This window comes from Schistocerca piceifrons, chromosome 7, assembly GCF_021461385.2.
Source record: "Schistocerca piceifrons isolate TAMUIC-IGC-003096 chromosome 7, iqSchPice1.1, whole genome shotgun sequence".
Classification (NCBI taxonomy): domain Eukaryota; kingdom Metazoa; phylum Arthropoda; class Insecta; order Orthoptera; family Acrididae; genus Schistocerca; species Schistocerca piceifrons.
In genome coordinates this window covers 202,264,302-202,336,390 of record NC_060144.1, presented here as the reverse complement: position 1 = coordinate 202,336,390, position 72,089 = coordinate 202,264,302, and the positions used below count along the sequence as shown (strand labels likewise).

Below are 72,089 nucleotides of genomic sequence, written 5' to 3'. Positions count from 1 at the left end.
CCTAAAACAATGAACTACGTAACTTTTTTTTTAATTTCTAACCAAGGAATCAAACACCAACTTTCATAAGTATAGCTTTAAAATGCTTTAGTAGTGCTTCAATAATGATTTATTCTCAAACATATTTCACCCACTATTTCATCCCCATAGGAGTTAAATTTCCAAGAATGCTGAAACACGTATTTCTTTATGTCTGATCGAGAAACAAAACAGCAATTTTCGTGGTTCTAGCTTCAAAATTGCATTAATAGCGACATATTTTCAAAAAGCCTATGATCCCCTATTTCACCCCCTTAGGAGTTGAATTCCTAAAAATCTCTTCTTAAACGATGCCCATATTATACGATCAACAACATTCCTCAAATTCGAATTTCTGTTCTTAGCAGTTTGGGCTTAGAGATGATGCATCATTCAGTCAGGACATTTCCTTTAATATATTGTAGAGGAATATTTGGAAATTTGTTGTAAGGTCTTATGGGTCCAAGCTGCTGAGGTTATCGGTCCCTAACCTTACGCACTACTTAATCTAATTTAAACTAACTTACGCTAAGGACAACACATACACCCATGCCCAAGGGAGGACTCGAACCTCCGACGGGGGGAGCCGCGCGGACCGTGTCAAGGTGCCGTAGACCGCTCGGCTACTCCGCGCGGCCTATTATAGAGGTATACCGCAAATATTTACAGATGATTCAAACATTTTATTTACAGTTTACACAATTGTGATTCTGTTATATGAGGAATCTCACTCAAATGGTCTATGAAATATGGTAATGGTTAGCTCACGGAAACAGATTGTCGCTTAACTGCAATAAACAGCGCACGGCCGTTAATTTGAATGCTGCCTCGCCATCATTTGTGTTAGTGTTTGAATGTGGAAATTTACTATCCGCTGCGAAATCTAATTCAGAATGTGTGCTGGCAGTTCATTCGTTTGTGTGCAGATGCAGATGTAATTTCTGCATTAAGCACACATTTCTGGGTTATACGTTCGTACTGATAACTCGAAAAGGGCCATAGCGGATGGCACCAACTGACAGAGCAAAAGTTTGGACTTTTGTCTAAGCAAGTAAGGGAAAATAACTACACATAATAACAGTGTACATACTGTGGACACGACTTTGAAGGAATTATTTTTAAAAAAATATTCGTACAGCTTCTGACACACTACACTTGTGCAATCGATGTCTCGCTGTCACAAGATCGAATAATCAGCGAAACCGAGCAGCTTAACTTACAGACTGAAGGTAGGTGATAGTCACATTCTGGATCTTCAGCAGTAAACGAGTACCACCATCTTCATAATACTCCTAATATCCACACTGAAACTAGAATATTTGGTTACTTTCTCGCATCATACTCTTACATCCTAAGACACATTTTTCAGTTGATTAACTATTGTTTCTGAATAGCATACTGAGGGAATTTCCAGGGAGAGTATCGCTTGCAGCAAGACCTGGTTAGTACCTCAATACGTTTCAGTATCGGTACTTATTAACATATATCGACTTCAGGGGACACCGGAGAGGTCCTAGCATGACTTCTAGCACATCCAGTACGGTCGCGTCGATTAACGTCCTCGAAGTTTTTCCTTACAGCGTGTCAGGAGCGTGGAGTTCGTTATCCTAATTGCCACCAGAGCTGAACTGATGCTCTCAATTAATTACGCATTTCACGACGTGAAGCAGAAAACCGTCGCCCTCGACAAGGTTGCGATGATGTCGAGCATATAACGAGGCTGTCAGCATGTTGTTAGTACCTCTGTGGAAAATTTATTCCAACTCCCGTTAAGTAAATTTAATTTCAGTAGAGTCATTACTATTCATCATCAGAAAATTGTTGACAATGAAAGAGGAAGCAGCCTATTAGAATTTTGCACCGGGGACAATTCAATCATTGCTAGTACTTGGTTTAAAAATCCTGAAGGCAGAATGTATGCGAGGAGGAGACCTGAAGGTTTCAAATAGATTCCGTAACGATGAGACCAAGGTTTCGAAGCCAGATTTTGAAACGCAATTTTTTCCACGAGCAGATTAATAATGAATATATTGCAGGGTGGTTGGGCATTAGTGAGATGGAACGTGGATAAGTTGAAGGAGCCAGAGATTGAGAGTTTCAAAGGGAGCATTTGGCTACGTTTGACTGAAAGAGGGGTAAGGAACGCAATAGAAGAACCAATAGCCTTGAGAGATGGACTAGTAAAGACAGCAGAGGATTAAACAGGCAAAAAGACAAGACCTATTAGAGATACTTGGATAACACACGAGCTATTAAAGTAATTGACGAGAAGAGAAAATATAAAAATGCATCAAATTAAGCAGGCAAGATGGAATATAAACGACTGAAAAGTGAAACTGACAGGAAGTGTATATCAGCAAAGTAGGAACAGCTAGACGAGCAGTGCAAGCATCTATGAGTGTGCACAAGATAAATACAGCGTATTAGAAAATTAAAGAAACCTTTGAAGAAAAAGAGTAGCTGCTGTTAAGCTCATGCTAAGCAAAGCAGGGAAGGCCGAAAGTTAAAAGGAGTTTGTAGAGGACGTATAAAAGGGAAATAAATTTGAAAATGTGATTGAAGGAAAAGAAGATGCAGATGAAGATGAGATAATCTCTGAAAGACCTAAGCCGAAGTAAAATCCACCATCTCTGTTTAGAAGGTTGCTTGATAGTTTGATTTCAACAGCTTTCTTAATAACACTATCCCAATAGCTGGACGTACAAGCCAGAATCTCCGTGTTGTATTCCATAGGATGACCGGTGCCGCCAATAGCATCAAGCAACGGGCTGGTTTAGCTCTTGTTCGTGAAAGGATCCACTATACTCGCCGCCAATTAGATTTTGTTTCCAAGGAATTATTTCAGCTTCATTTAATCATGGCGTCTAATGTTTCTGAATTTTCTTGGGATTGGGTGGACGGTGCCTCTGACGGAATTTCAATCTGTAACTGCCCGTCATTCGACAAAGTTTGACCGTTTCCTTGGCTCAGTGTCTAATTCAAATTCTAATTCTCGACGTTCTGTGATCAATCTCACGGAGAAAACGTTTGACGACTCAGCTTTGTCTGTGCTGGGGAAAGGTTTGAATTTCGCACCGACTCCTAAGAGTTTTCCAGTCGTTGATTTTATTAGTTCTATTGAGCAGGCTGTTTACAAACTACCTTCCGAGGCTGCGGAAGAGGTTAGGAGGGAAGCTTGTGTGTTGACTGGGGTCCGTCCACCCAAGTATAATATTACAGCAGCTGAGGCGGCTGCTTTACGTTCACTCAGAATGGATCCTGATATTGTTATTTTACCTGTGAACAAGGAAAATGCCGCGGTTTTGTTGAACAAGCACGATTACATTCAAAAGATGGAGTGTCTACTTTCTGATTCGGCGTATCGCAAAATCGGTGCTGACCCTACTAAGAGAGTTGAGAGAAAGACTAATAACCTCCTGAAGAAAAGTTCTTTGTCGCAGGAGACAATCAAGAGTCCTAATTCTTATTGTGCTGTACCACCTAGATTATATGGCCTCCCTAAGGTTCATAAGAGGCTGTCCCGTTGAGGCACATTGTTTCTAATATTGGTGCTCCGACGTATCGTGTAGCTAAACACCTTGCTAGTTTCTTGAGCCCACATTAAGAACTCTGCAGACTTCGTACGTCGATTGTAGGGATTGCGTTTGAATGACTCTGATATTTTAGCCAGTTTTATGTGGTTTCGCTTTTCACTCGCCTTCCTCTCTGATTCGTTGCAGCTAATTGAGGTTAAGTTTGGTGTTGAGTTAACAAATTTGTTTCGACATGTGCTGACTTCCACTTACTTTTTATTCAATGGTCAGTACTACGAAGAGACTGATGGAGTTGCAATGGGAAGCCCGTCGTCACCTATTGCGGCCAATTTGTTTATGGAGGACTTTGAGGAACGTACATTTGAGTTAGCGACCTTGAAACCTGCGTGTTTTTTTCAAATATGTAGACGATATTTTTGTTGTTTGGCCTCATGGTAGCGAGAATTTAAACCGGTTTTTGGAACACCTGAATTCAATCCACTCGAATATTCAGTTCACTATGGAGGTGGAAAAGAATGGATGCCTTCCCTTCCTTGATGTGTTGGTCAGAAGGAAGACTGATGGTACGTTGGGACATTCTGTTTATAGGAAGCCTGCTCACACTGACTTGTATCTGCGAGCTGATAGTTGTCACCATCCAGCTCAGGGCAAAGGAATACTTCGTACCTTGGTTCACAGACCCCATGTTATCTCAGACCCTGAAAGTTTGGTGGCTGAGCTATCACATCTCGAAGTCACCTTTCGTCAGAATGGTTATAGTGAGAGGCAGATCAAACGTGCGTTGCGCTATCAACCTTCTGTGCAACGGGTGAGTGACGATAACAACGAAGTGGCACCTAAGTCTACGGCCTTTTTGCCTTCCCAGGAAGCATTTCCAACAGGATTGGCCTTATTTTGCGGAAATATGATGTGAAATGTGTTTTTCGACCACCTTCTAAGATTAAGGCCCTGTTGGCGTCCGTAAAAGATGATCTTGGTTTGCGTAAGGCTGGCGTCTATCGTATTCCTTGCAGTTGTGGCATGTCATATATTGGTCAGATAATCAGGACTGTGGAAGACAGTTATATTGAACATAAGCGTCACACACGCTTACAACAGCCGAGCAAATCCGCTATTGCAGAACATTGCCTTGACACCGGTCATCCTATGGAATACAACACGGAGATTCTGGCTTGCACGTCCAGCTATTGGGATAGTGTTGTTAAGGAAGCTGTTGAAACCAAACTATCAAGCAACCTTATAAACAGAGATGGTGGGTTTTGTTTAAATGCTGCTTGGAATCCGGCTCTGTCTCTCATCAAAAAACAGAGGGACAGAATTAGTGCTACTTCACCTGTTGATTAATAGTCATTATCGATAATTCTGATGTTGGTTATCTTTGTGTTGACACTTGTTCTGTATGTGGTATCTTCCTTGTTTCTCCTCTGTGAACCGAGGTATTAAATTTCCTTGCACATTGCTTCCTGCTTGCATTTGTGCCTTGAGAATGGCAGGCTGTGCTCCTGTCGAAATATCGGCGGTGGTCGACAACGTCACCCGGCAACAAACCCGTAAGTTATTTGAACGTTCCATTCGCCGGGAAAAGTTAAGGTCTCAAACTCAATCTTCCTTCCTTCATTTCCGTTTATCACCAAGAGACATCAGAAATGATTTACTTACGGAATCACTAAGACAAACATTTAACAAGTGGAAAAGAGATTGCGAATGTTAACTATATAGCCTTGGCACAGATGGCTGGGTACATAACAAAACGATATTAAACCATGCTACAAATACTGCCAGGTTAATGAATTTAAAAACTGTTTTTGAAATTCATGAATGAACACCAATACTCTCGCCTAAGTGCATCTACATCTACATCTACATGGATATTCTGCAAATCACATTTAAGTGCCTGGCAGAGGGTTCATCGGAACCACCTTCACAATTCTCTATTATTCCAATCTCGTAAGCGCGCGGAAAGAATGGACATCTATATCTTTCCGTATGAGCTCTGATTTCCCTTATTGTATCGTGGTGATAGTTCCTCCCTGTGTAGGACGGTGTCAACAAAATATTTTCGCATTCGGAGGAGAAAGCTGGTGATTGGAATTTCGTGAAAAGATTCCGTCGCAACGAAAAACGCCTTTCTTTTAATGATTTCCAGCCCAAATCCTGTATCATTTCTGTGACACTCTCTCCCATATTTAGAAAACGTGCTTCCTCTCTATGAACTTTTTCGATGTACTCCGTTAGTCCTATCCGGTAAGGATCCCACACCGCGCAGCAGGATTCTAAAAGATGACGGACGAGCGTACTGTAGGCAGTCTTCGTAGTAGGTCTGTTACAAATTTCTAAGTCTCCTGCAGTCTTTGGTTAGCCTTCCCGACAATATTTTCTGCATGTTTCTTCCAATTTAAGTTGTTCGTTATTGTAATACCTAGGTATTTAGCTGAATTTACGGCTTTTAGATTAGACTGATTTATCGTGAAACCGAAGTTTGAGTTCCTTTTAGCACCCATGTGGATGACCTCACACTTTTAGTTATTTAGGGTCAACTGCCACTTTTCGCGCCATTCACATATCTTTTCTAAATCGTTTTGCAGTTTGTTTTGGTCTTCTGATGACTTTATTAGTCGATAAACGACAGCGTCATCTGCAAACAACCGAAGACGGCTGCTCAGATTGTCTCCAAAATCGTTTATATAGACAATGAACAGCAAAGGGCCTATAACACTACTTTGGGGAACGCCATAAATCACTTCTGTTTTACTCGACGATTTTCCGTCAATTACTACGAACTGTGACCTCTCTGACAGGAAATCACAAATCCAGTCACATAACTGAGACGATATTCCATAAGCACGCAATTTCACTATGAGCCGCTTGTGTGGTACAGTGTCAATGTTGCATGATGGGTGCAACTAGCTGACTGTGAAAATTAGATCTGCAAAATGAAATCCTTACGCATATTAACTGACTCCACCCTCGTCTCATCTCGATGGCTGCAACGACGGCACATGCTTATCACTCTTAAGATATGCTAGGGCAGATGACGGCTGCACCGGTATATGATAATTCCATATCAGCCTTGGCATTCTGCTCTAAATCGGAAAATATCTCGCTCTGTAGCCCAAAGACGCAGCGTACTGCCTCAAGCTCTGGAACATGTCTCATCTGGGATGGCCTCGGGAAAAGTGTCTTCTTTGATTCCCCTGAATCAAGTGTCGTCTAACTTAGCTGGTTTTGTCACTGTTAGAATCTCGCCGGCCAACTGCAACAGACTTTGCAAGTTCCGACCAACGACAATTTAATAAACAAGCCTAACAATTTCCTACTCTTGCACATTTTGTCGTGGTTAACCAATCTATATAAATAAAAACAACTGCCGCATGTACGAAATATCATCAGTTAAGAACGGCTCGACAGGTCTGGTTGATGGGACCCTGGCCAAGTTGACATCGGTCTTTATCTTCAACATTCGTTCTGCCTTCACTAAACATTTTTTGCCAACGAAAAACTTGAGCTCTTGACATAACCTCCTCTCCAAAAGCCTTTTGAAGCTTACTGTAAGCTGTCGTCGCGTTTTCACCCAATTTAACGCTAAAAGAAACGGCATACCGTTGCGCAATATTATGTGGTTCCATTTCCATGACGAGAGACACAAACACATGTTAACTTATTATAGCACAAATCACGGCTGAGCAGTTGCATCGATGTGCTGCTTGGACTAGAAGCAGCTTATAGACCAAGGTCAAAGATATTGTGCCTATGCAAGCCTGCAGGGTTGCCACATCTCGCAAAGAAAATCAGTCTCATTACTTTATTGTCACACCTCGTAAGTTAGTGTTTCCCAATAATTCAATAACAGAATCCTCCTTCAGTTTCGCAGATAGATTTATTGATATCAGAGTCATCATTTGTGACATAGAGCCGGATCTTTAACAATCACAGATCTGTTGGGCAACACTTCAAGAACGCTCCTTGACCTTTGGTGTCTAACATTGCTCTCAAAATGCTAACCTGCACCATCATTTTATCCAGCCAAACATAAGTCATCATTATGCACGAGCCCATCTTTGTTTCCAAAGTGGCACATAACAATTCACTTTACATAGCCAGGTGGTGTCTGAATTCCACTTTTCTTTTCCAGCCATTCTACTTTTGAATACTCTCTCTGTGATAATCATATCCATTTTTATACATGAGATAATTTTTTGCTTCCGCCGTCCAAACCTCCTGCCATGATTTACATCACACCAAGCCCAGTGTAATAAATAGTCTCTCCAATATTTCATCACTGTTTTTAATTTCCCGTAGATGCTTGTATGCTGTTCCTGCCATTGGTTAATTTTCCATCAGCACAAACTTTTAGTAGAATTTGTTTATATGTGAAGATCAGTTACCGAACAACATGGCAAACGGTTGTTTCGTTCTTCTCAGGATAGTCTCCCATTTCATTTCTCAACCTTCGCGACCACTACTATTGAAAACTGCTTTTCCAGATCGAAGCATGGATTTTACTCCTAATGACACCAGTGAAAACTCGTCCAATAGAAAAGTTTATTGTCTGCCAGAACTTATTGCGTGTTACAGAATTTGAATATCTTGATATTCTCTTGAATTAACTTACTGTCACGAATACGGCGATATTATGAAGCCTTTTAATCTGGCATCCTGCTCTTTTTTTGCCTCATAATTAAGGACAAATAATCTATTAAAATCCTAGTTATTATAAACATTAAAATCCATTGTTAGCTTGATGTAAAAAGGATAATGTATTATTGATGTTTTTGGATTTTACCATGTGCATTCTTTTGTGAAGAGTTCTTGTGAGTTTATCAATATCTGTATGCCATGGGTAGAGTTTACCAAAGCAGAAGACACGATCAAGTGTCATAACTGTAAATAGAAGTGTAAGAGAACGTAAACAGTACTACACTTTTCAGTCACATTGACGACACCACCTGTTAAAAGCTTGAATAATCGTCTCTTGCAGTGCGTACCACGGCGAGACGTGCAGAAAGAGTGTCAATGAGGTTCTAAAAGGTACCGACAGGGATGTAGAGCCATGCCGACTCTTGTTCCATGGCCAGCTGCCCGAGGTTTCTTGGTTGAGGAGCTATGTTTCAAAGAGACTGATCGAGGTGAGCCCACAGAATCTTGACTTGGTTTAAATCCAAGGAGCTCAGTGGCTAGGTGAATATAGTAAACTCGTTCCGGTGCTCTTAGAACTACGCATGTATATGGTGGGCTGCATGCCATGTTGCATAGTCCTAATGGTAGATATCATTGTGCTCAAGAAAAACAAACTGCTTGTAGGAGTGAACTTGGTCCCCACGGACAGATGCATACCCTTGTTGATCCACTGTGCCTTTTAGAATGACGAGATCACTCAGGGAATGCCATGAAAACATTCCCCGGACTATAAAGCACGCTCCTCCGTCCTGGACACGTCTGACGATTGATGCTGGTTGTTTGCTTTCAGATATTTCACACCGTAAATGCCAATGGGCATCTGTCATCTGAAGAGACCACCTGTCACCACTCTGTGGACGTCAAGTTGCGGTATTGGAGTTCAAATTCCAGCCTTCGTCGCCAATCAACAGCCGTCAGTATGGGTGCACCAGGCGCCTGCTGTAGAGGCCCATACACAGCAACGTTCACTGAACGGTCGTTGAGAAGACACTGTTGGTACCCTCTTGGTACACAGATGGGCACCTAAAGTTAATACATAGGATTAGTAATAAATAGGGTAAGCAATATTATTTCTCTACTAATAACTGTGTGTGTGTGTGTGTGTGTGTGTGTGTGTTTCTGTGTGTGTGTGACTGGTGGTCAACAGCTCGAAGAAACCATTCTGAGGTATTCACCGTCAGTCACATTTGGTGATAGTACTAACAAATCTCTCCTCTAGAATGAGATTTTCACTCTGCAGTGGAGTGTGCGCTGATATGAATCTTCCTGGCAGATTAAAACTGTGTACCGGACCGAGACTCAAACTCGCGACCTTTGCCTCTCGCAGGCAAGTGCTCTACCAACTCTCTTTCAGGAGTGCTAGTTCTGCAAAGTTCGCAGGAGACTTTCTGTAAAGTTTGGAAGGTAGGAGACGAGATACTGGCAGATTGGCAGAGCACTTGCCCGCGAAAGACAAAGGTCCCGAGTTCGAGTCTCGGTCCGGCACACAGTTTTAATCTCCCAGGAAGTTTCAATCTCTCCTCTATCCTACCATCTTTTTATATTCTTCTTAAAAAACAACAGAATTTATTTATATTTCAATTATTACAATTACTGTTATTTTGAAAAGTATTATTCTTTATAAATGTTGTAAATAAAACAAAAGAAAAGAAAACTATAAAAAAATGAAAAACGAAAATTGTTAAATGTACAACCTGTTTTAAAATATCGGGTAACAGGTCTATAATTTGGCAATAAATAAGTAAATAAACACCCTCTTGGTTCATTTGAGCGGTCAGTTGCGCAACAGTTGCACGTCTATTCGTCTGTTCACATCTAAACAGCCGTCTTTTACACCTGTCATCTACACGATAGTGCAGTGCCTGTGTTATTCCGGATTGCGTTTGCAATGTTTCTTCGGTCATGGATGCAAGAAACAGGCACTCCAGCGACTACAGCTCCTGTGAAAGACATGAAATGTATTCGCAGCTGCGAATGTGGACAACCATCAGCTGTATAATGGAATTACGACAATGAAAATGTGTGCTGGACCAAGACACGAATCCGGATTTCCTGCTTATCGCGAGTCGTCGTCTTACCATTTGGCAGAGCAGAAGTATCCAAACAATCTGAATTTCTGTGTCATATTGAGAAGCGAAAAAAAGAATTATAAGGGGTATAGCATGCAGTCTTCCACATCTAATATACGTTATCAACACACACCAACAGAGTGTATACGCCATGAACTTACAGGGTAAGTAACGCTAGTGAATGTGGAAAGTTCGATCTCAGCCCCGTACACAGTGTAAGACGCAACAGACCGCCAAATTAATTAATTTCCACATCTCATTGATTCTACAAGACTCGTCAACTGCCACAATATTCATTCAATCTCTTAGAGGTCTACAAAAATGTTAGCAGTACTACAGTGAGAAGTTTACCGACACTGACATAATGATATTTGCCAACCACATACGTACTTTCAAAGTAGTTTCTAATACATTAAAACATGGTTGCACACTTTCAAATTAAGTTCCCCAATGCTATTTTCACGACGAAACACACACAGTTGAAGTGTTTGTTATTTGTAATGGCAACATGGTACTATGTGCGATTTTACTGACAATGAGTCGTCATGACTTGGATATAGCTGCACTGAAGATAGCTATGCAGAAACTGATATCGATCTATATTAAACAGATTAAAAATTTACAACTGATGCTGCCATTTCTCCAGTTTTGAATTGTTGGCTTTGGTAATTCTCATCGACAAATGCACTTTAAACTGAATGTTAGATATGCAGTTGTTCTCACGTGTGTATTTCAATGCTATAGAACCGAGTTTTATACATTTAGTGGTACTAAAAACTACTTATCACACCAGATACCAGCACAGAGACATAGTAATAGGAATTTCATATTTGGATACCATCTTAATTGGGCAACCTATCTCTATTTACAACAGAGAACTGTACACCCATCAAAATTCCCAATCCACCTCATACAAACAGTGTGTCATGCCTAAAATTTAAGTAAAATTTAAGTGTACACAACCTCTGTACTCAGTGTGGTAGTGTGTATCATAGAAGAAGATACAGCCAAGTGCAGTATCAGCAGATAGCGGTGTAAGAAAATCTAAATCTTAATAATACTGAATTATGTTAAGTGATCCACAGACTCAGCAGCAACCTTAGATTTGATGGTCCAAATCTTGTAAATGGGGAGGGGCGCTGTGATAACGTCCCTCTGAGGTGATTTCACAAGCCATGGTGACATGGGCAAGCTAACCACCTATGTAATCCTCCTGCCAGAGCTTGAATTCTGATGAAGTATCATGCTGTGTAGTGTCAGTCTGTCACACTAGGAGCTGAATTATCTCATGGTATGACCTGAAGCTGCACATGTCAGCCCCTCCTTTACCAAAGGTGAAGTTCTGTTGTAACAACTCTATTTACTCTCCACCATGACCTCACAGTATTCTTGTCTTTGACCAATACCGCAGCCGAGCCCTCCTCCATGCCAGCCGATGGTCTGATGTGGCCCAGTCACCTTTCAACTACATCTAGCAGCTTCATCTGGTAGCTACTGGTCTGTGAGCCACTGCTAGATCTGATGATTCTGGGGCTCCAGCTTGAGCCACAAAGAGAGGGCCACCTACAAGGGGTCTTAGGTTCATAGCCTGCACTCCAGCATGCTTGCACCTGACCCACTTCCAGAGCAGCCATCCTGACGAGGGGATTAGCTCTGTGCTGTTGCAAGAATTCCGGGTTCCAGACTTGCATCCATAAGGCCACAGACGCTATATTCTTCACCATGGCTACTTGCTTGGTTGGCGACCATGTGCCATCACAGCCAAACATTCTGCCTTGTTCTTTGCTGAGGTAAACGCTGCTGCTTGGGTCAACACTCCTTCGTGTCACCACCTACACTACTGTACAAACATCTTGCTAAATAAAGAATACACTTTTCATCTCCATGCTCAAATAATTCCACCAGTTTACGGGTTCACAGCGTAACTCATCAGATACATGAACAAGGAAACTGCCTTTGTTTAACGAACCACTTTTAAGACTGTTCTTTGCACCTCTGATGCTACGTCCAAGTTTCATTTGCTTAACAAATTACAAATACTGACAGTAGAAAATCTTCCTCATTTATTGACTGATGTCTTGAAATGAATTCAAAATGCCTTGTGCAAGTGTGTAGTCAATTGTTTCTTACAGTACTTTCTTATACAGACATTTGGCGAGATGTTACTTAACTAAAGCTGTGTCATGTGGAAACTTGAGATATACAATGATTTACTCTATGAACAGACATGTACACAGACAAATTGCAGGATCCAGACTAGCTCTTGTAGTTGTGCATACCGTGTCTTCTTAATTGTTGCTTCCTGCTTGCTTCATTTTCACAACACTTTACAGAGGTTCCATTAGAACATGGATACTTTTCCCGTTAGTATTCTTCCACAGAAAAGAGGAACTAGCTTAAAGAACATCTGGACAAAGAACAAGCCAAGACCTTGGATAAATAAGAACAGAAATTGATGTAACAATTTTAATTTTTCAAAAATTATTTTTTAACAGTAAAGAAGTCAGATCTATTGAACAAAGAGAAATAGATTTGTTTTGTCTTTATTTTGTACTTAGAAAGAAAACAAAACACAGTGGGTAATTTAAAATACGCTACCAGTGTGTGTTGCGTATGAATGTAATTCACACTAGACATCAAAAGAATTTAATAGTATGGCAGGTGCCATCCCCAAAATTGTGGTCTGTTCACAATAGATGCAACACCAACACAATGTCTCTTTGCTTAGCCCAGTACCAAACGACGAAAAAGAGGATCTGAGATGTATAAATTCGAATTATACTATCAGAATTCATGAAGTAACTAAGATAAAATTTATTAATGGCTAAAGCAAATTTCATAACAGTTGTCTTTGAAGAGGTTTGTGTGATAAACTGCTGAGAATTAAAGCAATAATAAAAGTGTCTTCCAATCATTTTAAAAAATAGAAAGTTATTTGTTAGAAAATCTATACACACACAAATATTATTTATAAGGCAATACGCAGAGCCTTATTACCTTATTCAACTTTTTTTTCCTATACATCCATTAACATCAAAAAAATTATTTTTCTTCTTCAGTAGCTCTCACTCTCTCTATGTTAAGAAAATTATGTACATTATTTCATCAATTTATGTCGTTTATGCACAATACAGACCTTTACTGCATCCAGTTGGTGCAAAACGTATATCATTTCTGACTTTCAGATATCTGTTCATTTGTGGAAGAACACTTATGGAAAAATATGCAAGTCAACTCACAAAAAGAAAGCAAATTACAAAAATAAAAACTAAGAATACGCAAAGGTGCGTATTGCACTACTATAACATGAGTAAAACCTCAACATTATCATCCAGTTCCATTCCATCCCAATCAGTTCTGTGAAAGCCTGTGAGAATTACACTGTTCTAAATGCACTTTGGAATATTTTGATGTTCTGGCTTTTTCTGTTCTGTCAAGTGTGAATGGGCCTTGATGTCTTGCTGATTAAATAAATGTTGATTTTTTTGAAATGTTTCAATGTAACTTTCCCTATACATTCACTTTTCAGCACTATGGAAAACAAATAACACAATGAAACTTCCTGGCAGATTTAAACTGTGTGCCAGACCGAGACTCGAGCTAGGGATCTTCACCTTATGTGGGCAAGTGCTCTACTAACTGAGCTGCCCAAGAACGACTCACGACACGTCCTCGCAGCTTCACTTCTACCAGCACTTTGTCCCATTCAGCAATAACACAGCCTCCATCAAGAACATCTGTTATAAATTTTTCTTCAACAGTTCTGTCACTATATTCCAAAATTTTGTAGCACAGATAATCCTAATCTCATAAACCTACTTTCAGTATTCGATCCTGGTCTAGACAAAGAGACACTCCATCTAGTGTGAACAAACTACCATTTGGTAGCTAAAGCAGATTCGCACTATACTTCAGTGTAACAGAGCAGAAAAGTGGGTGACCTCACACTCAAATGGTGGCATGCCCACACTAGATGGAATGCGAACTCAGTGCCATCTTGCTCAGCCCAACACCTAGTGATCTCTATAATACATGGAAGTTGAATTCTGATGTCTGTGTACAGACTGCATTGTACCTCCATATTTGTGTTGTATGCTATGATGTAGTTACGAAAACACTTCCCATCAGTCTGCAAGTGATAAGGGATTATTTATTTATTTCTGAATATGAATCTCATGACATTTACTATAACATGGTCTGAAATAGGCAACATTCTTGTGGATTTATTGCTGCAGAGGATGATATGAAATTTAGTTCTCCACAAATATTTTATATGTTTTGCATCTTTGCAGTACATATCCAGCAGAAACTTGACAACAACCTGCAACATTATTGGCAAAATATGCTGTGTGTCACCTTGGCTATATATCTATTCACAAAATAGACCATATGTACTTTTCACTGCTGACAATTTTCCTGAATATGCAACATTTAATGTCCTATTGAGAGAAATACATTGGAACATTTGCAGTACATGTCTCTATAACATGGAATGACAACATAAACACTGATAGAAAAAGCATCGCTTCAAATGTAAGGTAAATAAAAATTTACTTTGCTCTAAATTAAATGCCTCTGCACAGTTTAATATTAGGAATGATTAATGAGAACTTTCTTACTTCATTTGTGTCTTTTATCATCAGCAGTCAAATGGCTGAGCAAACAATGTCAACTTTATTCAAGAAGCAAAAATATAGATATGACACATGATTTTACGAATTACAAACACTGTATGTAAAAGGTTAGTGAGGACAGTGAAAGTGTAAGACACAAAAACAAAATTCCATTTTCTGAATGGTGTCTCATTATCTAGAGTTTTGAAATTATACAGCATAAGAGTCATCGATTTTTACTTTTCATTTTGCTTTTGTTTTGAAGCAGTCCATTTTGTTCTTATCTAGAACACTGAAACATCCAGTGTCACAGGTCCAACGCGTTCTAGTGAGACACTATGGCCATCATGTTGTAGTTAAGCAAGAAACAAGCAATGATGATCTTTCACTGGCACATACAGAAAGCAGTAGTTCAATATCCAGTTTAGACAGTGTTGAGAACTATGATTTCTTCTCTCTACTGTCGGACATGAAATGATGAACAGATGACTGATGAGACTGCCTCACATTAGGAGCCAACAATTGCATGATATTACTAATGAAATGAAATCAAACATAGGTAGTTCGTAATTAAGGGGTTCATGCATGAATATAAAACATTGCTTATATGATCAAAACATGAAAGAAATGTATTTATCTTCATGCTCTTTACACAAAACAAGGCAAAATTATAAATCTCAGGGCTGATTTGACTGGGTGTGGACACGACTCAGTTATTAAGGGGAAGGAGGAAGGGACGAATCGTCTCACCTGTATTCGTTATAGTTCGTCGTGTACTGCTGTCGGCAGCATACGCTGCATCTGGTCGGCGCGTCGCCTCGGAGCCGTGCAGCGCTACTCAGCTGCCCTCATTAGCAATTGCAGCTTCACAGAGGGGCCCAGGTACGATCTCTGCGTTGTCTGACTGTTGTCGGTCGCGTGGCCGAAGCTGTGCTGTCACGTTGTCGGAAGGTGGATGTTGGTGATGGGTGGAAGAACACCCATGTCCTCTCGCTACCGCGTTGTCTCCACAACCCCCTTCTAGGTTCTCCTCCATCTCTCAGTTCCTCTTCGAAATATTCTTCCTTTCAGCATTGTCATTGGCGAACAAAATTTCATAACCACGCATCTCCATGCGGGAAAGAAATTTCCTGTCTGGCGTGGGCGGGCGTCTGCCTCGTGAATTGGCATCTTTCTCACAATTTCACATTCTCACGACGCTTTCCTGCATTCCGAGGCTGTTGTGAGAGCAGCTGCACAACGCTTCTTTATGACGGCTCTCTTTGTGTGACGCCTGGACAGACTCATGTCTGGGTTTCGTCTCAAAACCTGCCGGCACCCATGATTTATAAGGAATGTCCTTACCATCTAGGAAAATATCTTCTTAAGAACGCTGACTTCTTTCACACACCTCCCTGCATCAATTCCCTGCCCTTTGTGTAAGCTCCTCCCTGTTCCCTATGGGGTGTGTAATGGGTAATGGGATTCTATTGAATGTTGTTGTGGAGGTGTGTATATGTCATTGTAAAACGTTTGAAAATGTAGCAGCAAGAATAACAGTATTATTTGGAAGAAAGAAATAATCTCTGATAATTCCTATTTGTGTGCTGCTCAGCCGACTACAACGAGGTTCAGTAATTCTTTATTTGACATTAAAATGTATGCACCAAATAAGTAGTATATCACACCATAACCTCTACCCGTAACACTGGTATCGTAAATATTTTTATGTGAAGTCACTGATAAATTAGTCTGAGAAAAATTAATCTTACACATAAGTCATAAAATTATTTCATTTCCGTCTAAGATTGTTCTGCTGAATGTTATTTTCACTTTTACAATAGAAAATTAATAAAATTATTTGGGTTTTTGGCCTCGGAGTTCAAATATTGTACAAAAGATCATAAGAATTATTGTCTGATTATTTATGCAGTTTAAAATTGCCACTCCATATGCTCATGTAATGGCGGCAGCAAAGCACAGTCTGGATTGCTGCGGACACAAAACCTAAGACAATCACAGATTCCATTCAGTAAATTGTACGTTATATTTTTCTTTTGATCACTTACGACTACCTTTTTCGATATTTAAAAGAACAGACCTCAGCTTATCTTCGATCTCATCTGCTTCATACATCATAGGGAAGAAGAATAGAAGAAGGAAGATTTCACAGACAATACAATGCCAATACATTCTTTTAGTCGTATTATCTTTTGTTATATGATTATTCCTTGTAGAAAACTGATAACAAAAGTAATAAAACTTACTGTTGTTGGACATTTCACAATATAATAATAAGTCACAATATAATTAAAAGTCTTTCTCAGTTCTCATATATATGCTTAAAAGTCATTTCTGTAGAAACACTCATTAATTCATAAGTCTCGAGCACAGTCTCATATACTGGCAACCCACAATATTGGCGTTGACATTACAGATGCTGGAATTGTCAGCACATCCCTGCTTTCTAAGGCAGGTAAAATGACTGCCACCAGGCCAGAAGAAATAACATGCTTTCATGCATACATTCTTGGCATGCTGTCCTAATGGCTGCAGGTGTCCATCAGTTCTCGGCACACTTCTCGTTGTCAGACAGGCCCTTTGTAACATGTCCCTCTTTGGGGGGGGGGGGGGGGGTGAGGACGTCCGCCCAGCTTCCAACTGTGGCTTGCATAATGACTGCAGTGTACTCTCCTTGGGGGCTCGCCCCAGTGTCCAGTTCCCTCCTTCTTCTCGGCTGCTCGCGGCAAGTTGGCGAAAGTGGCTGGGGTTGGACGTATTACAGTAGAGATCACTAACAATCCACAACTATGAAACAGAAGTTGTGAAATACCGTGTGTGATACTAAAAGTTAAAAGAAGTGTGAGGACTAATCAAGTTGCAGTGATACAGTTTATTAACAGTGAAAGCAAACTTCATAACAGATATTCCTGATAGCAGTTGCATTGTAAATTTATGAAAAGTGAAACTATAAGAAAAGTACTGTTCAAACACTTCAAAACATTCATATTAATTTGTTAGTAAAATGTCCAAATGTACCTTTTGGAAGACCTCAGGCACACTGTCTCTTATGTTTCAGAAGATATTTGTAGTTTCGTTTTTGAAACGTGTATCTGCAGTCATTCGAAAGAAATACTGCTCATCAGGTCTTTCATGCAATGGCCAATGCCAACAGAAATCGTCGATTTGTTTCCCATTGGAAACAGATCTATTCTTAAAGCAGAATTTTACACGCCCATTTGATAGTCTATTGCGATATTTGTTTTACGAAATGTATTAACATAGAATAATCAGTACCCCAGAAGAGACCGAGCAACGCAGCTGCATTGTTGTAGCACTCAGCATGTTCCTTGATGGCGCTGTCACTGCTGGAGTACAGGTTTTCTTCGTGTTTCCCTGTCCTTGTTTATACATACCGATAAAACGAATATTGGATGAGACTAATCTGAGAGCATTCTAACGAATTGACATGTAAAATTCCGCTTTAAAAATCGGTTTGTTTGAAATAGGTAACAAAGCATCACATTCCATCGACACAGGATGCCGTGTGAAACATGTGATGAACTGCATTTATTTTGATGACTCCAGGTATTCATTGCTAAAACGAAACTGTAAACATCTGTCCAAACACCAGAGAAAAATGCAACTGATGATTTCCAAGTGGGACAGTGTGTATGAGTGCAAACACATCAAACAAAAATGTAAGGAATTTCATAAAGACGATTTGTCTTATCAATTGTGTTTTTGTGTTTTTCCTTCATTTAGCGAATAACGTCAGAAACACCTGTATTTTTCTCCATAAATAAAGCTAACTATATCAGTTAAAAAAGGTCACTTAATGAAAATTGTTTCAACGACTAATTTTCTTGTTTATACACAATATAGGCGTCATCTCTGTTCAGTTAGATATTGGGCCTCTGTTTTAAAAGGAAACCCAATATAAAACGATGTTCATGTCATAAAACATTCGCAATCTGACTCAAAACACGGAAAAATAGTAAAATGAAAGCTAATAAAACGCAAAAGCACGAGATCCAAGACCATAGCACAGGTAAGTGCAGTAAAAATAGGTTAACTTCTGAAGTTAGCAAATGATGACACCATTCGCTCCACCAACGTCAGCGTCAGAACTTTCTTCCCAAAACACCTTGGCGTTAACATCTCTCTCTATCGCTTTCCATTTCATTCCATCGGCAGCCTTTGTGAATATCAGCATTCTAAAAATTTTGTTGAATGTTTTGATGATCCATTTCACTGAGCTTGAATTTACATTACTGATGTCTTTCTACTTCAACTATAGGCCAATTCATATTTGATAGAATTGAACAGAACGTCACATCGAAACATTCCACAATGTGTTTCAAATGGTGTCATTTATACAGGCAGTTGACATCAAGGAATGGGGCAGAACGGAACTGGATGATACCATCAAAGCTTCTCAGGAAGAAAGCTTTGACATTGACATTGGAAGGAGAGCTGCATCGTTGTATACTAACATTGGAAGTCAACTTACTTTCGCCATGCTCAATCACGTTATAACTAAGGATTTTGCGCTCCTGCTTTGTCGTAGTCTTTATTTTAATAATTTTCTTTGTTTTCGTAACACACTGCAATTGTTTTGTGATGATTTGGGTTTTTTCCATTCAGTATTCTTCCATAAGATAGACCTCATATCTAAAAGCGAAAAATGAATTATGTTTTATGGCAACTAAACAGAGCTGATGCCTACGCTATATATAAAAAGGACAGTAACTGATACGATTTTCATTTAATAAGTTTTCATTGAGTGGAAAAGTCATTTCTATTGAAGAAAAAAATACAATTGTTAATGACTTTATTTGCTATGTAGGAAAACATAATAGATTAAGTCAACAGGCGCTATGTATACCCTTACAAATATTGTTTCATGTGTCTATACACCAACAAATAAATGTCGATGTTTTGAAATGTGGTTTCACTTCCCAGCAATTTACCACACAAAATTGATCAAGAACATCCACCATGGAATTTGCTTTGGTCATTATTAAACTTGAGCGTTTTTAGTTCCTTATTCCCGACGCTATACACCTTCTTTTTGTATAAAGGATGGTATCTCATAATAAACTTGCAGTGTTTGGTATTCAACTAAACAAACTGGATAGTCTTGACGATTCGTCTAGTGTAAACCCTCCACCATTTGATGATGACAGCCCCTGATCCAGTCCATTTCATTCTGTTGATGTATACTGTTAATTGGTAGCCACACCAAATATCTGCAGAACAATATGGCACATCATGTGAATCACTGTCAAATGGTGGACTGCTCACACTAGATGAAACATCAACCAACATTAATTCACTTAAACTAGTATGTAACAATGAAACCAAAGTTATGAGTTATTGTCGACTATATAAAAAGACTGAATATGGAATCATAATGAAGGACTTATCAATGACAGAGTTTATTAGTGGGCAAAGCAAACTTCATTTCGGATATTCTTGGTCAGTTGAGTAAAGTGTTGAGAAGTTAAAACTATTTTAAACCATTAACATTTATTTGCTGACTAAAACATATATGCATACAAACACACCAAAGGATATTTATAAGGAAATAAACAGAGACAGCTTATCTTATTTGTCGTATTTCTCTTTCCTACACACCAAATAATGTCAAAAAGAACTGTATTTTTCTTCTGCAATAAAGCTGACTTTTTCACTTAAGCAAAGGTTATTTCTTGAAAATTTCTTCCCCAGTTTATGTTCTTATAGATGCACAGTGTAGACAACTGTTCTATTCAGCTACTGTAAAACTTATATAATTTCTTTGCTTTTAGATATCTGGTCTTTCTAATGACAGAACCACATCTGACTTAACACACACTTGAATCATGACGATGGCATATCTGTGAGGATGGCCTGTTACTGATGCAGTACTATATTCAGAGAAATATCGGATTGTGATAGTTTTTACTTCACTTGTTGTAAGATATGCAATGTTTTGTAAAACATATTTTTATTTTTTTTATTTAACTGATTTGGTCACAAAGTGTTTTGAACAGAATCTACAACAGAATTAAAAGAAAAAACATTAATTTCTACTGTAATAAGAGATTAAAGAGAAAGGACAGAAATATAATATAAACACCATATTCCTTTCATTCTGCTACACAGCAATAAGTCATAATAAAGTAAATATAATGTGGGTCCAAACTGTTATTTAATCTTCAATTGGGTATTACAGGCTACAAATCTATCTTAGAGGTCACTGATGCATACACAGTGCATAAATGTAATTAAGAGTATGTTCATTTAAAATTACAGTTTTCACAGTATTCTCATTTATGTTTAAATAAACAAAAACTTATGTATTAAAAAATTCTGAAGAATCTGTGTTCTTACTGTTTAAAGCTGGTCACAACTTAAAAAAAAAAACACTGAAAAATTTATTACAAAAATTATTATAAATTTGAGTACATTGTGATGGCTCTATAATCAGCATTATAAGGGAAGAAAATAGAATAAACTTAGGGAATATGAATATTGATCTGTCTCTCATATTGCAATATATGTTGTGGTTAGAATAATAAGTAATAAAAATTGAAATGATAAGCAAACGAATTTGAGGTAACAGAAAAACGAGTTATAATAACATTTCAAGTAAATAAATGAGATATAGCCTAATCTGTAGCGGGAAGGTAGCAAACTTGAATGGTCTTCACTAGATGCCCTGGGCTACTCACCGTTTTATGTTAGTTTGTCTTGGCTACGGCTCTCATCATGCCATTCAGGGCAGCAGAGGTTCCTCCAGGGAGCAGCACACTGCCCTGACCGCTGTGCGACAATTCTTTAGATGACAGCTGCACTTTTGACACCTGTATGCCTTTGATGATACTTCTCATATGGAGCTAAAGCGTCAGGAAATAAATTCTTCAAAGTTTCAAAAAATAAAAGTTTTTGTTGATATCACTTTGCTTCTTAAAAATACAATCCAAGTACTATCTCTTACAGGCAAAAATTGCAACTGCCTCCAAAGTACTCAGGTACCTATTTTTAGGGGTAGTGTGCTAAATTTTCATATTGTGTGCGATATCCATTACTCAGTTTTTTAAAGTGATAAGCAAATGATGTTTTATTGCAGGCATATGTGTTCTCTGCACCTTATTTCAAAAGTATATCCCATCTGCCCAAATAAAAGCAGCTGCAATCGTCACATGTAATTTTAAAAGCGCTAGAATTTGAAAATATACTGTGCTTCTTTCTAATTTTATGGCGAAGACACGTTTGCAAACTGGTGTTACTTTGGAAACTTAATTTTGTATTGGATTTACAAATATAAGTAGAAATTTTTTGGGACGCTGTGTCCTGATATTCTATCACCACAAACTTTATTTTCTTGCTGTCATTATTCTAACATTTGTTTCCATGTACTATCATAAAAGTTTTGTTGTTGTAATGAATGTTTATTATCTATTTGCTTTTAAGTCCATTAGCACAGCTTATTTGTTCAAGGATGCTGAGTTCTTTATCTATTTCTTCTTATGACAAACGAACAGTGTCATATGATGGATCATCAAATTAAAAACGCGTTATTATCTCATAGAGGATGGTGTAGATTGGCATGAATCATTTCATTTTGTTGTTTTTTGTTATTTTGGACATAGGAAAATTATACTGTTCTCTTTTTCTGTTTACTCTGTGAAATTAATATTTGCACAGTAGTTCTTGTTTGACAAAATTCTTACTCTACTTTCCATGGCTTTTCCATCGAAAAATTACATCATCCACATATCTCTTAAAATAGGCACTGGTTTGTTTAAAAACACGAATTAAAAGAAACCTTATTTGCCATGTTATTAATAAAAATGTCTGCTATAGGTCCAACCAATATGTTTCAATGGCCAAGCTCTCTTTTTGTTGTTATATTTTTGTACTGAAAATAAAGTAGTTCACATGTAAAATAATTTGAAGGGGCTCAACATAGTCAATGATTCCTGCAGCACATATCTTCATTTGAGTAGATTTGCTTTAATTATCTGTATGATCTCATTAACAGGAACATTTCTGTATATGTTTGTAATGTCAAGAGAGGCTAATACCGATTCCTCCGGTGAACATGTGTTTTCACTCTTTTTCACAAGGTCATACCTGTTGTTTATGATAAAAGATTTTTGAAAACTATAATGCCCTTAATTTGTAGTTTTGCTATTTATTGAGTTTATAATTTAGACACATAAAATTACTAACAACAAGACAAATAGATCTTTCTTCTTTATGCATCTTCACTTGTGACCATCATTCTGGAATGTGACCATTCTATCTTGTCTATTTTTTATTTTAAGTCTTTTGAAAATTCTTAGTGCGATCTCTTTGTTTTTCTTCTTATAAGTGTTGTAACAAGTGACAGCTACAATGTTCCCTTTATCAGCTTTTGTTGTAATTGTCCTTTCTCTCTCAAACTTTTCGTGAAGGTTATATAAAATATTCTAATGTTGGTTGTTTAACACCTTGGAATTTCGTTGTATTGTTAATGCTTGCTTAAGTTTAACAGCTGTGTTCACTGTGTTTTACCTATATCAGTTATGTGTTTTGTTTTGGCTATGGTATATTTGAGTTTGTGTTAATTATCGAATTCACATTATATTGCAAACCTTTTTGTAACAATTTTTGTTCATGACTATTAAATTTGGTGTTAGCCAGATTAACTACTCTCTTGTGAAAGTCATATACTTTTTTAAATATGTTAGGTACTTTTCAAACTACTGTTGTGATCTTTGAAAAGACTTTAAATTTGCTTCCCATGTCTAGTTTTTATCCTTATAATGTCGTCAACAACCTGATTATTAACTCCTTGGTAGAGGAATTTAGTATCGACAAATATTTAATTTCTGACGTTTTTCTGTGACTAGAAGTACATCTTCTGTTTTGAGTGAATCTTTCGTTTTATATGAATCCCTGATCTTATTTCTATTACTTATACTATTTGGGAGCAATTATTTATTTCAAGTTTGACATATTTAGGTACAGTTTCTAATGCTATATGCTTCTTATTAAAAATTATTGAATGGTTTAATCAATTTTAAATTTTATTCTGCACAGTTCTTTTTAATTCTCTGGCCAACTGACTGGGTATCAATTGAACATAATTTACTGTAATATGACAATTTGGATAGTGATCATACAATTTACATAGGTTTTTCTTAAATTATTTTGATTACAATTTTTTTGGAAACAAGTACTAGTTTCAGCTATATAATAGCCATCTTCAAAATCTACAGTAGAAGCAAAAGAAAAAAACGTTAATACCTCCTACAATAAGGGACTAAAAAAAGACAGAAAATATACTATAAACAAAATATATCTCTCATACTGCTGCACAAAAACAAGTTATAACTATGTATCACTAACATGAGTATAAATTACCATGCCTGCTTCAACCAGATACATATAGAGTGCAAAGATAACCTAGAGTTCGGCGATGTAGGTCTAATATACAGACAGTAATGCATAGTATAGTAAATGTTTCTCCTAGCCGTCCACAGATGACTGATCTACTTATAATGGCGAGTTTTGTTACTAATTTGTTATTACAGAAAGGTTATATACAAAGATAACATGAGCATTTGAGGAAACAGCATAAACTGCATTGATGTAACATGTTACTGAAATGGTATGTGTTACTTACACTAAATATTTATTATTATTAGTAAAATAAGTTTTCAAATGCTGTACAGATACTTATTCCCAAGATGTGTGAACTGTTGTTACAGGGCTGATAAGAACTGCACCATGGTACTCCAGTTCTTGACAGATACAGACAACTGCAGCGTGATTCCAAGGTAACATTGGATAATATCCAAGAGATCTGTGCCCTGTGTGAGCTATTGTAAAGAAGATGGCATTATTAAAAACTAACACTTTACAAGATTTGCAAGTAAATCAAAGAAAGTGCCCAAAAACTAGACCACATTACGTGAAGGTCTGGTTCCAAGAATTTTTTTCAATCTACCACAGTTTTTAATGAAACCAGAAACAATCTGATTCTGGAGAACATTCTAATGGAAGTATACTGGAATGGGAATAAGATTTTCATAAGAGAAATGATGTGTGGATTGCAGACAATTTTATTAAACAGTGTGTGGGTAGATGTATATATGATTGTAGGGAGTGAGAAGTTGTACCATATGCTAATAAACGAACCATTACGCTTCCACAGGTTACTAGAGCAGGGAATTAAAAAAATTCTAACTAGTTTGGAGATTGATAGTTGTAAAATTATTATTTTCTTAGACAGTTCAGCTGAAAATAAGTCAAATACACATGTATTCAATTAAGCTGATATCTTTTCTCATACATACGACTTTAATTTTTACCTCATGTTATTTTCAGTTAAGAAGCTGTGGTGACAAAACAGTATAAAGTGCAGAATATGTGAATTTCAGACAACACCATTCAAAATCGTATTCTACCACAAAACGTTAAAACAGTTATTTCAGTAGAAGTTATGTTAAGACTGTATGTTTTCCTGTGTTCCGTTACTTGAAGATTTCCTTTGAGTGACTGGTTCTGGATATTCGAACACATTGACTGAATCTGCAAAAATAGCTCATCAGAAGAGTGTTGTTTGTCATACCCAAAATCTCACTACATCTTCCTGTTTGCACTGAGGAAACAGATTATGAAATTTCTGTGATATAAGTGATTGTATAGTAACGTTATAAACAAATTTGTGAATCAATACATGATAGCAACATTTCATCATCTCTTAAATTTGTTGCCATGGAAAAACTGTCTATATTTTATATCCTCTCTACTTCAACCATCATCAGTTATTTTGCTCCCCAAATAGCAAAACTCCTTTACTACTTTAAGTGTCTCATTTCCCAATCTAATTCCCTCAGCATCACCCGACTTAATCTGACTACTTTCCATTATCCTCGTTTTGCTTTTGTTGATGTTCATCTTATACCCTCCTTTCAAGGCACTGTCCATTCCGTTCAACTGCTCTTCCAAGTCTGACAGAATTACAATGTCATCGGCGAACCTCAAAGTTTTTGTTTCTTCTCCATGGATTTTAATACCTACTCCGAATTTTTCTTTTGTTTCCTTCACTGCTTGCTCAATATACAGATTGAATAACATCAGGGATATGATGCAACCCTGTCTTACTCCCTTCCCAACCACTGCTTCCCTTTCATGTCCCTCGACTCTTATAACTGCCATCTGGTTTCTGTACAAATTGTAAACAGCTTTTTGCTCCTTGTATTTTATCCCTGCCACCATCAGAATTTGAAATAGAGTATTCCAGTCAACATTGTCAAAAGCTTTCTCTAAGTCTACAAATGCTAGAAATTCAGGTTTACCTTTCTTTAATCTATTTTATAAGATGAGTCGTAGGGTCAATATTGCCTCCAACATTTCTACAGAATCCACACTGATCTTCCTCGAGGTCAGCTCCTACGGGTTTTCCCATTTGTCCATAAATAATTCGTATAGTATTTTGGAGCCGTGGCTTATTAAACTGATAGTTCGGTAATTTTTACACCTGTCAACACCTGGTTTCTTTGGGATATGAATTATTATATTCTTCTTGAAGTCTGAGGGTATTTCGCCTGTCTCATACATCTTGCTCACCAGATGGTAGAATTTTGTCAGGACTGGCTATCCTAAGGCTTTCAGTAGTTCTAGTGGAATGTAGTCTACTCCCGGGGCCTTATTTCGACTTAGGTCTTTCAGTACTCTCCCAAACTCTTCACACAGTATCATATCTCCCATTTCATCTTCATCTACATTCTCTTCCATTTCCATAATATTGTCCTCAAGAACATCGCCCTTGTATAGACCATCTTTATATTCCTTCCACCTTTCTGCTTTCCCAACTTTGCTTAGAATTGGGTTTCCATCTGAGCTCTTTATGTTCATGCAAGTGGTTCTCTTTTCTCCAAAGGTTTTCCTGTAGGCAGTATCTATCTTACCCCTAGTGATCTATGCTTCTGCATCCTTACATTTCTCCTCTAGCCATACCTGCTTAGCCATTTTGCATTTCCTATCGATCTCATTTTTGAGACGTTTGTATTCCTTTTTGCCTCCTTCATTTACTGCATTTTTGTATTTTCTTCTTTCATCAATTAAGTTCAATACCTCTTCTGTTACCCAAGGATTTCTATCAGCCCTCGTCTTTTTACCTACTTGATCCTCTGCTGCCTTCACTATTTCATCTCTCAAAGCTATCCAGTCTTCTTCTACTGTATTTCTTTCGCCCATTCTTGTCAATCGTTCCCTAGCTCTCCCTGAAACTCTCTACAACCTATGGTTCTGTCAGTTTGTTCAGGTTCCATCTCCTTAAATTCCTACCTTTTCTTCAGTTTTAATCTACAATTCATAACCAGTAGATCGTGGTCAGAGTCCACATCTGCCCTGGAAACGTCTTACAATTTAAAACCTGGTTCCTAAATCTCTGTCTTACCATTATATAATCTATCTGAGACCTTCCAGTATCTCCAGGCTTCTTCCATGTATACAACCTTCTTTCATGATTCTTGAACCAAGTGTTAGCTGTGATTAAGTTATGCTTTGTGGCAGCCAGAAAAATTTATGCTGTGAATGGGGATAATGCTTTTCTACAAAGCACAGGAAGAAAACGGTTTTCTCGTTTTAAGGATAATCGTTTTGACAGTAACTCTCCACATTCAGGAAGTTCTGCAGGATTTGATGAAGATCATTTAAACGTGTTAATCTACAGTGATCCAGTGTTCTTGAGAGCTGGCAAATGTGTTGAACTGTGATCATTCCACTATCGCGCTACATTTGCATGCAGTGGGGTAGCTTCAAAAATCGGGTCTACAGGTCGGCACGTCCTAGGCCGAAATCACAAAAATCAGCGGATGGCCATACATCCACCTCTGCTTCATTGTCATCAGTTGGCTCATGAACAACATTACTGCTGATATTTATTGTCAACACCACAAACGTCTAGCAGATACACTCGAAGAACAATGACCAGTAAGTCTACGTGATGTCATGCTATTCCAGGATAACACCAGCCCGCATATTGCTAGACTGACAAAAACACAATACAGGAGTTCGCCTAGGAAGTCATTCTGCATCCACGTTATTCACCTGATCTTGTGCCCTGAGATCTTTCTTTTTCTCTTGCACTGAACAACCTTCAAGAACTTCGTTTCTGGTCGAAAATGCGATTTCTTTGCCTCAAATCCACATGTTTCCTATAGTTGCAGAATCGAAATATTATTCCAATGTTTGCAGAATGTTGTAAATAGCGAAGAAGGATGTATTATTGATAACTAAATTCTCTGTTATGTCTATCTGTTGCGTTTATTAAAATAATGAAAAACTCTACGAACTCAAGCACTAACCCAATATTTGCACTATCCCATACAAATGATTTTCTAATTATAAATACATTATCTAATTATTCCATTATATATTATTGTTTAACTGATCATTCAATGATAAATAATTATTTTTGTGAAGCTCATTATCCTCATTCCTTGACGCCAATACCATTCACCTTGTTTGTGTACTAACAGGTATAATGAGATGAGTCCTTGAGTACTTCATGCCAGTGTTCATTCATTCTCACACTCTGGCCATGTCAGTTGTAACTCATAATTAGCAATTTCTTGAGAATGTGGTCTTACAACAGAACTAGTTTGGAAGGTATCCTGTTGATGTTCAGTGACTACAGTACAAACTCTAGATCTTGTTCATAGCTGTTCATACAACTTCATTATCTTAAACATTGTTCATTTGTTTAGTGAAGCGACTGCTCTGTTGCAGTGTTCTAAGGAAGTGCTTGTGACTAGTAGGCTTCTCATAATATCTGTGATGGAAAAGTGGCTTTATTAGTAAATATTTAGTAAATAAAATTACTTGCTTTGTTCCAGAATGTCTGTGGTTTCTCTATGTATTGTGCACTAATGTAACTGTCTCTCTCAAAGTTAGCCACTTTGCCTCGTTGGCAATGCTACTTGGTTCAGTGGCTACTTTAACCAGTGTGTGGACTGAAATTCTTACTACCAGATATGCATTCTGCAGCAGTGGCTGAGCTCATTGAGTGCTGACAATACCTGAAGATGAGATATAAAATTTAAATCTCGGAAAATAAGGGAAAAATTGTGGACTGAAAATAAGGGATACCTCACAAGCTACAATAGAAGTAAGATTCTTTAAAGAGAAAAATATTATTCCCAGACATGTTAGGAGAGGACATAGACTGGTGTTGGCCCAAATGTGGAATATAAGTTCTAAATTGTGTCCACTAAAATACACGATTTAATGTTGTTAACATAAGGACACAACAGTCAGTTCAGTTCATTCAGTTCAAATGCAACAGTTCTAGGCATGATCATTTTCCATCAAATGATGATTGATGATCATTCATAGGTACCTAATATAGTAGCAGTTGTGAAATGTAGCCTGCTTTGTGAAATTGTTGGTATCCTCAGAGTCTCCAACAAACTGTGACAGCACAGGCACCATGGGTATTGATTTGACTGACAATTCTGACAGGAGTTACTCTCTGGCTAACTTGCTATTATATTTATGTCTCAGAATGATCAATTCATTACAGTAGCAATGGATGTTCTATAGAAAATACCTCTGTTGCGTTACTGAACACTATTTTTGCATCTTCCTCTTCAGTTATTGGGCATATACAAATCCTGTTTCTATGATGTGATGGTTATTAATAATTATATTGATGCAATATATAAAAAAATAAGATGGCAAAATTTGCAACGAACCACTGTAACCTTTTCTACATTGCTGGCGTAGAGATGTGCCTATGTCACATATCCAAACTCGAGGCTTTCGTTATTGCATTTCTCCTAAATGTTGTCCACACCAATAGCTGAGTGGTCAGTGTGTAGGATTGCCATCCTATGGGCACGGGTTTGATTCCTGCTTGGGTCACGGATTTTGTCCACTCACGGACTGGGTGTTGTGCTGTCATCACCATCATTTCATCTCCATCCACATGCACGTTGCCGAATTTGGTGTCGAATGTAATAAGACCTGCACCAAGGTGGCTGGACCTGCAAGGGGCCCCGCAAGTGACGCCAAACGTTCATTTACATTTTCCTACATGTTGAGGAACAGTAACTATTTCACACATAATTTTGGATTGTGCAATAATTTCTGACATCTGTTAGTAGGCTGGCAGGGAGGGGGAAATAATTGGAGATGTGACATCTTCACTGTGTTCTTCTTTGTATTCTAGAATAATCTCAGCTTAAAGCTGTCAACTTTATTTTCAGAATGAAATACCCACTGCAGTTGCAGATGGTGGTGCTTCAAAAATAGTATGACTAAAACCAGAAAATGGAGGAAAAATTGTATCAATTAAAAAAGACAATAAAGCTCAAAATTAGGATTTGAAAGGAAACATTTTTAAATTTTTTTTCAGAATAAATGTATATTGTTCCATATAACTTTATTTATTTTATTTTCACTTAATTTACGACTCTATGGGTTGTATGGAAATGTGCATGTGATGTGGATTATGAAATAAAATACAATCACTCTCATCGACTCACCAAAAATCAAAGTTGTAAATTGTTCACAAGTTCGACATCAGCTTGGAGAGCCCATGGGCTACTGCATGAAAAGATTTACTCACCCATTACATAGCACAAACACTTCAAGGGATCCTTGTAAATGTGGTTGGACAACAAGTTTGGCTATGTTTCGTCTACGAGTGCCGACTCACAGTCGTCGCAACATACCAAATGTTTCACAAATGTTTTTAATATAAATACAGGTAGGATTTTCTATGCAAAAATCATGTACACACATACATTTTTTAAGTTTCACAAATTCGAGTTCACCAGTGTTTCCCACAAGAACGTAGAAAAATCGGAAGTCACAGATCATAATAAATTAATTTCAGAGCCTAACCGAGTTTCTTAAGATCTTGGAGGTCACTGAATAAACCACAATTAATTGTGTGAGTTATCTCGAGCAAACAGTGAACTTCCACGCTACCTCAAACTACGAATTCCACTAAATTTTTTTATTTGTGGGAATCCAGAGCCTCCAGATTCTTAATAAACGTAAACATGGCAAGTTTTTACTTGCAATTAAGAGTGATTTGAAAATGGTGTGAATACATATGTTACAAATGTGTTTGACAATGATGCATACTCTAAATTAGCTAACTGCACATTTAAATAAACATCGCATTTCAGCCTACTACGGACTATATTTACAATTACTTTAAATTCTACATCAGTTACACACTGAAACCTTCTAAGTGCAGCTTGTATCACATACAACCCCCAAAAAAATAAGTCCATCAGATACTGAAAAATTTGTGTGTCCAAAAGTAGGAGTCCTGAATAGTTCACACATGCTAAATGTTGAGCACTTCACCGCTCATCTGATAAAACTTTCTCAAAACACATACTAACACAGCCTGACCACCTCCAATTGTGTCCAAAAATAGACTCCCATCAGGGGTGAGCAAACATTCGCATATCTGTTATAAATCACAGCGATTGAGATGTCACAGATATCACAATAACAACTTTACAGAATCTGGCTGCGATTTCAGTCACAATTAAGAATCGCAAGTAGCCTTTAACATTCAATGCTTAGAAGTCGCAAGTAGCAACTAAAAAGTGCAGTTAACATTAGATGCCATATGCCATTTGTTGTCCTATGTCTGTACCGTTCTAAGAACCTTGGGTCTCAAGATATGGACATATTACACACTTATGGTTGAGGAATTGAACCAAGAAGCTAATTCGCTCTGAGAAATATTTTATGCTCGGTTGAGAACTGGCACAGCCAAGGAATGTGAAGGTTGAATAAAGGATGTGCTAATACACAGACCTACAGCGTAGTCTGGAAGTTTCATGGCATATTTAAACACACTCTTCATCATAAAAATTAAGACCACAGGGTAATTTTAAAAGCAGATGATGAATAAGGCTCTGATGAGTATCTTGATGCATATTACACACACATCTCGTATATAAATTACTAAAAGTGCAGTCTGGTGTCTACTATGTAACTTTTTCCAAACGTTTAACAACTGTATTCACAAGATGGATGTCGTTTCCGACAGAACAATACACAGTTAAACTTTCATCTATATTTTCAAATATTTCATTAGCGCCATTCCCAATGTTAACTTGTAATTGTAAGATCAGTGTTTTCCTCTATTTTCACTTGCGCATCATCACCCTTAAAACATGTAATCTTCCAACCTAACCTACACCTTGTGTTATGCTATATGTCAATCTCTCATCACAACTGACATTCAAGGTGGGAGGTGTGGATGGATCAATCTTTATCACTAAATACATGGCAGAAACTTTTGGGATATGGGATGAAAGGTCATAATAGAATTTTCATAATTCACTCACAGTGTCGTTCACATTAATTTATAATCCCTTTCATATCACACAACGATTTCAACGATTCATTGTACCAATAGTCATTTTGCAGAATTAGATATTCAACTATGGCCCTTTTATGCTGCAAGTTCTTCAATAGTTGTTTTGAATCTCCACAATTATATCTTTTAGATGTAGATAGGTACAAAGAGCAGCCAGTAATCGAAATGGGAACTGCATCCAGAAAATCACCAGGATTATTAAACTTATATACTGCTACTAATTATTAACAACATAATTCACATAATATAACTGCTAATATTTATGGTAATGAAAGCAGTTTAGTGGGGGAAAAGGTTTCGCACTTGGCGTAAATGATGCTCTTATGTTCATTCACAAACTTAGAAACTAACATTACTTTACGTTGTAAAGACACTGTGGCAACTTTTCCTGTCCTGCTGTCACAGATTCTTTGAATTATTCCCATGTCAAGTGGCTGATAATGTGGTTCAGATACTTGTGACCGTAACAATGTGGTTAGAATCTGTATTCTAAACATGAATTCCTAAGGTACTGTGTAGTAATTTGTGTCATGATTCTCAACATCACACTATCAATATTTTCACACTTGTTCTGTTAATATAAAACTAAAGTGAAAGGAAGAACATAAGTAAAATATACTTAATGCTGACTGTTTTGTGAGATGAAATTTTGTCTGTGGGCAAGCGTATCTTTCATATATCATGTAACAAATGAGGAAGAATCGTTGGAAATACTAATAATACCATTTCAGGTAATTTTATGTCGGTTGGATTTCTGAAATGGTACATTAGGCTCTCACAAATAATCGCCTATACAGGCGAGAACATATTTCTCGGTTACATTGACACAGTTCAATTCATGTTTGCTACTAATTACAGTGTAACATCTGTGATGATAAATCGCAGAAATGGCGTAAAGCACAGAAATCGCATCAGTCACAGAAATCACATAAGACGCAGATATCGCAGGAGTAGCAAAAATGGTAGGAGTTGCAGAAACATCGAAGGGATACAAGTCGTGAATTTGTTAACTGCAACAAACCACAGTTAAGAACTGCAGTTGCCAAAAAATAATGTTCACAGAAATCACTGATATAGGAAAATCGCGGTTTAGCCCATCCCTGGCTCCCATCCAAAATGCCACTGTTCAACCAGGAAACCTTGGTCGAGCACCACTGAAGTCAGTTAAACTACTGAAATGAAAATTGCTGAAATTCTAAATTTTAACCTTTTGTTCAAATATAATACATCGCATCACATGGGAATTTTCTGAGAATATTATGCTGTTGTCAGTTTTCTTTTCATTGTCGTAGTTTATGTGTAAACAATTATTTCTATGATTTACCTCTGTTCCCGGATTTTTAAGTGTAAATATTAACAAAGAATTTAAATTACATATCGAATAATTTCCTACACATCTAAAGTCTACAGTACTGCCGCTATGTCTAATGTTTATTTGTTTATTTAGTAAGAAGTGCTGTTTTTCATTGTGAAAAATCCACTTTTCGGCATCTCATGTGAACATTTCAGTAGATCTATTATCACAGTCTGATACAGTTCCACAGGATGTATTTATAGACTCCTCGTTTGTAATATTCGCATAATGCATTGCCACGATTCTCACTTTTACAATTCAGGAATTATTTATAACATTTAACTTACAATAACTTATAAAGAAAGCTGATATTGAAGGCATGTCTCCAGAAGTGTAATTGTCCATCATTTCTGCTTCAGATGAGCCCAATGCCTTTCCAGTGACACATATGGCTCAATAATTGTAAGGTTTAATTCTGAACTGAACACAAAAAGTGGTCATAAGAAACGAGCAGCCACTGTGCTGGCCAATGAAGGGGTTTTCCCAGTGATGTAGTCAGCTTGCCAGCCAGTGGAAGTCCAGAGACAATCCAATCTGTGGAGTATAGTGTGAAACTGGCCCTCCATATGCTTGTGTCAAGCTGATTTCAGCTGTCAACACGAATATAACCCTGTCTTAACTGCCACCTGTGTGTTGTTTGAGATTGAATACAATGCCTCTTCCCTTTACAATAGGCTGTTATGTTACAAACTACAACAGAGAACTGAAATATTTAACACAACTGTCTCTTATCCATGTTGTTCATTGACATACCCATCCTTATTGTAACCCTGCTGACCGTTCCCTTATCAATGCAAAAGAAGTCTCCACAGGAAGAAGCAAATCACCTGAGTCACAGTATATGAATGTCCATAGTAGCTGGGTCATTGGTGGAACTGAGTCATTTCTGAAAGAAAGAAGAGAATTATGTGAGCCAAATTGTGCGACAATTCAAGAGAAATTTCAAAACTTAGCTTGCCAGTCACTTATCCTACGTGTTATGATCATGTAGCTCAGTAAATGACGATTTCTGTGAGCTGGATGAGAAGCACCAGTGCTTTTATAACATACAGGTGACTATAGTTTTTCGACAAATGAAGATGTGTTTTTGTCGGTAATACTAATAACTGCGAAACAAAACAGCTATATTCTATAGTTGAGGAAGCATTATCTTTTTTCTTTTTTAAATAAAGAAAGAAAAAATATTGACTTTCCTATTAATGTTACTGATTTAAATTTAGCTTTGGTAAGCACAAATATGTCACTTGTTTATGATAATAATGCTAGATGGGAGACTATTTTGTCACTATGAAGTGTTAATGGATCTGTGGTCCTAATAATTTCACTAAAAGATTGGAAATTGTTGTCCCAATGGACGGTATTTTCCGCTGTAGATGTAATTCTATATATTCTATAGTTGAGGAACATTATCTTTTCTCTTTTTTAAATAATGAAAGAAAAAGTACTGACTTTCCTATTAATGATACTGATTTAAATTTAGCTTTGGTAAGCACAAATATGTCACTTGCTTATGATAATAATGATAGGTGGGAGACTATTTTGTCACTATGAAGTGTTAATGGAACTGTGGTCCTAATATTTTCTCTAAAAGATTGGAAATTGTTGTCCCAATGAACGGTATTTTCCGCTGTAGATGTAATGTGACTGAGTGAACTCTGGAGATCAGTGTTCTACGAAATATTATATTACTTGAAAAATCATAATGTTTTATCTAGAATCTAAAAGTGTTACATAATGCAAATAGCACCCCAGACTGGTTTGATTTTCAATCTGTGTAAGTCTATTTTGACTCTGTCTGTTAAATAAAAAGAAGGAGTTCTTTCTAATGCTGCAGCAGTTGTTACACATGCCAGATAAACTAGACTATTTTGGCACGAATTATCATTTTTCCGCTTAGTTATACATATAAAACGACAGTATCGCATCACTAAATATGGATATCATATGCATATTACCATAAATAAACAACATGTGTTAGGAAACACAGGAACAGTCTCATTGTCAGTCACATCCTCAAGTTTCTCTCTTATGAGACCATAAAGACGAAATACTGTTTCCTTTGTCAGACGAAATCTAGATATAAATTACGAATCATCATACACTTCAAGATACCGTAATTGGGGTGACGTTTCGTTTTCTTCTCCTTTCTCATTATGTCAGACAGTTATCCCAAAATCTCGTCATCACTCTCTGGTTCCATAGCTATTCCTGCAATCATCTAATCTTATTCTCCAGGTGAATCAGGCCCGAAATTGCCTGTTAAGTTATCCCGAATTAGGTGTTATTCCCTGTTGGTCCCAGCGTGTATCGCGTGCAATTCCAAGAATACAGTTTAATCGACTGCTAACCTGAGTCTTTACAAGCGGCCCTAGATTGACTGTCGATGTTAACAGACAACGACACCGCCGACTCCATCAACATAAACATCAAAAACCTTTCTCCCAGAAAAACCTTGATCTTGACGTCTCGTTCGTGAACATTCTATGTAAATGCTTTAAATGTTTTGTGGGATGTTTTCCTTTCGGTGTCCTGTTCCTTACTATCACATCGAAATATGGATCTATCAAGTATGAATCGACTTTCTGTGTGAATCGATCTTGATTCTGACGGAAGGCATCATCTTTGGAATAGTGGCCCGATAGTTCTTCCGTTCAAAGCATTTCTTTGGAAGCAGCTCGGAAAAGAGTGCGTTTGGTGTGGTTAGGTTTACCACGTGTTAAATAATATTTTGGCAAAATGGGTCGTATGCACGCGCCTGGGTTAGTTGAAATGTTGCTTTGTTTATTTTATAGCCGTATTAACGATAAGTTCTTTAGTAGAAGTTGCTTTATCTCATTGGATATTCCCTTGTACGGGAATTGGCTGCAACGTGGTAACCATGTTTATTGTAACAATTCTATTGCAGTAAGGGTATATCCCAGTCAGCATTACCATACAGAAGAAGTGTCCCCAACTGGTTGAAATTGAAGGATGAAGACGTTAGGGAGCAAATCAGCAAATTGGCCCGCAAGGGTCTTACTCCTTCTCAAATAGGTAAGCAGAAGATGCCACGGCTACTGTACTGTACGGTTTAATATCTTAAGAGAAAGTAGCCTATGTGGTGTGAATAAGATGCTAAATATTTGACCTGTCGAACGAGGTAGCTGGGAAGTATGGATTGCGTGGTGTATATAATAGTTAATTAACATGGTTCTTGCATTGATGCAGCAGGGTACGTTGCACCATTTTTGTTTTAAATGTTACATAGGCGTGGCGTATTCTGCATCACTTAGCATAAGAAAGGATATTTTGTGGCAATGTTATTCTCTTTACAGGTTATTGTGTAATCATAGAGGAGTATAGTAAATTAACATAGGTTTATGTTTAGGAATGAAATGTAAATGTTAATTAAAAGCATCAGTAGAACTTTATGCAGGTGGCGCAAGAAACATCAGCTAAAGTAGTTTCGTCAGCGAAAGGAAGGCCGATGTTTCCCTATTGGTATTTGTTAATGTCAGTGACAATGTCAGGAAAATACTTGACACACACACACACACACACACACACACACACACACACACAATTCATCACCATCAGCCAGTTCTGGTACCAAGAAAATGGCTTTTGCTCTGAAGTTTGAGGGCGATGTGTGTCCAACCATTATACATACACTTTTAGGTGGGGAGTGTTTTGAACTATGGTTGTGTAAGATATTAATAGAGGTCAGGTGTGAACTACCACTGGCAACTGCAGCAAACAATTGTGCTGTAGCCACTACTAAAAACTTTGTTACTTGAATTTGCCTTGTGTTGGAAATTGTTCTTCCTTTTTTCGAAATGAGTGAAGAGACATGGTGCATAAAGGGATTCCAATGCAACTCTCACCATAACAGGAATTGAGATCCCTGTGACCATTGTCAGTTCTGCATTCCTGGGAAGTAGCACAGAACACGGATTTAGGATGGCAGCAGGGCTTATTTCCACGCACCACTATTCTCCTTTTGGGCAGCCTAAGTTCTCGTTTGTTTATGATCATGTCAACTGCCACTATTTACTGTCTGCATAATATATAGTCCCATTTGCAGAAAATTAAATCTTTCTTTATAGGTCTTTCCAGCTCTTGACAGATGGCTTCATAATGTTTACAGTTGCACTTTCATTACTTTCCTTCATCTGAGCAATGCGAAGTTGCCCCAGTTTTTCCAGAACACAGCCTTGTGGCTGCTTTAGGTTGTACTCTGACATTGATTTTGTATTTTGAAGGTATGATTTAGACAATAGTTAATTTTTAAAGTGTATTTTTTGTACAATTGCCCGAAAAAGCAACAGCACAGAGTTGGTTAGCAATCAGTGTCATTGATTATGGGTGTGTGAGTAATTGGTTTTATCCAAAATGTGCTGTCAACTATTGGGCATAATGAAAATTGTTGTGAAGTATTTGACCATAGGTGCTTAGAAGGATAGACTCCTTTTCCAGAGTTTGTGCAAAGTGATCCAATTTTATGCTACACAAGTTTAGATGTTTTGTTTCTTGAATATTGATAAGTATGTTCTGTCCCAACATCTTTATAAACAAGTTCGTGTACAGTATTTAACCCATCAGGCAGATATGGCAGTGAACTCAACTCAAGAGTGTGTGCTTGGTGTTGACAATGCAATGGAAACTTTGACATTGCGTGCACTGTGTTAATTGTGATAGCCTGTTGATGACTACTGGCAGGCTGAAACTTGTAAGAGCCTATAAGGATTTTTTGAAAGAGTTGTCACAAGCAAATGACACGTGATGAGTTTCTGATCCCTGCACATTTTATCACTTAAGTCAAGGCATGTGTAAGTGCACACAGACGACTGCATGTGCACAACATTTAGGTCATGCCTATTTATATGTAAAATCTTTTCATTTTACATTAAACAGACCACCTATTTGTAAGCTGTGGGACTTCTTCAGTGTGTGAATTTATTTTATGTGTGTCTGTGGTATTCATTCTTACCTTTGTTTCCTGGCAGGCTTCCATCAATCTTTCTTGTTTTCATATATGATGTAACTTTTTGTAGGCTGCTTATAGTTTGTTTTTGCTGTAAAATCATGACTTTTTGGATATGATCAAGAAGATAGATACACGGGCTCACACTTGTCAAGTTGTATTATGGTTTTCTCATGAATTTAAAATGGGCTTGTTTGGCCCATCTGTCCAGCTGAGAATATTTACTTAAGGGCGTGTGTTCAGATGTTTTAGTGCATAGCATCTTGTGCATGTGGCATAGCTGTTGTCAAAAAGCGTTGGGTGTTACATTGTTAGAGATACTGATGCAGTCTACTGTGTGTTCACATATGCTGTTATTAAAGCTGGTAGTGGAGAAAGGAGGCTCCACTCCTCTCCTCTCACATTGGCGTAGTGCACCACAGTAAATTTGTAAGGATACCAGTGTAGATCCCTTTTAGGTGTTCCAACATGATCTCATAATTGACACTTGCACAAACAGTATTGAGATTTCTTCAGACTTTGTTCCAAGCTTTCATTCACTCATTGGTTTGTAGTGTTCAAACAACTGCTTTTGGATAGTTAGGGTTTTATTTGCTACAGTGCTTGTTTCACACTACTTTGCCACTAAGTTTCGCATTAGTCTTTGCTGAAAGGTGATTAACACTTCTAACTTTGGATTCTTGTGTAAACAGTTCCTCACATGTTTTGTACAAATTATGCTTTGTATGATAATCAACAGTGAACAACCACTGTTTTATTGAGTGCTTTTCTGTGTTGCATTCAACTGCTCGTTGAACACTTCTGCGCTTCTCTTAAAAAGTACAGTAGAACCCTTCTAATCCGGCACGACCGGGACCATGGTCGGAACGAAGAAAAGGTCGGATTATCCGAAAAGTCTAATATTTATTGCAAAAATGTAAGAGACATTTAGTACAAAAAATTAAACAATTTAAGAACTAAAAGATGTCTACAGTAATATAAAAAGATGTTTTTTTACACAGTGTTAACCAATATATTAGGCCTAACTAAAAAACTTCTACGCTCACTATAATGCGTATTGGTTTTGAAAGGGAAAACAACAAACAAATTACAGTACTGTACTGTACTTCATAACATATAAACGATATATATTGTAAACTAAAAAATGTTTAGAGCACTTTATATAAAAGAAATTTCTTACAAAGAAATAAACCACTGTATGTATAAACTAAAAATGATTATACTGTGTGCATTGTTTTTACAGTAAGAATGAAAACAAATTACTTGGAAAAAAGTCAGTGATGCGTTTTTGTTTAGCAGATGTTTTTCTATAATTAGCTGCAGTGTCCGTCCATATTTTTATCCACAAGATGTTCATTGGAGTTGGAAGTTTGATACTGCTCGATGTATTGAAGGGCGATGTCAAAAGCATTTTTTGCATCATCGTGTGAAATCTGGGTGGGGGATTCGTCTTCGCCTTCCGAGTCCTCATTCAGTTTCCAGGCTAACAGCAGCAACAATCTGGTTGTCTTTGGGCTCTTCAAAGGTCTCCCAATCGTCACATTCATTGATCCGCCCTTCAACTTCATTGGCGGGGATGTTTGGCTCCAGAGTTTGTAGATCTTTAACGATTTCCAGTACGACCTTGTTTTGCTCATCTTTGGTATGCTCATTTTCAGTCATAACTTGTGGCAAAGCTTACGCCACTATTTCCGCAGTGTGTCAGGCTTCAGTTCATCCCATGATGCAGCGATTGTGTAGATAGCATCTTTGATGTTCAGGGATTTCATTACCTCAAATAAGTTATGACGTCCTCAGATTTTTCCAAAATTGAACTGATATACTTTCTGCGATATCACCTTGTTAACCATTTGATAATGCCCTGATCCATTGGTTGGATGAGTGAGGTCACATTAGCAGGCAGAAAGAGAACTTTTATGTCCCCTTTCACCAAATCATCTTCAGATGCATGTGATGGTGTGTTATCCAACAGCAGTAGAGCACAAACAGGCAGATTTTTTTGCTTCAAGTCTTTTTCGGCCTGTGGCACAAACTCATCAAAAACCAAGATTTAAAAAGGTTGCAGTCCATCAAAGCAGATTTTTGATTGCAGTAATAAACTGGCAAGGAATGTAAGTTTATATTTGTGAATGCTCTTGGCTTCTCAGATTTGCCAATGACAAACAAGGGGAGCTTGTGGGTACCATCTCCGTTGCTACAAGGAATGACAGTTATTCTGTGTTTTACAAGTTTCGTTCCTACTACAGATTCATTTTAAACTGGGAGCGTTTTTGTTGGCAACATTTAAAGTTCAGCCCTGTCTTGTCGATGTTATATACACGTGGCAGGGTAACAGTTAATTTTCTTCTACAATTTCTTGAAGCTTAACGGAAAACTCCTTAGCAGCTCTGGCATCGACAGATTTCGTCCAATCTTTGTAGCACTGCTAATTTTTCATTTAGTGAAAGAGTTACGTGTTTACGTTTGAACCCAGATATGTTTAAAAACAGGCAACTGTACACACAATGAATCTCAGTAACAAGTACTGTAGAGAACATGGAATAAAGCAAATAATGACGTTTCTTTAATCCCAACAAATGATAAAACTGCACGATAATGTACAGTATAACATTATGCACAGCGATAGACACCACAGCAATGGCCCCGACAGGCATCCAGTCAGTGACAAGTCGGCACAGGCTTGCGAGCCTGAGCATGGTCGGGCTAACTGGAGTGACGTACCATCCAAGGTCGAATTAGAGGGGTTCTACTGTACTAGGGACATACGGGAGATATGCATGTACAAATGTGACATAAACAGATTGGTGTATTGAAATCATAGTTTCTGGCACTTTCTGTGATGGCACTTCTGTTCCTTAAGATGGATCATTTAGATGCTAGTCTTATATTTTCTAGGCCAGTTTTGTTTTACCCACCCTGTATTAGAAAATGGAGACGTCTCAAGAGTATATTGCTGCTTATTATGTTGGTATATTAATATGAATTAGCATGTATTGCTTTTCACCACTTAAAGAAGGTGCTGAACAGCAGGCAGAGAGAGTTAAAAGCAGACATCCAGATTTTTCGTCTATTAGTCCTCCACTACTAGTAGACTTCCAGATTTATTTATTTTTTACTATCAGGATGGAGGAATGCAATTGTACCACCTCCAGCAAAACTGTGGCTAGTAAAGAACTGTGGTGTTCAAACCAACTTTCTGGTTGGCGACTGCTTCACTTTTACACAGCAGCTATGGAACTAAGGATATCAACCCTCCCTTCCTGGTGTGCCCATGAATAACCTGGAACTGCTTCAGTCAGTGACTTCACCAGTCAGTATTTTTGATACTTCACAGATACAGAGTGAAGTAGCAAAACACCTAAAGACTAAATGAATAATAATATGTATAAGCTTTGGTGCTACTATGGTTAAAGCAGAAAAGGGTAATCTATTTTATTCATAAGTGCTGCCATGTTAGAGTGCCTTGTTACAAAGGATGACTGGCTGCATTGTGTTTTACATTTAACTATCTGGACTTGTTTTGTAGGATTAATATTTCTTTGAATTACCAAATTTTGGGTCGCATATTGATATACTGTACAATCTCATAGTTAAAATAGTTAATGAGTGCTACCCAAAGGAACACTATATGTAAAAAACAAAGCGTGGTTTCATGATATTGTGGCTGTCATAATCATTTTCTTTGTTGCTCGTGAATTCCTTCTGATTTTGGGCACTGGATAAGACAGTATGCATAGGGTATCTTTTCCATTACTTCTGCAAAATCAGTATGAACCAGATAAGTAGGTGAAGGGGCTGTCATATTTGTGGTGGGATGGACTTGAATACTTGCAAGCTGATTTGGGGTTGCAACTAGCCTCAGAATTCTGTTCATAGCATTTTCCACCATTCAGATTTTAGTTTCAAAATGATAATTTGGACTAATCACATAACTTTTACACAAGTATGTTACATAATGTTAAAAACTTGTGTGTATTGGAAGAAATTTTTCTTGTTCGTTAGAAGCAATATATTGACATTTATCTTTGTATTTGTAATTTTCAGGTGTAATTCTCAGGGATTCACATGGTGTTGCGCAAGTGAGATTTGTGTCACAAAATAAAATCCTGCGCATTATGAAAGCTATGTCCTTGGCTCCAGATCTACCAGAGGACCTGTATTACCTTATTAAGAAAGCTGTAGCAATCAGAAAGCATTTGGAAAGAAACAGGTTAGATAACCTAATTTTTTGACTTCTTTTTTGTGTTTTGTTCCAAGGATTATGAACTTCATTGTTTCGTCTGGACCATCTTGGCTTCAGGCAATATTGTGTTTGAGATAATTAATTAGCCCCTAAGCTCACATTTCACATGTTGACCGTTCTTATTGCACATCCATTACAGCAAGCTAAGTGTTTGATACTTCCGGTTGTTCAAAACATTCATTAGTGTGTATGGAAGGGGGTGGGGGTCATTTGTGCTCACCAGCTTGGGGGGGGGGGCTATTGCACAGAGATGCATAGTCATGAATGAGAGATTTTGAAATGGCGTTATCACTAACCAGGCCTGTAATCACTAACAAAATGGCTTTTGTTTGATTTTTGTGTTAATTTGTGACATGGAATAGTATTATCACATCTTGTTTGAAATGGTAATCCACTGAATGGGAAACAACACCATATGTGCTTAATTGATGTTTTATTCAGGAGAATGTAATGTTAAGTTCTTTTAAATGCGCGTTGATATTTGGTAAAATACAAGTAAGTTACTTTTTAAAGAGAATGATTGTTGTTTTCTGTAATCACAGTGCAATAATTTTGCAGTCAGCTTTAGTAAAATGTCTTCAGAAAAAGCTTGTTGCTTTTAGTGCCAAGAACATCTAAGAGCGTACTCTGCAAGCCCTGTGTGATGTGTGGTGAAGGGTACCACGTACCACTACTGTAGTAAGACAGCGTAAGATGATCCTTGACAACTCGCAGCACTGTTGCCAGCTTTCAAAGTGAAGTGCAAACGGGGCAGGAGAAAAGATAGCTGTGTACAGGGCTGTGGTAACAGAGGCATTGCCATTTACAAGATAATGTTATGTGACAGGTTGAGGTAGACACATGAAACTATGGCTAGAAAACTGCAGCTGTTGGAGATCAATTTACACCGAATCGACTATGGTCATTTTCTCACTATTTCACACTCAAATAGTGTGAAGGGGAAAAACAACTGTCATGTTCCTTACGCAAAACCTGCGTTGGTGGCAGTAGAATCAATCTGCAGTCAGCCACAATGCGGTTTCTTTAAATTTCTTCAGTAGTGTCTCATGAAAAGAGCGTCATCTCTCCTCCAGGAATATGCATTGGAGTTCACTAAGCATTTCGTTAATAAATGCTTGCTGATTGAACGTACAGGCAACAAACCGAGCAGCGTGCCTCTGAATTGCTTTGATGTCTTCATTTAATCTCACCCGGTGGGATCTCAAACACTCCGGCAATACTCAAGAATGTGCCGCACTAGCAGGCTTCTTCAAGCTATCTTGTCTAAAACTGACATGGTGAGACTGTGGCTGTGTACAATTAATGCAGGTTAATTCTTACAAAGAAGAAAACAGCAACCAGCCGCCATTAATACTGCTATTTATTTAGGTAAAAAGCGCTGTTACAGATTTTGAACTGGCAAGTTCATCATCAGACGGATGTTCACATGATATTAAAGATACACTTTACATTATCGTCCGTTTTTGATTTCTGATATTCCACTGTGGCACAGTATTTTTGGTGTGTTGTTGCCCTACGGTAGAAAAGTGTCAGAAGCGCCATATGTGAAAATAACTAACCTCCAAACGATGAAATACAGCGTAAATAAATGTGAGGTTAAGTGGTTATGGTACTTATGTCGACGTAAGACCATTGGCCCAATTAAACTCCCATTGACTACAGAAGGAAAACACACCTGCACTTGTTAGATTCCGACACCTTTTACTGTACTTCAGTTTTTGATTTAACTCACCCTGTTCATCAATTAGTGCTTTTTTTTTGCTGGGTGAGCACAAAGGAAATATTTCTCAAAAATGTGTGTTTTTATGTATAATTTTCAGTCGTAGCATGTTGTGAAATAGCTAAATTACCTTGTACCCATATACCAATTTCAATTTTTTGAAGAATTTTAATTTGCTGTTAATATCTGTGACTTTTAAGAACTAATGAAATTAATTACCACAAATTATTGCACGAACATCTTATTATACATTTAATTCCTTTGCTTATACAGATTTTATACAGTGTATTGGTGAGGATTATGATTTTTAATCACATATCCATGGAGAAGAAATAAAAACTTTGAGTTTCGCCGATGACATTGTAATTCTGTCAGAGACAGCAAAGGACTTGGAAGAGCAGAAGAACGGAATGGATAGTGTCTTGAAGGGAGGATATAAGATGAACATCAACAAAAGCAAAACGAGGATAATGGAATGTAGTCGAATTAAGTCGGGTGATGCTGAGGGAATTAGATTAGGAAATGAGACACTTAAAGTAGTAAAGGAGTTTTGCTATTTGGGGAGCAAAATAACTGATGATGGTCGAAGTAGAGAGGATATAAAATGTAGACTGGCAATGGCAAGGAAAGCATTTCTGAAGAAGAAAAATTTGTTAACATTGAGTATAGATTTAAATGTCAGGAAGTCTTTTCTGAAAGTATTTGTATGGAGTGTAGCCATGTATGGAAGTGAAACATGGACGATAAATAGTGTAGACAAGAAGAAAATAGAAGTTTTCGAAATGTGATGCTACAGAAGAATGCTGAAGATTAGATGGGTAGATCACATAACTAATGAGGAGGCATTGAATAGAATTGGGGAGAAGAGGAGTTTATAGCACAACTTGACTAGAAGAAGGGATCGGTTGGTAGGACATGTTCTGAGACATCGAGGGATCACCAATTTAGTATTGGAAGGCAGCGTGGAGGGTAAAAATCGTAGAGGGAGACCAAGAGATGAATACACTAAGCAGTTTCAGAATGATGTAGGCTGCAGTAGATACTGGGAGATGAAGAAGCTTGCACAGGATAGAGTAGCATGGTGAGCTGCATCAAACCAGTCTCAGGACTGAAGACCACAACAACAACATGCCAAGTACATGTGTTTTTGCTCATATTTTGGGATTTTAGCGTTTTCCTCGATTCTGCATTTTCCTCAGTTTTGTGTGTGTGTTTTTTTTTTAAGTCTTGACTCCAAGAAAACGTAAAGTAAGCGTTTCACTGTATATTGCACTTAACGTTACAAAACTTGGTGTGCCGATTCACTAAGTGTAGTAACCAATTGATAAAATGTAGAAACTTGAAGATAAACAGGGATAAAATCGTTGAAGAAATTAATAGGCACTCAATAGACACATGGACAGATCTGGCGAAGGCAGTTCAGAAGACTATGTGCTGGGGACAACCACCTAGAAAACGCAAACATAGGTGGTGGAACGCAAAGTGTGATGAAGCCATTGAGAGAAGAAAGCAAGCATGGGACAAGTTCAGTAGCTACAGAAATTCAGAAACATGGAAAGAATTTCACGAAGTTCAGAAACTAGCATCGAAGGAAATCAGAAGGGAAAAACGAGCATATGACAATAACAGACTAAAAGAAATTGAGGAAGATTTCAAAAGAAATAACACAAGAAATTTTTACAGAACTTTCAAAGAAAATATTAAGGGCTATCAACCCCCTAGCCTCTGCTTCCGAAGAACAGATGGATCCCTGGAAACAAACACAAAAGAAAACTGTAAAATTCTCAAACATTACTTTGATAAACTTCTTAATTGCAAAAAACCTACAGGAAAATTAACATTCCAAAAGACCACATCTAATGCCGATTCTGATCCACCCACAATAGAAGAGATAGAGGAAATCATAAAACAAATGAAAAATAACAGAGCTGCCGGAGAAGATGGTATTATCGCCGAGATCTGGAAACTCCAAGATGAAAACATCACCAAAAAAATCCATAAGATTATCTCCGAAATTTGGATCACAGAGAAAGTGCCAGAGGAATGGAAATGTGCATTGATCCATCTGTTACATAAAAAGGGTGATAAGTCAGATCCAAACAATTACAGAGGCATTTCGCTAGTACCAGTTACATACAAAATTTTCTCTAAGGTGCTATTAAACAGACTAGAACCACAAGCAGATCTGCAAATTGGGGAATACCAGGCAGGCTTCAGAAAAGGGAGATCATGCATCGAACAGATCTGGAACTTGAGAACACTTTTGAAAGTCAGACAGGCAAGAAACACTGTAGTTACCTTTGTGGACTTTAAAAAAGCATATGATTCCATAGACAGACACACTCTTTGACGTACTAGAAGAATATGGTATCGACAGAAAAACCAGGGCACTTATACAACAGACGCTTACAGACACTACCTCCAAGATTAAGTTCATGGGAGAAATTTCGGAACCCTTCCACATACACACAGGTGTCCGACAAGGAGACGGGCTCTCACCAATCCTGTTCAACATGGTGTTAGACAAAATTATCAAGCAGTGGGAGGAACAAGTTAAAGGAATACAGCTGGGAAGAACACGTGAAACCAAAACAATCATAAAATGTCTGGCATTTGCAGATGATATAGCCATACTCAGCAATAATACACAGGAGGCAAAGGAAGCACTGGAATGCTTGCATGAAATAGCTGCCAAAACAGGTCTGCAGGTATCTTACGAGAAGACACAATATATGGAACGACAGACCAACAATGTACACACCATGCATACGGTATATGGATCCGTAGAAAGAGTCGAAAAATTTAAGTATTTAGGGGAGTACATACAAATGGGAGGATCAAACAAGGCGGCTAACATGGAACGAACGAAGAAACTCCAGAAGGCATACAAACTCACATGGTCACATTATAATAAGAAAAGCATATCGAGGCAGGCCAAACTTAGGCACTACAAAACAGTTGTATTACCAGAAGCATTGTACGCGTCAGAAACAACCACAATTGGAGCATCAGGCATCATAGACACAGAAAAAATAGAACGCAAAATTCTCAGAAAAATATTTGGACCAATTCACAGAGATGGCATATGGATGAAGTGACGTACCAAAGAGCTGTACCAGCACACTGACAGACTAACAGACGCGATCAGAAAACGCAGATTAACTTTCTATGGGCACATACAGAGAATGGACAACAACCGACTTACAAAGAAAATTTTTGATGTAGTAAACAGCTCAAGCAAGAAAACAAATTGGTATCATGAAATAGACGAAGACTTAAGGCAGATAGGGATCAACAGGCAAATGATAGGAGACAGGAAATACTTCAGAAACAAAGTTAGGGGTGCAAAATTTATTGTAAAGGAGAGAAAGAAGAAAGGAACATTATGGACAGAGCAAAGGAAACAGGAGCACAGCCAAAGGATGAAGAGATTTTGGGAAGAGAAGAGGAAGAAAGGAAAGAAGTGAAAATTGTCATCATGTGATTTTCGAGTTCAAACACTGTCCATAAGGGCAACAATGGAATGAATGAATGAAAATGTAGAAATCAAGGTTGGGTAGACTGGTTATTATAGCTACTGAAATTTGAAAATAAAAATCAGCTCAGTCATTGTGGCAACTTTTCTGTAAAACTTGATAGTAATTAGGTAAATTGAATTTACTGGGTAGTTCAGGGTATTGTGAGACTAGGGGAAGGTAAACTGTTAGTTGATAAAAAGATATGTTCCATCATGTTTTACAAGTTACTTTGAGATCCTGTTTCGGAATTGGTTGGAATGGAGCTATAATGTTGTAATGTTCTTTAATCGATTGGCAATACATTTGATGTGCTTGCCAACCTAGAGAATCTTGGTTATCGACCATGGATTCTCAAGCTCTGTACATGTTTCACACTGCCTGAATGTCAGTATAGCAAAGTCCTTGAGTCCTACAATTTGTAACTTAGTGAGTTGATGCAGCAAGTTTCATTTGGGGACTACTTTTAACTACCACGTGAATGTTGGTCATAAAAGAGCAATTTGGAATGTTGCATGCCATATTTTGACCTCCCTCATGTGAAGTGGTGCATCACCTCAAGCACTGCATATCAAAAGCTAAAAATTTGTGAAATAATGTGTCATAAGTCTTGAATCTGTATGATAAATTCCAATAAAAGTTTAAATGCTAAGGTGGGAGAGACTAAACCACTTCGTATGAAATGAAACAGCTCGGTAGTATTATTGAGGAACTATTTGTCACTGCGTGTTATTGCATAAATGTTTTTCAGTGTCCATTTCTGTATGTTTGTGGCAAGCAGTTGACTATAGATGTAATGGTTTACAAAAAATGCTTAATTTTTTTTTAATAAACATAGTACACTTCTGTGTATTAAAAAAAAAACCAGTTTGGACAAATACATTATTTGTAGGTCCCAGTGAAACCTATGTTACTCATTTTTCATCATACTTGTTTTTAAAAAGTATATCAGTGTGAAAGATTGTACAAATAAAAATGGTTTTGATGGAGTCTCTCTCTCTCTCTCTCTCTCTCTCTCTCTCTCTCTCTCTCTCTCTCTCTCTCTCTCTCTCTCTCTCTCTCTCTCTCTCTGACTCGGGGGGTGTGTGTGTGTGTGTGTGTGTGTGTGTGTGTGTGTGTGTGTGTGTGTTGGTACATCAGCGTAGCCTGTAAAAGTATACTTACATGTGCATAAGCTGACAGTTATTCATTATGTCAAAGCCATTAGTGGCATTTCACTTAGTAAGAAGTATGATTCAGCTCCATCTCTGTGTGGAATACTGTAGAATAAAAGTAGCCCTTATGAATCCAGAAGCCCAAGATCCCCTTCTGGTTTTAACAACATCCGTGTCTCAACTTAGAGATTTGGAAATTTTTTAATGGCTTCAAAGAATTCCAATGTGTAAAAATATACTGTGTGAGAATTCTCAAAAAATCAACCTAGAGATAAGTTTCAATGCAGTGAATGGTTGGTTGGTTTGTTTTAATAAAAGTGACGTACATAACCACCCCTCACACCAAAATTTAGGTAGTGAGGGTGACTGTGCTAGCAAAAATACTATTCTACCACTAATCCCAGGAATTTAAGTGAATACGAAACTAGGCTGTCATATAGTTAAGTCCTGGTAAAAACACAGTTTGGAAGGGGGGGGGGTTTCATTGTAATGCAGAAGAAAAGTGCCTTGTGGCATCATTTTATGTCAGTATTGATGGGGGTGAATAGTCACTACACTACACATGACTTAAATAGGAATTAATGGCTGATAGAAATTGTTCGTTGCCAGCATCAGCCAAGTAGGGCCACTAATTCTGTCAGTGCACTAGGCTGCCAGAGAAGACAAGCAACTCTTTTACATTTAAGAATATTGACATAGTTGCATTGAAAGTTTGTTGAGGTGTGAGATACTAGTTTGTAATGGACTTAGTCACATTAGAATACATTTTAGTTTCTGGCACGAGTTTGTGATAGAGTAATTACCACGTGTAAAAGCCTAAAATTCAGCTAATGGATCACTTCTTTAAGACAAAAAGTCTCAGGTCCCCCAGATGTTCAATAAGAAAATTTTAGGTTACTACCTTCGAATTAGAGTAGATTAAGTCAGCACAAACTTGGCTTAAAACATTTTTGCTTGTAATTTTCATGGTAGCTGTGTGAAATCTATCATCATAAACTTGCTTTAGTAAATAATTAATCAGTAATGTGAATAGTTCCTTTGTCATAACCCAAACATATTCCAGGCTATTACCTTGGTTGCAATATTTATTTCGTGCGAGTACACATGAATTTTATGTAAATTTCCTGAAATTTAATCAAACATTTTCACGTTTCACAGGAAGGACAAGGATTCAAAGTTTCGCCTGATTCTTGTGGAGTCAAGAATCCACCGGCTTGCTCGGTACTACAAGAAGAAGACTATTCTTCCACCAAACTGGAAATATGAATCAAGCACAGCATCTGCTCTTGTTGCATAAGAAAATGTATCAATAAATAATAAATTTATTATGAAAACTGAATGGACATGTTATTCCACACAATTTCCAACACTGAAATTTGTCAATTTAGGATGTGTTCCACTTGATTACATAAGCAGTTTTAAAAGTGGTTGATGTCAAAATGAAATTAGTTGTATGCTATATGAACTGATTAAACTTAATTTGACTTACTTGTCATTGAAAAGTCCAAGTAATTTGTCAAATTCTATGCCAAAAAAACTTACTTCAAATCAGAACATTTATTTATTAAATGGTTTTGGTATCTGAAGACATCTAATTTAGTCAAGCACATTGCTGGTTTCAGCCCACCCAGCCTGTATTTTGCAGCCTGACTCGTACGGGCCGTAGGCTGGGCTGGTGCACAGAGTGCAGACCAGTGAGCTGACAGGCTAGGCCTGTTGACTGACCACCCTGCTGTGCATGCACCCTGTTCACTGCTGCAGCCCTCTGCTTGTGTTGCAGTGTCTTCCATCTGTTCACAAAGTCTTAAGATACACGGAGAGAGAATGACTGTCACATTTTTTGCTGCGAAATTCCTACAAAGAATCATTTGATCATTACAATAACTGTGATAGAGGATTCCTCTATGAGAAATCAATGCTTTTAAGTCCGCCAATGTATGTTTAATTCGCGCTGTTTGAAAATTAAGACACAATAATTGCAAGAATCTATATACGATAAATATATTAGCAACTGCTAATAGGTCTCAAGCATTCTAATAACTTGTTTACTCTCCAACAGACTGAAATTAAATAAAAGCTGGGAGCATAAGGAAATATGCGGTTCCTTGTGTCTTCTCATTTTTCAATATATGTAGGCCTTGTAATGAAAGCTCGTTCTTTCACAATTTTTACTCATAAAATGCTATAATCGAACAAGGGGAGGCCATGATGTTGGGCTCACTAATCTACTTCCAATTTTTTACACTTCTAGTAGTCCATTAAAACAACATAACGTGCTAGTAGTAAGGTGCACTATTGTCAGTACCGAGAAAATCACAAGAGAAGTTTTACACGTCTGTTATGTATTTGTTTGTAGGTACCGGGTGTTAGTTCATGATGGTCAAGTGGTTAGTTTTAGTTTCATAAGATGAAAGTGTAAGAGGCGGCAGTTCGACTCCCGCTCAAATCTTCATTTTTGTAATACAAGTGCAAATTCTGTGATATTTAAACTTGCACCTACACTATTCATTCTTGTAAAATTAGCAAAATCTCACTACTAAATAGGCTAACAGCCAAATTAGTCCTGCCTCTGTGTCTGCAGCTCGAAGTGTCGAAGTGCAAAGTAGTTCTAGGTAGCTTGACACATTGCATGTATAAGGGATTTCACAAGTCACGACAGGCATACATTTTCAGGAAAACTGTTTTCGTTTACTTGTCGGTACTTATGAATATGTTTAATAATTACATTTAATTAAAAATAGTAAGTAGTCAAACAAGAAAATCACTGAAACTTCATGCAAATAAACATGGTGTTATTTTTAATTATATAACCTCTCAAATATCATAGGAATTAAATGTGACCAGTGATGAAAACAAATATAAAGTTAAAAATCATATTTGAGGGGGAGTTGGACCATCATCTCTTACATGTTCGTCTTACAAAGCTCGAATGCTAACCACTTGATCACCTTGAACTCTTAATACCCCGTGCGTACGCATAGACATAAGTGACATAACAGATGAGTAAAACTTCTCTTGCGATTTTCTCGTAATTACCAGATTAGTTCACCTTGCTACTTGCAAATTGTTGTTTCAATGGCCTACTAAAGGTGTACAAAGATTGAAGTAAATCTGTGACCCAGCATTGTGACCACCCCTTGTGAGATGTCATTCAATTAAATGGATGACCAATGAAAATCGGACACTGGTTTTCAGTACTGTAACAAGAACTGGAAATGTAGAGCTGTATTTTGATGCTCAGCTAGTCAGATTCTTTCCCCGAAACAAAGGGTGCAGTTTAATGCAGATCTTTAGTCAGATTTCCATGTTGATCACATACATTATAAAACTCATTACTGGTGTTTGCTTACGGCCATCATCAGTTCATTAAATTCGGTGCAGATATCATGGAATAGTACATGCATGTCTGTAATGAAAGTAGTAAAGTCTGGTTTTACTCCGAATAATGAATGACCAGTCAAATAAGTTGAAAGAACCGAAACATGTTCTGAACAACATAAGAACTACAGACCTGTTTCACTTGAAAAGAAGGAATTATTAATTCTGTCAATATTAGAAACAATAATGGGCATGTTGATGGTATCATTAAATTGCTGTGACAGACTGATTTCAGCCAAAAGAATAAAAGATTTCATTCAACCTCTGAATGTATAACTGAAAGAGTCCACTGTTTTCCAGTAACTGACAGAATTTTCATTTGGTTATTCCCTTTACTACAAGCAGCACATTGCTTGTCATTCCATGTGGTTGTGCATGCTGTCTTAGAGTGGAACACAGCAGAATTATTAAGAAACAGGCTGCACTACAATTAGATGCAATGCACAGCCGAGCATTCTGTGGAGGCAGTGGGCCACCGGGCCATTTCAGCTCGGCAGCTCTGGCCAGCACTCTGCGCTCAGCTCGCTGGCCAGGCCAGCACTGGACATGACTAGTCTAAGGCCTTTAGGTGTAACAAGCATTTTATATGACAACTTGTTCTTTTCAACTTCAGGTATTCAGATTGTCATAGATATAAACAAGAATTTTGATGTGCACTGGGCCAAATCCTTCATGAAATTTTTAAGTGAATCATTCGATTTTAATACAGTTGCAATATTGACACATGGTCATTGTCAAGCATTCCATAATATTGTAACCCAATCCATAACATAAAGCTGTAACATGCTGGAACGTAGTTCCCAACAGTGTATGTGGTGGTGAATGTTTTGCCGCTGTTCTATACACTGTACAACAAATATTAGAAAGTTTGCAAGATAGCAGCAGGTGTAACACTCCAGTCAAAATCTTGTTTAGAAGGATTAAAATGTTTATCGTATCTGCTATTACATCTTTCACCAACTTTCTAACGTGTGCTCGCATGGTGTATGGAACAGTGGATGAATGGAAATGGGCACATGCGTTTTCTTCTGCACTGCTGGAAGCTGTGTTTGAGCATGTGTCACCTTTATGTTATTGTGGATTAAATTGCAGTCGCAATAAAGATTTGAACAGCCTAAAGCTGGAGGACTTCATTTTAAAAAAGTGTGAATACATGCAAGAAAATATAAATAATTTATTGTATGTTTCGTTTATAATTTCCTTACTCATATTGCACCTGCCCAGGTAGCCACGCATGTTAACATGACAGCTTCTGGTATGGGAAGTATGCTTGCTCCAGATTGGATTGGACCAATGGATTAACAACAGGGGATTGGTGTGCTGACTAGCATGGATGTGGTTTTCTAGCCAGTTTCACACATTGCACTAGGTGTATACTGGGCTGGTTACCTTGCACCACCTCAGATACATCCTATACAAATGTTTAGAACACTTTCGCACACTTGTGTACAGAATTTACTCTGTATACAGACAGATTGGCCACATTGCATCAGTCCTTGAGGGTAGTGGGTGTGAAGAGGAGACATGTGGTCTGCTTGAAACACTCACTCAGCTTTAGCACTCATATTGCAAAATTTTGTTCTCTAGAAATACAAATCGTTATGATATTCTGTTATTACTGAGAAATTCGTTTCCTTGCTTAAGCACTGAGGATGTTGGTTGTAAATCAAAAACAGATAATAGGCATGTGGCACATGTTGTAAATAGTACTACCAAAATAGGTCCAACTGTTTGTGACATTTTTATTCTTGAAAGAAATCTGGCACATAGTGTCACAGTGTGTACTACATAGTTGCATTTATTAAACAATTGACTTTGCCAATTTTATCAACAACGTAGTTTTGGTATCAGAATATGGCCACTACATTATTTAGAATTCCATATTATCAGTATACATTAACTGCCAATTGAAACCAATACAGTGCTCTTGTAACAGTCATTTCCCATTCTTGGAGGTGGGAAGGAATGGTTGAATGAGATTAGAAAGAGAAACAGGCAGGTCCCTCACACCATAAGTTAAGACACATTCATCTCCCAAGAGACTGATAGCATTGCAGATAAATTGACATTCATGATATCACAAAGACAGCACATTCAATAAGAAGCTTTTTCCAGTACAAATTGCCACTCATATTGTGTCATATTAAGTTAGTAGTACTGTTCCATTTGTTAAGACTGAAAACTTGTTAATACCCATTTTTCTTTCAGTTTACTGAAATCTTGTACATTTCCTAAGTAGTGCACATTCAAATATTTCAAACTGTTTCCGCATGGATTCATTATTCAAGGTAATGATTTCGATGTGCTGATTCTCAGTTAATTAGAAATTACCAGGTGTAAAAGTACGAAATGTGAATTTTTTTTCTAAAAAAAAGTTAAATTCAGAAGAGTGATAGTGCTTTATTCAAAGTATTCTCCATCATTTGTTATGCATATTTCTCATTTTTCAGGTAATTAATGAAAAGCATGCCAGTAAAAATTTTCCCCTTCTGCTTCGAGCCGTTTTTTTTACATCTTTGTATGAACCAAAGCGCTACTCAGTAAGTGTGTGATCCATCGATACAAACAAGTGGTAATTGAAAAAGCCAAGTCTGTCGAGTAAGCCGCATGGGGTAGAACTTCGTAGCCGAGTGCTTCTAACTAGTCTCAAAATGGTTTTGTCATATATGAAGGAGCTTTGTCATGAAGAAAAATGACTTTTTGCTGTCTCTTTCAGTATTGTAGCCTTTTTACAAGCAGCAAATGGTCCAAATCAGTCCATTGGTGTTTGCAACGTTTAGTATTAACTGTTTCCCCAGGTTTTAACAGCTCGTAATAGATCACACCCTCTGATGCCACCAAACACAGAGCATCTTCTCTCTGCCAAAGTGATTCAGTCTTTCAGTCGATGTGGATGGTGTGCCGTGGGTCAACCCATGAGCTTTTGCACTTGGGTTTCTCAAAATAAATCCACTTTTCATTCCCTGTAATTATACAGTGCAAAAAGACTTCATTTTGTACTAAGCAAGCAAAATCCCTCATGCGTTTTTGCATTGCCTGTCTATCACCTCGTAGTACCCATTTACCGGTCTTCTGAATATTTCCCATCTCTTGTAGCGGATTGGAAACAGGTTGTTGACTAATGCCCAATTGCCCAGGAAGTTTTTATATTTGTGAATCATCTTCAATATACAAAGCTTCCAATTCCACATCTTCATAAATTTTTTGGTGGGATTTCACATTCCTTGTCTACAGCGTCGAAAGTCACCCTTTTTGAAATGCCAAACCCATTATTCGCACATATCTTGCAGTGGAGCATTTTCATCATAAGTTTCTCGAAGTAATCAGTACAATTCAGCAGCAGTTTTCTTCAAATGCTGTTTGTGAATGCTCTTTTATCAGTGTAAACTTAGACGTATTGAACACACTACTACGCACACTTTTCCAATTTATCACTTGTGCACATTTGACACTTGTTGATGATACAACAAAATGGTACAGTGTAAAATATTTGTAGCACAAACTGCATTGGTGCTACATCTGTTGTCTGAAATCCGCATTTCATACGTGTGCACCTGGTATACCTATTTGAAGATTGTAGTACATGATGCAATAAGAAAACATAATGGGTTAATATGTAATTATGCCCCATAGTAGCACCACTACTTACAAAGACTGGTACTTCAATTTTTGGATAACGTTTACCACATTTTGTAAAACTAATTTACAAGATTAATCAACATTTAATTTTAGAAGTAACAGAATTTTTCATCAGATTTTGCCTCGGGGTTGTTAGATCCTGACCTTTGCCATTGTACTTTTGTAAACCTAAATTCTATGTGCTAGATGACGTGTATCATTAACTGATTGAGCCATTAAGATTTTTGCAAAATTCACAAAAATTTTCAGTATGGTGCTTTTATTCACAAGTAAGATACTTCTAATACAGATGCATAAAGTCATTCCATAATTTTTTTCTAAATTTCTAGATTACCACATTCTCCTAACCCAAAATCAGACAGTTCTGAGTAGCAAAATTGAACCTAGCCATTTTTCAAGAGATTTAGAAGTTTTCAAAGTAACAGTTTGTCCATACATTATGTAATTGGCTAGATAAAAAAAACTCAAGTGGCAGCCGAACAACACACACACATAAAAGTATTGAAATTTGCAAGCTAATGGAGCCAGTGGCACTTTCTGGCAAAAGGGTTGAAGGGGAAGGAAGAGGGGCAAAGGAATGATACGGGTGTGGCCGAGGCAATGAGAAGAGTTAGAAGTCCTGAACCTTGGAACGAAAGAGAGTTGCTGGAGGGAATGAGAAGGAAAGACACACATGTTAGTCTTCAAATAGTTGGACGTCATTCAAAGTGGACCGTTTGTTTCCAGTCCTGATCGAGCTAACAAGCATATAATATCAGTGTCAGGATGCTCTCAGCATTTTCCTATACAAGAGCTATGCACAAATAGTTCGCAAGAATATGCATGTCTTCAAAAACTCGGAAATATGAATGTTTAAAAACGATGTGATTTCAAGGTATTCAATATTTTGATTGAAATGAGTCATGGTTGGTAGGAGGCTTAGACGTTCATTGCCATTCGAACCAATTATTGTTGTGTGTTGTGACTATATGACTTTAGTAAGTGAACTATTGTATTTGTATCTGGTGGGTTTTTACAAGAAAGTAGGTGAATTACTGTGTTTAGTGTAAAAAGGATGTTCTGTGCCTCACTTAAATATTTTGTTCAGTGAGTTGTTAGAACTCCTCTTGATTAATTGTTGGACAGAGTGCTTCAGTGACCTTACAATTTATCTGAATAATTCTAGCATTGGACTTGTGGTCATTTAAACACTGACCAGACTGTAAGTGCAAATCATTTTGTGAAATAGGGAAAACTGTCCAGTAATGACTTAGAGGCTATTATATGTGTAAAAATTTGCAGCTAGAAATGTGATGTTAAGTATGTTTATTTGAGCAAACACCATCAATTACTGAATAAGATTTTCAGCTTCAATAAAAGGTAGAGATGGTGACGGGGAGGCTACAGAATATCAGGTTGGTGGCTTACAACTTGATAGACCTGAATCTTGTAGTAGTGAAAGAAAACCTAATATTTAAAAGGCCTCTGTGCAGCTGATAATTTGGAATATGAAGTCATGTGACTAAAGACTTGCATGTTTAGTCATTTGAGCAATAAACTAGATTAAGCAGCGATAATTGGAGAGTTGCCAAATCCAGTGACTGTCAAAATGTAATCTTCATAGTGGTGACATTCACAGGTAGCCTGCAGCCTAGCTTCATTGTAACTAGTTAGCTTAATCAGAAAACAAGGATTCACATTCCAAACTTCTCCATGTACATGAAACTCATTCGTTTACAAGTGCATTACTTACTCAGGTATGGAAAGTATGTTGAGACAGGGTGGCTTGTGTGCCTCAGTTACATAGATAGCTACATTGTTGGTGCACCGTAATTGGGGGGTTATCTGGAGAGGCAAGGCTAAGATATTGTTCCTGAAGAGTGGCAGCAGCTTTTTCATTAGTTGCAGGGGCAATAGTCTCGATTACTCCGGTTTAGCCTTGTAACGGTACTCAACTGGAAAAGATTGAAACTGGCATTGTGCAGGTCAGATTGTAGAATGTTTTATCCTGTTATTGGATGGGTAGGCGACAAAACTTAAAAGGGGAAGTGGATACATTGAAGTTACATATTTTAGGAATTGTGAAATGCAATGGCAGGAAAATAGGACCTTGACTTGATGTCTACATGGTTATAAACACACAAAAATAGTGCAGTGGTGTAGATCTAATAAGAAGATAGGGAGAGATTCAAAGTATGTATAGTGAGATATAAGATAAGAAAAATCTTACACAGATCAGAGAGAGAAATTTGTGATAGAGTGACTGGAATAAAGTAGTAAGAAAAGGATAAGGAAAATTGGTGGGAAAGAAGGGACAGTGCGGGAGGGGAGGGGAGATCAAATTGTATACAGAGCATAATTTAATCATTGCTAGCACTTGGTTTAAGAATCATTTAAGGAAGTTAAGAGAGAGAGGGAGTAACTTCACTGGGAGAGCGGAGGGGAGGGTGCTTTGGTAACTGATGAAATATGAAATGAATTGCCAGTTGGGATCAATTTGTTGTTACATTGCCACCAGATTTGGGGGGGGGGGGGGCAGGGGCAAATACACAAGCTTAAATTTGTATATGGCTCATCTATAAATTGGGTTTGTCACACACTGTTGCTTTAAGCCCTTACAGAAGCATAGAAACGTCAGTCTTTCATGAGTCACATTTAGCAGTCAGTCAGTGAACATTTTTATGTAACTAGCTGTCCCTCACAGCCATGCTTGGATGTCAGTAGTTTTCTTAAGAGGAATGATGGTGAATAAGTTAAAGATTATATGTGCAATAATGTCAGTAGTCCTAGTGTGTGCCTGTTCAAGAAGCATAGCTGGTGGTGTGCTCTCCCAAATTGCCCAAACACATATTGTGCAGCATCATTGGCAAATGGGGCACATGTGGACAGGAACGTGCATCTGTGTATCATCCTATTTTGAAGTAGCTATGTGTTATATTACAGTATGCAACAAATATAATAATTTTGCATCATTGTTCATGTTCTACGGTGGAAAAAGCTTACATGCCTACTTTACCTTCTTAAGGGTCGATTTTTATTTTTCTACTTTCTAAAGTAGCCTGTACTCTTCTTCAGGCTTCAAAGCTCCTTCTGTACCAAATGCGATAGAAATCGGTTTAGTCGTGAAAATGTACAACGGAGCTACTTTTGCATTTATAACATTAGTTTGAATGCAAGTAAATGGGTGAATTGATAAATTAAGGTAATATTGCAGGGATGGTCCTTTGGAATAATGTAGCTGCATTACGGGATTAAAGTTCACTGACAGTTTATTCAGATCAGTCACAAAGTTACCCCAAATAGTGGCCTTAAAAGCAGACAGTCATTAAAACAGAAAAGCACTACAAGATCAGTTGACTGACCTAGCAGTGTGTTCCCAGGCTATAATGAATGTAAGCCAAAGTGTTGTGCAGTGTACCCAAATAGCTCGAACTGAATTAAATTCTGAAATCTTGGCAAGTCTATTCAAGACAACATACAATAACCAATTCACCACTACAAAAGTCCTAGGTAGGTACACATCGCAGTAATTCTATGCTCTAACACTTTGTCATGTTGCTTACTGGTCACACAAACCTTACCAAATAACCTTACATACCAAGACACGAACATCAAAAGACCATGAACCCAGTTCACCTTGCCTATTTAAAACTTTTGTCACATGCAGAACTACTAAAGTCAAGTTAGCATCTTATATCTGGACCATCACACTAAGTACTCATTTTATGACCTTAACATATTTCATTATGTGCACTTACAGTGATTAGTAGATTTATATTACATTATAATATACTAAACATTGCATAACAATAAACTTTGATTTACACTTTATACAGCATAAAAGGAATGTCAAAAGCTAATTGAACTTATGTCTTTATTTAGCTTGCCGCTGTTGTGCTATACTAATCAAATAGTCATCTTACAAACATTAACTTACTGAATCCTTATTAAAAGAACACAAAAAATTGCTGTGCCAGTACGATGTTCTCCTTAAATATGTCCAAATTCTGAGGTATATTTCACCTTTCCTCCCTTACCTAATTTAAATGTGGTTTACATTTGCAATGCTCCCATAAAGATTTCACTGCCATATATACACCATGTGATCAAAAATATCTGGACACCTGGCTGAAAATGACTTACAAGTTTGTGGCGCCCTCCATCGGTAATGCTGGAATTCAGTATGGTGTTGGCCCACTCTTAGCCTCCTTGATGAGAGCTTCCACTCTCGCAAGGGTATGTTCAATCAAGTGCTGGAAGGTTTATTGGGGAATGGGAGCCCATTCTTCACAGAGTGCTGCCCTGAGGAGAGGTATCGATGTCAGTCAGTGAGGCCTGTCATGTAGTTGGCGTTCCAAAACATCCCAAAGGTGTTCTATAGGAGTCAGGTCAGGACTCTGTGCAGGCCAGTCCATTGCAGGGATGTTATTGTCGTGTAACCAATCCACCACAGACCGTACATTATGAACAGGTGCTTGATCATGTTGAAAGATGGAATCGTCATACCCAAATTACTCTTCAACAGTGGGAAGTAAGAAGGTGTGTAAAATGTCATTGTAGGCCTGCGCTGTGTTAGTGCCATGCAAAAAACAAGGGGTGCAAGCGCCATCCATGAAAAACACAACCACACGATAACGCCTCTGCCACCGAATTTTACTGTTGGCACTAACACGCTGGCAGATGACGATCACCGGGCATTCGCCATATCCACACCCTGCCATTGGATCACAACATTTTGTACCATGGTTCGTCACTCCACACAACATTTTTTCCATTGTTCAATCGTCCAATGTTTACGCTACTTACACCAAGTGAGGGATCGTTTGGCATTTACCAACGTGATGTGTGCTTTATGGGCAGCCACTTGACCATGAAATCTGTTCTCTCACCTCCTGCCTAACTGTCATAGTACTTGCAGTGGATCCTGATGCAGTTTGGAATTCCTGAGTGATGGTCTGTATAGGTGTCTGCCTATTACACATTATGACCCTCTTCAATTGTCGCTGGTCTCTGTCAGTCAACAGATGGGGTCAGGTATGTGTCCCTTCACCTCTCCACTTCACTATCGCATCAAAAAACAGTGGACTAGAGATGTTTAGGAGTGTGGGAATCTTGCATACAGACCTATGACACAAGTGACACCCAATCACTTGACCACGTTCGAAGTCCATGACTTCCACAGAGCTCCCCATTCTGCTCTCTCATGATGTCTAATGACTACTGAGGTCGCTGATATGGAGTACCTGGCAGAACAATGCACCTAATATGAAAAATATATGTTTTTGGGGGTGTCCAGATACTTCTGGTCACATAGTGTATTTCCATATGTCGAACTATAATTGCGCATTGTGATAATGATACATTGAAATGCTTCATAAATCTGATAAGCCAAGTCTTATGATTTTCCTAGAGGTGTCCGGGGAAAAAAATGCCCAACACAAATAAATCAACCAGATAAATTTCTAATATTATCAATCTGACTTGAAATATAAAAATTATTTAAATAGTGTTATAGTCAGTTTAATGTAACAGTGGTGTGAAACAGTTTCCGTTCATGACCAATATTAATATTTTTCTGCTTATGCTTATACAGGGTGTGGCAATAAAGTAATGAGACTGATTTTCTTTGCAAGATGTGGCAACCCTGCAGGCTTGCGTAGGCACAATATCTTTAACCTTCGTCTATAAGCTGCATCTATTCCAAGCGGCACATCGATGCAACTGCTCAGTCATGAGTTGTGCTGTAAAAAGTTAACACGTGTTTGTGTGTCTCATCACGGAAATGGAGCTGCATAATATTGCGCAATGGTATGCCATTTCTTTTTGCATTACATTAGGTGAAAATGGGAAAACAACTTACAGTAAGCTTCAGAAGGCTTTTGGAGAGGAGGTTATGTCAAGAGCTCAAGTTTTTTGTTGGCATAAAATGTTTAGTGAAGGCAGAACGAATGTTGAAGATGAGGACCGCAGTGGACAACCATCAACCTCTTTGATTCCAAGGTAATTGTTCATTAACAGTGGGTGCCTCCTGGACAAACAGTTAATCAATATTACTGCAAAGAAATCTTAGAAAGACTTCGTAAAAGAGTTCTTCGTGTCCGTGCCAACATTGCTGATAATTGGATTCTGCATCACGATAATGCTCCATCCCATACTGCCCTGTCAGTGCAGCAATTTTTAGCCTCAAAACAAATTTCAGTACTACCACAGCTACCTTATTCACCAGATATCGCTCCATGCGACTTTTTTCTATTTCCAAGAGTCAAAACGGCGGTCAAGGGACACCATTTTCAAACCACACAAGATATCCAAAAAGCTCTGACGAGGGCCTTGGAGGATATTACAGAAGATGAGTTCCAGAAATGTTACCATCAATGACAGAAGTGCTGGAAAAAGTGTGTGCAATCAGAAGGGAACTACTTTGAAGGAGACAACATTAAACTTGACAGAAATGGTAACCAACATTTCATTACTTGGGTTGTCGGGTGTTCTGCCAGATATCAGTGTTGTACTTGCACGATATTTCGGTAGCACAGCTTGTTACCTTCGTCAAGTATGACCTGACACTACTCCTCGAGTGGACCTGGTGCAGTATTTGTGCCTGTAGGCCCCCCTCCCTCTTCACCACACGTTCCCTCCGCGGTCTGCGCCTGCTTGCTGCGATCTTCTGGAGCATTGCCGTTCCCTTTTCCATCTGCTGCGGTCCTGGGTGTCCTCTTTGCGGTCCGCGCCCGCCAACACGCTCCTGGGTGTTCCATCTTCGGTCTGGTGCGTTTGGAATCCCGTCTGTGGTACTAGGCATTCCCCCTGTGGTCCTCTCCCGCTCACTGTGATCTGCTGGAGTGTTGCCATTCCAGTTTTGGTCCACTGCAGTTCTAGATGTTGCCTCTGTGGTCCACACCCATCAGACGCGACACTGGGTGTTCCATCTTCGGTCTGATGTGCACCAGACTCATTGCTTTCCCACACCAGATTGTGGGCATTGGCATCACAACCAACCAAGAGTTGTTCATTCAGCTGTGAGCAGCTGTCTACCAGTTTCCTCGCTTCCTGGGAATGAGCAGCAAGGAGCTTGTAAGGGATGTAAGCTGAGGCCAATATAATTTCCCATATTTCCTATGTTACACTGTTTCATCCTGATAGTCACTAAGTTCAAGAACAGAAGTCCACCATCAGCATGAATGAAATTTCATTCTTGATAAAAATAGTTGAACTGGAATTTTTTTAGGTTTCTGGAATAAATCAGATTATCTCTAATTGCTCTGAGTCCTGATATACCTCTTTCATACAAGGTCCAGCACAGCAGGGGCAGGTTCTGTTGTGAGGATCTGGATCAGAATGGTCAACTGAAATGATAAAATAACAGATTCCAAAAAGAATTTTGGAGGGCTTACACATGAAACAGGATGCACATATGAGACATAAGAAAGCAACTAATTGCTTGGAAAGGTGGCCATTATGACCAAAGTCCTTAGAATAGCACATGAGAGTGGAAGAAGCATCTGTTAGCTGATCAGGTACCGGCACGCAAGAGACCAAAGCAACCGCACTCCATCCTGTGCATGCCCATGTCTGGGCACCATCTGATCCTCTCTCACACCCTCACTGACTAGGGATTTGAATGAACTCCACTGAAGGCATCCCTCATTCAGCAATCCTTAATTTGTGAACAATAATAGGTCAGCAGCATTTGCAGAAGCTATGGGTGTGCTGTGAGCAGTTTGTGCAGCACCTCAGCTTATAGCAAAAGAATTGTTCCCTGCCTTGGGACAAGACCTTTGAATTCCCTCCATTTACGTTTAGGGGGCCACTCTTTGCCTTTCTTTTCATTTTGTTCTCTGAGAATGTTTCTCCTCAGAGCCCCCAGATAAGTACTGACCATGGCTTAATAACAAAATTTGGAAATTGTTGAGGAGGCATAGACTGTTGGACTCCTGGTTCAAAAAAGAATATGCAGCTGATGACAGAAAAATGTTAGTAAAGTTCATGCATATGTAAAAAGATTGAAGCATGAAGCAGTCAACAGTTACCACTATCATAGCCTATCAAAAGATCTTGCCAAGAAACTGATAAAATTTTGTTCTTACATAAAATTGTTAAGTGGATTGAAGGTTTCTGTGCAGTCATTCACTGATCAGTCTGATGTGGTAACAGAAGACAGCAAAAAATATAGTTTTAGTTTGAAATTTTACATTTAAGAAATCATTCACACTGGAAGATTGTTCAAACATTCTATTGTCTAACCATCACAGAAACACATGAATAATAGGCATCCATGGCATAGAGCAGCAGCTGAAAAATTGGAAGACAAATAAGTCACCAGGTCTAGGTGGGATCCCAGTTCAGTTTGACAGAGGGATACTCTATGGCACTGACCCCTTACTTTGCTTGCATTTATTGTGTATCTCTCACCCAGCACAAAGTCCCAAGCAAATGGAAAAAAAGTGCAGTTGGCTCTTGTATATAAGAAGGTAAAAGATCAAACCCTCAAAATTAAAGACCAATACCTTTAACAAAGATTTGCTACATAATTCTTGAACATATTCTCAGTTTGAATATAATAAATTTCCTTAAGATGGAAAATCTTCTGTCCTGCAAACCATGGATGAAAGGCAACAGGCAGATTCCACACTCCTATATTTCCAGCGAGCATACGATACGGTGTCCAACTGCAGACCTGTAAGACAACATGTATCAGTGTTGCATAATAACACACATCACAGCTGTGGCAATGTTGTCAGCTGAACATGTGTGGTGTGGGGAACTTTGCAAAGAGTTTTCCAACGAGAGAGAGAGAGAGAGAGAGAACTGATTGGGAAAAATAAGAGCCAAGGCAAATCATCCACAATGAAACAGTTAAAGTTATACATTAATCTATTTAAGATTTGACTGTATGTTTATTGAATGTATAGTTGGAATTTGGTATTAAAAGCAAAAAATATTTGAGTAGCACAGTGTGGAAATGGAAGGTATAAACATAGTAACTCACTTGACCAGTGTGTGTGGATTCCAGCAATGTAATGACCTAATAACAAAAAGGTGGATTTTATAACAATTATGAATAAAAAATATTTTAATGTTTGTGATAAATAATTTTCAATGAATATAATTTGAATGAGAAACATGTATGGCTCTTTGCAGCCAAATGTGGTTGGCTGCAGATACTTTTGACTGGAGTAGTTGGTCATGTGACTTGCTGAGCTGAGAGCATGCAGAGTTGTTTTCACAATCTTTTGCTGGTGGATGCCGAAGTGGTAAGTTTGTTTACATGCCAAAGTGTTGTTTTGCATGTGAGCTGAATAATGCGTTTTGGGAGTCCATTTTTAACATTCAGTTAAAAATATGTTTGAGTGATTCATTCAATGTTTCTGAAATACCAGTAGCTGGTTGTCTTTTGTACACAATGTAACTTTTTTTTTTTTTTTATTCATTCACATATACATAATTTGCCTGCAAACTTGTAGACACATGACCAGTTCAATTTATTCTTGGAATAATATTGTATTGATGGATCTCCTGTTGACCTAGCACTCAAATGTGAGCTATTGTCAATAAATCAAGTGTTACAAAAGTGCTGATGTGTTTATTTTCATAATTTGCTGACTACGATGCATTGGCCACTTGGTAAAAACTAAAATTAACATGCAGTAAATGCAATGATGGACAACCAATCCCCTAAGTAAATAAACCATTTGTAGGTTGTTCACTTACCCCTTCAGTAGAAAGGTAGCATTGATTCCTGTTATTGGAGTTCAGTAGGCACGACAGGTGTTTACTTGTGCACGCTACTCTCCCAGTATGTTGCGGACCATTAATGATGGTAAAAGCATGCAGATTAGTTTCTCAGTTAGGTGAGTGGCTCGACTTCTTAAAGTAATAGAAACAAGTCTGTTGTCCTCAATGGCAAGTGTTCATCAGAGACAATGATATCATCAGGAGTGCCCCAGGGATGTGTGACAGGACCCCTCTTATTCTCTATACACATAAATGACCGGACAGGGTTAGCAGCCATCCGCAGTTGTTTATTGATGATGCTGAGGTGTATGGGAAGATGTCATTGAATGACTGTTGGAAGAAACAAGATGAATGAAATGAAACAAGCACATAAATATGGTAGTAGGGAAGATAGATTGTCAACTTCCATTTAATGGGAGAATGTTAGGAAAGTGTAGTCCATATGTGAGGAGACCACATATAGAACACTAGTGTGAACCATTCTTGAGTACTGTTGAGTGTCTGGGATCCTCACCAAGCCAGATTAAAAGGAGATATTGAAGGAATTCAGAAAAAGGCTGCTAGATTTCTTACCTGTATGTTCAGTCAACAATTGAGTGTTGCAGAGATGCTTCGTGAGCTCAAATGGGAATCCCTGGAGAGAAGATGACATTTTTTTGTGGAACACTATTGAGAAAATGTAGCGAAATGGCATTTGAGAGTGAATGCAATGATCCTGCTGCCACCAGTGTACAGTTCACGTCAGGACCATAACATAAGATAAGAGTTATTAGGGCTCGTATGGAGGCTTACTGACAGTCATTTTTCCCTAGCTCTAATTGCAAGTAGAACAGGAAGGGAAATGTCTAGCAGTGGTAAAAGAAACCATGCACCAAACAAGGCCTTGCAGCATATGTATAGAGAAGTAGATTTGATTTGGACTTGGTTCAAATTCTCAGTAACGATTTCCACTTCTTGGACTGGTCTGTTACCTGATTCAGTTGTGGAAACAGTTTCCGGAAATCTAGGAATATGGAACCTGCCTGTTGCCCTTCATCCATGGTTCACAGGATATAGTGTGAGTGAATAGTTATCTGAGTTTTACATAAGCAGTGCTTTCTAAATCAGTGCTGATTTGTGGGCAGAACCTTTTCTGTCTCAAGGAAATTTTTTATATTCAAAGTGATAATATGTTGAAGAATTCAGCAGCAAATCACTGTTAAGGAAACTGGTCTTTAATTTTGTGGGTTCATTCTTTTACCCCTCTTACATACACAAGTCACCTGCTTTTTTTCCAGTGCTGGGCAAGAGATGCACAATAAAGTAACAGCCGATGCTGCAGAGTACTCTCTGTAAAACTGAACTGAGATTCCATCTGGACCTGGTGACTTATTTGTTTTCATCCCTGATGCTGAGGTGTTTGAGATCTCATCAAATCCCTCAGTTTTTGATTTATTTTCTGTGTTCTCCATTTTGATCCCACCAGAATTAAGGGTATTTCGCAACAGAGTTGCATGCAGTGAAAGGCTAATTATTCATGGAGGTCACCCAGCTTTCATGAGACCCTGTTCACAACACATCTTCCCATGTGCCATGCACCCTTTGGTATGGATCTCATCATGCCAGGGCTGGTATCTGGGGAATTGGGGAAAGACTATGGGGAATGGATGTGAGAGAGCTGGGGCATTGTGGAACATACATCTTCTGGCTCATCCAGTGAGACTTTTTTGGCATAGGAGACCATGCCAGTAACTGCACTACAACTGGCATAGCCCTAAACTTCACACAAACATGCAGTCCTCTCCACCTGCACCATCAGTGCTATGACAAGTCAGTGTCCCCCACAGATGGCCACTCATCCTTACTTCATTAATCAATTCATCCCGATTATTTACCATTTACACTCATTGGCACATGCATATAATCAATGAATATTTCACTATCTACAATCATGGCTGCAGTTGTTATTAATAATAGTACTTAATTCACTTTGGATAGGCTTATCAATATTATTTGTGCAATGTTCATTATTTATAAGTGCACTTGCACTTGCTCCCTCCTCACAGTTACATTTATTGTTACTAATTCTTTTGCCCCTTGAGTTCACATCACCTCTACTTTCCCTTCTGATGAAACTAATGTATCTGTTTCAGATATTTCAGAAATTTTAGCTGAAACTAAACCCATGCTGATTTTAACATCTTATGGCTCAGCCACCCAATTTCTGTCAAACATTTTTCCAATAAGAAAATTAAATCAACTTGATCATAATTAAACTTAGTTTTATTCCATTAATCATAGTGATTTCTTATATTCCATTTACTCTTTTACTATATCCCCTAAAATGTTCATTACCTACAATAGTATCCATGTGACATACTCCCCTCTCTGTCCTCTCCCTGTTACGATCATTTCTTTTCTTACTGTATGCCTGTCTATCCCTATTCATTGCATAATTATAAGTCACCTGTGGGCCCTAAATGAAGCACTAGGTAGTTTCATGACTGTCTCCTGAAAATTGTCATCCAGTAGTCAGTTATGCCTTGCCACTTGCCTATCATTATTTCTTGTTGGCACAAAAGTTTTCCTTCTTCCCCAAAAATTTATGTTTTATCCTTGCTGCCTATTTCTCCAGTCCCTATCCTGATTATTGTGTCTGCACCTCTCATACCTCCACTTATGATGACTGTGCCTATTAAAATTGTTATTACTGTTATTTCCTCTATCTTGATTCCTACCATTCTCTTTCTATTCAACAAATCTTGTTCTATAACATAATGCCCTATCCATATTTTCAACAGAGTTGAGAAATTCTTTCTCAGAGTCATTACAATTGTGGATGAATTCACATTCAAAGACTCTGGAAGCTTTCTTTTCAAAGTTGACTTTTCTGTTCATACATCCACCCATTCAAAAAATCATTCTGCAGTCTCAGTTGCTTTACCTGCATTCAATACTTATTTAACAATACTCAAATGTTTTGTAACCCGCAAGCTGTTCATAATTCTGATTAGCCCATGTCTGAGCTCCCCCTATAACTGCCTTTTTACAAATTTAATTTTAGTAATTTCATTCATGAAATCTACAGAATTATCCTTACATGCAACCAAGAAACCTACCACATGATACCTATTCTCTCCACTAAAAGATGTGGTCTGGAACCTTTTTCCCACAGGGTAGCCTAACATTAAATTACTGTGTCCTGCTGCTACATTATTAACAGTTTCTGTCAATATATTTATTTCCCCTTCTAATTTGGTCTTAGTACTATTTATTCCTTTGTGGTGTTCGGAAATCTCTACCTTGACTGACTTGAATTCTGCATCTATTTACCTTTTATGCATTTTACTTTTGTTCTTGCACCTAAACCTGCCTCACAAGATTATTTTGTGCAGCTTCCACCTTAGTACTAAACCTTTCTCTACCCCCCCCCCCCCCAATCCTCTGCTTAACTTTCTCTAAAAATCTAAACTAATCTCAAATTCACTCTCAGGCTCTGTGAATCTGGCTTCCAACTGATCACATTTTTTCACTTACTTACCTGTTTTTCACCACTAATTCAGATTTAATGCTCCTTATTTTGAATTCATAATCCCAAAAGTAGATCCCATTTTCCTAAAATTATTACCATATTCAATTAACATGTTCATGATTACTGTTAGTTGGTTTTCTAATACACATTTCTGCTTCTTCCCTTTGTATTCTAGGACTGCGTGCATTACTCCCTGACCCTTCTAATTCACAATTACTCAGTGATTTTTTTTTTAATTTAATTGGAAAAAATGCAATTGCTGCTGTATTTAACCCTGTAATTTACTGCTATAGTGCAATGTGCTGCTGAGGGTGATTCCTTGGATTGCTGTCTGCAGTGCAGAGATGGTATGGGAGGTGGCAGCATGGGGCAGTGGCACAGAGATGCTGTGGCACAGAGGCAGCAGCACAGTGTGGTCAGGCAATGGTGTGGATAAGCACCTTGGCACTGAGATGCTGTGGCATGGAGGCAACATTAAAATGTTGCCCTGCAACAGCTGCAGCATGGACAGGCAGTGGCTTGGATGTGGCAGCCCTGTGAAGGCTGTGGCATGAACATGCAATGACATGAAACTTGGGATGCAGACATCGTGATACAAAAATGAGGTGACGTAGACAGTGTAGACATGCTACAGCATTGTGAATACTGCTGTCTACTGCCACACCAAATGTGCTCCCACACACAATGATTTCACTGCTACTACTACAGTGTTTATAGCTCAAAGTCCACACATAAACTAACTATTGGTAAGACCTCAAAACTTTTATTGGGACACCAAATCCCAAAATAATCTTGAAATGAATTGCAACTACAGTCCTTTCCTGGAATAGCTAACTTAACTACAGCTTCACTGGGAATTTGGTAACTTATAAAATAATGTGCAATTAATCACCAGTTGTTATCAGTTTGTTGCTGCATAGCCACCAAGCGTAAATACACATCCTTCAATTTGTAATGGCTCACCTACAAATTAGTGGTTTGGTCATGTGCTGTTCCTTTAAGCGCTCCCAGAAACATCAATCTTTCATAAGGCACAGTTAGCGGACAATTAGTTAAAATTTTATATAATAATATAAGCAAATGAATGGATTAACAAATAGAGGAGATATTAGAGGACTGATCCCTTGGGATGATGATGTAGCTGAGTCACAGGATTAAATTTCACTCTCAGGTTGTTCATATCAATCTCAAAGTTACTTCAAAAGGCTAGTACAGGGTGTTCATAAATTAGTTACATGAAAGTGACCTTTGATTGTGAAAAAGGTAAATAACTTACAGAAATATGTGATAGAGCTCTGAATACAATACATCTTCAACTTTTATTTAAACTGTTCAATGTGCATGCGTTATATAGCATGAAAAATGTCTGATCTGTAATCAGTTTTTTGATGTACTGAGGCAACTGCTTGTGTTATCCACTGTTGCAGTTCATCAACATTTCCCGAAAGTAGAGGAACAAACACTCTTTCTTTCATGTAACTGTATATACAGAAGTCCACTGGGGTTAAATCAGGTGATCATGGTGGTCAGAATATTGTTCCACCGTGTCCAACCTAAGACAGCACATTCCTGTGGAGATACATGACAACTTTATGATGGTAATGTGGTGACACACCATTTTGCTGGAAAATAAATTCTGTGCCCTTATCCTATTGTAATTGAGATATTAGATAATGTTGTAGCATGTCTAGGTATGATATGGGGAACTTGTGCAATTTCCGCATCAGAGACTGCTGACTGACACTGACCCTGCATCCTATGTGATACACAGCCAGTTTCAGTCAAATGATTGTTCTAATTAATAACAGTTTGTCTTTGAGGTCGTGGCTTGCAATATTTAGTTCTGAATTGTCTCTAAATTGTAGCAGCAGATTTGAACTCACAAAACTATACAGAAACTGCAGATGCTCTGTCCCATTATGCTACTCCATTATGATTGTTGGAATAACTCATTTGTGCATGCCACCTAGTGGGAACATTGGGAATTGACAGTGTCAGGCCGAAATAAAACTTGAAAATTTATTGCATTCAGTGCTATATCCAAATTTCCTGTAAGTTATACACTCTTTTTACAATTGAAGGTTACTTTCATATACCTAAGACAGAACAGCAATAAAAGATCAACTGACTAACCTAGCAGAGTATTCACAAGCAATAATGAATGTAAACCAAAGGCACTGTGCAATGCACCCAAAGACCTCAAATTTAATTAAATTCTGAAAAGTAAGCAAGCCCATTCAGGACAAATGTTGTTGTTGTTGCGGTCTTCAGTCCAAAGACTGGTTTGATGCAGCTCTCCATGCTACTCTGTCCTGTACAAGCCTCTTCATCTCTGAGTAACTACTGCAATCTACATCCTTCTATATCTGCTTACTGTATTCATCTATTGGTCTCCCTCTATGATTTTTACCCCCCCCCCCCCCCCCCTGCACACACTTCCCTCCAGTATTAAATTGGTGATCCCTTGATGCCTCAGAATGTGTCCTACCAAGCAGTCCCTTCTTCTAGTCAGGCTGTACCACAAATTTCATTTCTCCCCAATTCTATTCAGTAATGTACTTCCTCACTAGTTACATGAAATACCCATCTAATCTTCAGCATACTTTTCTAG

General features: G+C 38.0%; 1 protein-coding gene across 1 annotated transcript; it reads left to right on the top strand.

Annotated features, from left to right (window-relative positions):
• The first annotated feature begins 36,265 nt into the window (after window positions 1-36,265).
• LOC124805081 (40S ribosomal protein S13) lies at window positions 36,266-50,575 on the top strand. Its single transcript, XM_047265515.1, has 4 exons — window positions 36,266-36,400; window positions 36,547-36,674; window positions 42,649-42,814; window positions 50,395-50,575. Exons 1-4 carry the CDS (start codon window positions 36,378-36,380, stop codon window positions 50,531-50,533), a joined length of 456 nt encoding a protein of 151 aa, XP_047121471.1. The 5' UTR covers window positions 36,266-36,377; the 3' UTR covers window positions 50,534-50,575.
• The last annotated feature ends 21,514 nt before the right edge of the window (window positions 50,576-72,089 follow it).

Excerpts from the sequence above, each read along its gene's own strand:
- LOC124805081 (XM_047265515.1), top strand. The coding sequence starts at position 36,378 with ATGGGTCGTATGCACGCGCCTGG. Across the intron at positions 36,401-36,546 it reads GGTCGTATGCACGCGCCTGG|TAAGGGTATATCCCAGTCAG; the intron begins GTTAGTTGAAAT and ends ATTCTATTGCAG. Across the intron at positions 36,675-42,648 it reads TCTTACTCCTTCTCAAATAG|GTGTAATTCTCAGGGATTCA; the intron begins GTAAGCAGAAGA and ends TGTAATTTTCAG.